The 72,089-nt window shown below is 31.8% G+C and overlaps 7 protein-coding genes across 8 annotated transcripts in view; 3 read left to right on the plus strand and 4 right to left on the minus strand.

The window, feature by feature from the left end:
• Nucleotides 1-5,104: 5,104 nt before the first annotated feature.
• On the plus strand, nt 5,105-8,561 carry LOC148196730 (zinc finger protein MAGPIE-like). 2 transcript variants are annotated; one of them, XM_088092363.1, is made up of 4 exons: nt 5,105-5,514; nt 5,683-6,079; nt 6,798-6,884; nt 7,093-8,561. In XM_088092363.1, exons 1-4 carry the CDS (start codon nt 5,394-5,396, stop codon nt 7,964-7,966), a joined length of 1,479 nt encoding a protein of 492 aa, XP_087948489.1. In that variant the 5' UTR covers nt 5,105-5,393; the 3' UTR covers nt 7,967-8,561. The 2 variants fall into 2 exon arrangements, with proteins under 2 accessions (XP_087948489.1, XP_087948488.1); XM_088092362.1 differs by lacking the exon at nt 6,798-6,884 and having other exon boundaries at nt 5,113-5,514; nt 7,102-8,561.
• Nucleotides 8,562-11,608: 3,047 nt separating this feature from the next.
• Nucleotides 11,609-13,833, plus strand: LOC124828777 (uncharacterized). The gene is made up of 2 exons (XM_047302153.2): nt 11,609-12,364; nt 13,499-13,833. The coding sequence occupies exon 1, from the start codon at nt 11,679-11,681 to the stop codon at nt 12,345-12,347; it is 669 nt and encodes a 222-aa protein (XP_047158109.2). The 5' UTR covers nt 11,609-11,678; the 3' UTR covers nt 12,348-12,364; nt 13,499-13,833.
• Nucleotides 13,834-14,537: 704 nt separating this feature from the next.
• On the minus strand, nt 14,538-16,926 carry LOC148196731 (NAC domain-containing protein 73-like). The gene is made up of 3 exons (XM_088093413.1): nt 16,434-16,926; nt 15,993-16,185; nt 14,538-15,574 (listed from the first exon to the last, which is right to left on the minus strand). Exons 1-3 carry the CDS (start codon nt 16,545-16,547, stop codon nt 15,042-15,044), a joined length of 840 nt encoding a protein of 279 aa, XP_087949539.1. The 5' UTR covers nt 16,548-16,926; the 3' UTR covers nt 14,538-15,041.
• A 7,236-nt stretch (nt 16,927-24,162) lies between these two features.
• On the minus strand, nt 24,163-27,828 carry LOC148196732 (uncharacterized). Its single transcript, XM_088092949.1, has 2 exons — nt 24,881-27,828; nt 24,163-24,748 (listed from the first exon to the last, which is right to left on the minus strand). The coding sequence occupies exons 1-2, from the start codon at nt 27,486-27,488 to the stop codon at nt 24,354-24,356; spliced, it is 3,003 nt and encodes a 1,000-aa protein (XP_087949075.1). The 5' UTR covers nt 27,489-27,828; the 3' UTR covers nt 24,163-24,353.
• Nucleotides 27,829-34,159: 6,331 nt separating this feature from the next.
• Nucleotides 34,160-35,113, plus strand: LOC148196733 (uncharacterized). The gene has a single exon (XM_088093501.1). It carries the CDS (start codon nt 34,160-34,162, stop codon nt 35,111-35,113), a length of 954 nt encoding a protein of 317 aa, XP_087949627.1.
• Nucleotides 35,114-62,822: 27,709 nt separating this feature from the next.
• LOC148196734 (uncharacterized) lies at nt 62,823-63,386 on the minus strand. Its single transcript, XM_088093502.1, has one exon. The coding sequence runs from the start codon at nt 63,384-63,386 to the stop codon at nt 62,823-62,825; it is 564 nt and encodes a 187-aa protein (XP_087949628.1).
• A 7,717-nt stretch (nt 63,387-71,103) lies between these two features.
• The window catches only part of LOC148196735 (uncharacterized), a 2,189-nt gene continuing 1,203 nt past the window's right edge, over nt 71,104-72,089 (minus strand). Inside the window, exon 3 of the mRNA XM_088093053.1 lies at nt 71,104-71,917. Within this exon, the coding sequence (XP_087949179.1) occupies nt 71,479-71,917 (439 nt within the window). The 3' untranslated portion in view covers nt 71,104-71,478. The remainder of the gene's footprint in view (nt 71,918-72,089) is intronic.

The raw sequence follows: 72,089 nt of genomic DNA on the forward strand, positions 1-72,089 counted from the left end.
CTCAAAAAATGTGAGCTCTGATTCACCTTCACCCATGAGCATATCAAACTGAAAACACTACACAACCATCATTTGACACATTGGAAGTCTCATATCGACTAGAGATAAAGCCAATTTAGATTATATATTTAAATGCAAACTTCACTTTTTTGGATTGAGTTAGACTTAAATTCTACTTCTTAACATGATATTAGAATTATGAGTTGAACTGCACCCACATCTCGTGTAAGACCTTCGAGCTTCACCTCGCCAAAGAAGATAGGAAAGTAGGTGACTCACCAGAGTCTCCCTAATGAATCCACTCTCTAAAGATCCATCAATGGTTTAAGATGGAAGTGTCAATGACTTATATGTAAGGGGTAAATTGTTAAGAATTCAAGTGTGATCCTATATAGAAGAAGACTCATAATTCATTGTCTTAAGATTTTGTTGGAAATCCAAATATGAATATAACTTCATTATTGTCAATCTCTTATATGGATTAGACTCATATCTCAATATTGTGTGAGACCCATCATAGTCTTTGTGTTCCTTTTTCGTTGATTACTAATACAATTGTGATATTTTTTGGTACAATACAAACATATGATAATGTTAATTTAAATTTTGTTGTAGTGTTTTTTTTTTAAAATCAAATCAATATCATGAATAATAATTGTTTCGATTATGAGGTCGAGGTTATTTGTTTACTAAGTTCTATGTGTCCTGATACTCGTCATCGTCTTTCAAACTGTTCGGTCAAACTGGGAGGTTACCTGTAGAAGGTATTTCGATGCCAAAGTCAGTAAAGATTCGACAAGTTTAGTAGTTATTGTCTAATAAATGTAATAATCCACCTTTTTACCTTAAACTTTTATTTATAGATTTTAGATGAACTTTGGATTATTGATGACCTAATCGTGACTCAACTAGTGTTATTCATGTTTTATGGTAAACTAATCTCCATCTAGCCTAATTGTTGCTTAATGATAACTGTTCGGTCTGTATAATGCAACCGCTTAAGTTTGAATAATCATTTTGGAATTTCTGACTATGTGAACAACTCGGACTATATGATACAACCGAGCCATACTATGTGAACAACTCGGACTATATGATACAACCGCTCAGCCATACAGTATAGGAATTAAGCAAGGAATCAAGTATAAACATCACACATATCTAAAATGTCATGAAGTTTAAGACTGTAATTTAGATATAAACGGATAGGAAATAAAATAAAAAATATCGCTTTCCTTCTCATTGTTGTTTTCCTTCTCATTGTTGTTTGTGCATGTTGCTCGATCGGTTATATATTTCTTTAAAAGCCTCAATTCAAAAACCTTTTTAAATCATATCCAGTCTTTGATTATATATATTTTATAAATTGAAACAAAAAATAAACAAACTAATATTCAAGATCACGTTACGAAATAGCAGCATCTTTTATTCTATAATAATCTTTCAATGACATCATAATTGAATTGACTACCACACACTTCTATTGAATCACTATTTAACGTTTTTGTAGTGACGTTTGAGAATTGATTGCTTGTTGGTTCTCTATGTCTGACCCTTTTTACTCAACTAAAAGGAAAAGTGAAGAAAAGTGGAATTATAACTAACAAATATTACAAAGCTGGCACTCTAGTCTGTATAGATAATGTTTGCAGCCAAACATAAATTCCATGAAATGATTGTAGCTATATGTTTATGGAATTAAGCGGAATATTGAAATCATAATTGTAGCGTATGCAGCTGCTAAATACTAATCATTGCAATTTTTTCTCACTAATTGTTCTTGACATTTCCACTCATGCGTATACAAAGAGCATGTCATGACACAGAAAAGCCGAATTCGTTAGACATTGCGTCCATGATATTTATTATAAGCACAGTAGTCTCTTTATGCAGCAAACACATTTGAGACAACATATAGTGGCTGAGTTGTTTTGCTTTTACTGTAACTTTGATGTTACTTTTCTGATATCTGTGATAAGAAAGAAAATGACGAAACTTAGCTATATACGTCTTCATTCATTCATTCTTGAAGAAACATATATACTGTTGCAATTATGCATTACAAAGAAACCGTGAATATCCTTTGATAAAGTAAAGTACAAATTGCAAATCCATTTGGGAATATTCATGTCAAGTGCTGTTCTTTCATTGTGTCCGTAAAGTTGATTTGGTTAAAATGCAATAAGATCTTGTAGCATATATCATGTATATTTGTCCAGTGATTGATATATATAAAATAAAATAGAACAATATTAAAGAAAAGGAATACAAATTGCTGAATGGTAAAAGGCAAATATTCTCCAGCTTTTGATAATCAAAAAGCATGTGGGTTTCTGTAATGGAATCCCAGATCTAAATCTGTTATACTTTCGAGCAATCATTCTAATTTAATTAAGCTGAATCTACCAGTTGAAAATTCTGAATTATTTAAAATATTATCCTTTGTGTAACTTGAGTTTGAAACTGGTTTTTTAGAACTTCAACCTATTTAAATGTGATATAACTTATTAATATTGGAGTGATATAGAAATTAATTTGCATAAAGGGATCAAAGTAAATTTTTCCCAAAGAACTAACAGATGTTATAACTGATGAAGTTAAAATTAACACCAAGTAAGCCACAGCAAAAATTAACATGTACATTGATACTATAATTTTCTGGTTTTACTCATATTGCCCAAATGAATTCCCAGAACAACTTGTGGTTAACTTTCAGCTTCTGTGAACAAAAGAAGACAAAGAAAGAAACGAAGACATCCTTGGTGACAACAATATGCTTTTCCCTAAATTCATATATATGCTTTCAATTTGAAATGTCTGTATCCAACCATATCAAGATAGTAGAGAGAGAAGGAAGAGGTTGTGGCAACTGGCAGGGTGGAGTTGTGGAGTTTGAATAGGAATCTCACAAGGCATTGAAAGTTGCAGCCTTTGGGGAGAGTGTTGGAGGGGAGAGAATATTCTAATGCCAAAAGAGTTCAACAGCTAAACTCCAAAATTTTATTTTAAACAATGTTAGAAAGGAAAAACATCATTAGATTATGATTAAGGATTAGCATAGTAGCAGGAAAAGTCAGCCCACAAGGAGACGCCTACTCACATTTCCAAAAATTCACTGCCTTTGTCAGCTGGCTGTCTTCTATAACATATTCTCTTACTTATTAATCTTAGTATTTACTCAAACTTAATCTACCCCACATCATTGATTAACTAATATTGGATCCTTATATTTTTATGTTAGAGAAAAAATAATTGAAAAAAGGAACTTATCTTAAAGTAATCATTTGAATTTTCTAACCAGGATCAAAATCTATAGATATATATATATATATTTCGTTATTATATCATTAGAAAAAATTAACAGTAATTTATCAGCAACACCAAGCTTTGATAAGCAGTATTTCCTAGATTAGCTTATATCATATTCAAGCAAGTCTAAAGAAAATCATACTCATATTACCCTGGAAAATCATGACGTTGAGGTTAAGCAAACTTCTTTTTTTTCTTTTGTGGGGAACATTCTGGCTTCATTCTCTGAAGACCTTCAGATACTATATATTATTACTGGAAAATTTATATCGATGGGACAGATAACATGAACAATATTATTCCCCAGGTTAAACATTTTCACCAAAACACAACTTTATTTAAAAGAAAAGGAACCTATATATACACGCAAAAGATGTAGAGAAAAAGTTAAAAAGTAAACGACCCACCATCCAAAAAATTGAGGGTGGATGGTAAAAGGTTCGCTGTACATCGATCTGCCACTCAAAATTTGACCACCCAATTGACATCTTCATAGACCTTCAACTTGTGTTAAGAAATCAAAAGCATGTTTGACTGCCAGTTGCATCATCATCACGATGTGATAATATATAGCTGGAAATAATTATTGTTTATGAACTGATAAATATAATAGTAAAAATAATATTAATGAAAACAACGAACAAGAGTTCGTTTGATGTGCATAAAGCCAAGTGGCTTGAACCCTGTCAATGTAAGTGAGACATGGTCATGTTGTCATCGGACGATTATTCCCTTTTATGTTTTATTTCGTCTTTTGCTTCGGCTTAACCTTGCTTGACAGTTTGGTGAGAATACAGACACACGTGCATGGCTGTTTACTAATAAGAGTAAGAATGCCAAAGCAATTAACAAGCTTCTTAATGAGCTAGCTCTCCCACTTTTCTTTGAATCATGTATATGAATTCAAACATTTTACAACATTTTGGCATCTATCAATCTTCCTTGAGGAAATGACCTGCACTTTCACTTTGAGTATGCTGCAAAGACCCTTAAGATTTTGCTTTTTGGGGGAAAACAAAGATTAAGGAAGCCGTTTGGCCTTTCTTTTTCTAGTCACACTCACATGAGACACAATGATTTTCTCTTTTTGAAAGAAACAGCGTTTTGCTTTGATTTAAATGGTTGCAAGTGGAGTATTACAAGTTGAAACGTTAATATTCGATCAAAAGGAAACAGTTTTCCCATAGACACTTCGTTATGATTGTAGCACTACACTAGCTATATATGGATAATAGCATATTTCTTTATTCTGTTATTTCATGTTGAGTTGGACGATCTATATACTCAAAGCAAAGCTACATTATTCTAGAGTAGGAAGCAAAGGTTTCTGAGGTCATGGCAGAAAAGAAAGCCACTGATCATATATATATATATATATATATATATATATATATATATATATATATATATATATATATATATATATAACATTAACTCATAATGATTTGGACGTAGTATATATATGTTAATATTAGGCGTCAAATATGTGACACATCTGTGAAATATTATTACAAAGTTCATGAAATTCATATATGTTGGGTGTAGGACTTTAGATTTATTGGAAAACACAAAAAGGGTTAATTATATGTAAACTTAGAATAAAAAAGTGATTGAATTGAATGAGAAAGGATTTGAAAAATAAGAAAACAAAAAGTAACAAATTATGGGATAATCATTCCAAATGAAGATAACTTTCTTCGGACCTCATGATATGTGTCATCATACACCTTTGCCTCTGTATATTTTTCTGACTGACCCCCACCCCCCCTTTCTTTTTCCTTTCCATTTCTCTCTCTTGGTTTGCTTTTCCGCCCCCCATAGCATCTTAGTTTTTTATTCCACCTAAAAAGTAGATAATTAAATTGACTGCAACATATGCGAGAGAAAGAGAGGGACAGAGAGATCCCATCTAGCATATATCAGTTCATATTGTTTAGGGTTGGAACCATATAATTAAGAAGCCTAGCTAAGCTACCCCATTCCCTCTCCTTTTCTCCTAATTCAAACACTAATATACTTCCTCCCACCTTACTACTTCTAACTGTTTCCAAACTGAGTCAAACTTAGGATTCAAGAAAGCTAACATGCTACAAAAGATGGATGATGGAGAAATTTCAAATGCTTTCCCTCTTCAGAACCCATCAACTGCTGCATCTAACCAACCTCCTGTTTTGAAGAGGAAGAGAAACCTCCCTGGAAATCCAGGTATGTTTGTTAATTCTTATCATTTTCATCGTCTTTGTTGCAATTCTCTCTCTTTCTGTCTCTCTACCTTTTCTCATCATCATGGGTATATTCAAAGCTAATTGCTTTTTCTGCAAAATAGAGCAATGGGTTTGTTATGTGAGTTAATGAATAATCTTCTGTGCACAGATCCTGAAGCTGAGGTCATAGCCTTATCACCAAAGACTCTGATGGCCACAAACAGATTCGTGTGTGAAATTTGTCTCAAGGGTTTCCAAAGGGACCAAAACCTTCAACTCCATCGACGAGGGCACAACCTTCCATGGAAGCTGAAGCAGAGATCAAGCAAAGAAGTAAGGAAGAGGGTTTATGTGTGTCCAGAGAAGACTTGTGTCCACCACCACCCTTCAAGGGCTCTGGGGGACTTAACTGGGATTAAGAAGCACTTCTGCAGAAAGCACGGTGAGAAGAAGTGGAAGTGCGAGAAGTGCTCAAAGCGTTATGCTGTGCAGTCAGATTGGAAAGCTCACTCAAAAACATGTGGTACCAGAGAATACAAATGTGACTGTGGCACTATCTTTTCACGGTACGTAGTTATGTCTATCTTTATCTCGTGGATCACAAACTGTAATGAGTTTTCAATCTCATACTAATCAATTTTTTTTGTAAAAGTGGTAAGTTGTCTAGTGGTACGTATGAAAAAAAAAGATAAGAAAAGAAACAGCAATTACTATCCTTATCTTTGTGACAAAAGAAAGAGCATCGCTTTCTTCATGCAGTAGTGGTAAGTTGAAACCTAAAAAAGATCTACATAGCTAAAATGAATCATGACGCTGAAGCCTTTAAACTGTATCTATGATATCTTTGTCTGACTCCTCCGTGTGCTTCTGCGTGTCTGCTGTCTATTTTGCTTCTTTAGGAGTAGTGAAAGGAGAAATGAGTCTCAGTGCAGTGAAAAGAACTTGAAAGAGAACCCACACTTGCAAGGTTTATTATTACCTTTTGGAAAATATCTTAAACGACAAAATTTCTAAGCTTAGCTAGTTTGGAATTATCATAGATTATCTAATGTGATTATGAAATTGTTTTAATATCAAAGACTTATCTGGGGAGTGGGGTTATGAACCCTATATGTTAGGGGTTGAACTTGTCCCTAATTGTTTTTTGTCTCGTTTCTCTTGTTCCCATTAAAAGGTGAAACGTAAAACACTATTAAAAAAGATGAAACTCTCTTGGTTATTGGTGTTTACTACTCGTGTAATAATTTATTTTCATACTCTAATCGTTACAATTCCTAATGCTAGAGTCTTGCTGCAGAAGTTCTTAACAGCTCAGGGGACAAGAAATAGAACTTTACTACATAACCATGCCTTGAGCCTCCTTGCATGTTTGCTTTTATTTAGATAAGAAAAATAATCAGACCTAAGTCCTAAGTGATAGAGAGATTAGATAAAGAAAACAGTGAAGTGTAATAATATTATGTAATACATTTCTTGCCGTCTATTTTCCCATTACATTGTAACATTTACAGAAAGTTATATTTATCTTTTCAATGTCATTTCTTGTAATTAATTAATTTACTGTTTGTCACCAATTTTGGTGGAGCAGGAGGGATAGTTTCATCACTCACAGGGCTTTCTGCGATGCCTTAGCAGAAGAAACAGCAAGGGTGAACGCAGCAACAAACATTAGCAACTACAGCATCATGCAAAACCCCCTGGGTTCTAACATGGCAACCCATTTTTCATCGTTTTACAAGCCAAATTCGTGTGCGGAGGAGCCAGTCCCAGGTAATCAAACATCTAAGGGGCTATCCCTTTGGATGAGTCAAACATCTCAGGCTCATCAAACAATTGCTAACAACAACTTGCATGAGTTTCATCAACTTGGGTCTGGTACTAGCCCAACCTCAATTTACTGTGGTGGAAATCCACTTGCTCCTTGCTCAAATCCACCACCCTCTAATTATCAACTAAATTGGGTGTTTGGAAATAAAGTCTCCCCCAATGGAAGCCAAGAGCTGAGTAGCACTGCTTCACTTCCACTAGTGAACAATATTGTTAAGGATAACCCAAACCTGCAACTCATAAGTGTTCCTTCCTTGTATAGTTCCCAACACCAATCCCATCAAACAACCTCAGCAAACATGTCAGCCACAGCTTTGTTGCAAAAAGCTGCACAAATTGGGACAACTTCATCGGACCCATCATTATTCCTCGGGAGCATAGGTTTGAAATGCAACAGTCCAGGCCAAGATGGGAACAAATTTTGTGGCATGTACGGTTCAAGTTCAGTACTCACAGGTCATGAGGGAGAGAATAATTATTCCGGTGATTTGTCACAAATGCCCCCTACAAAACGACGGCACGTACAGAATGAAGAGAGTGTATGGGGACAAACTAGGGATTTTCTGGGCGTTGGTGGTGCCAACCATTTGCCACCCTTCATCAACCAACGGATGGACTTAATTTGATGTGGTAAAGTTTCTTCAAATGTGAAGCCTTTTAGTTTCTTCTTTTCTTTACTTTCCTTTTTTTTTTCATGAAAGGGAACATAATAAATGGGGATGTTGGATGAGGTTGAAAAATAAGAATATATGTGTTGAAAGTTTGCAAGGAGGAAAAGGCGATGAAGGGTGAAAAGTTGGTATAAAAACTCTTGAAGAGGTGAAAGAAGAGAAGAGAGATCCATGCATATTCTTTTGAATCCTGAAAGCTAACCCTTTTTTAAAATGGGTGGCTTTAATTTTTGATAAAGGAGAGGGAGTGTTTGTGGAGTAGTGGGGGCAAAGGATAGAACCGCTTTTGAACTCCATTATTGCTCAGTTTCATCTCCATTGTGGTTGTTGCCTGTCAAACTGGACTCAAAAGACAATTTCCAATCACCAAAAAGCATCATTCTATAGTACAAATAGGCTTTTAGCCTCTTCATTATTATAAAATAACCTCATGTACCCTTTCATTCCATCAACAAAATCATGCACAAATGTACTATACCTATATACATCTCTTTTCTATCTATGTTAAAACCAAATTAAAAATAAAATAAAACCACACCCCAATTAACAAGGAGGCCATTGTATACATAATGAGGTTAAAATATATTTATAATATGTTCTTCGTCTAGTGCTTTCAACTTACACAAAATATAAAGTGGTCCCCACATTTTATATAAAGATCAACCTTTCGAGTTTGATTGTTTACTAGTTTCTATGTGTGTCGTAAAATGTTGATAACAAAATCAATATCATTTTTTAATTGCATTGTTAAGGCCGAGAAGAATCCTTAGATGGGAGAGGCATGGTAATGGATCTTTATAAATAAAGATAACTTTTTTAAGAGGAAAATTTTCATTGAAGATGATAACCAGATTTAAATAAATAATAAAAAATAATGTCATTCATAAAATTCAAAGATATTTCGCGTTATGGTAGCTTTTTTCCATAAATGACCTAGTCCTTCTTCTTTTGCTTTTCCTTTTTTGCATTGCGATTCATCTCTTTGCATGCATTAAGCAGTGCTGCTTTTTCATTACCTTCGTTTGGGTGGTAAACCCATAATTGAGTGTTTCCTAAACATAAATTTTTCTCATTGTATATAAAGAAAAAAAAATTATGAGATGAGATGCAAGGAGTGTGGTTAGCGAAAGGGGTGTAGCATTTTTTTTTTAGTTCAAAATTGCCTTCCATCGGATAAAACGATAAACCAATATGATCAATATTTATGAGAATATATGACAAATATTAATTCAATATTGACTGCCGCACTTGTTTTTACTTTTGGTCACACGATGACGTACGTGGTGGGGTTGGAGAAGTGAATTATGAAATCCTTGTTGAAGATTACATGCCACAATTCCTTTTCAATTGCAACGTAGCAGATGATTAAGGATTTGACTGCCTTCGATATATGATGATAAAGTTTAACATGTTAAATGATAATTGGCATGCATGAGTAAGATCTTCTGGTGCCACGTATTGCATATTGCTTTCTTCTGATCTGACAACACAATCGTTGTTTAGTCCCCTACGAACACATCACACATCATCAGTCACAGAAAATTCAGATTTTTTAGTATATACCGCAAAAATAAAAGGAAGTTTAAGGTTTCCGAGTCAGAACGCAAGTACTAAGGAGACACGTGTACGACTAAATCTGTTTTTTCCCTCACATATCTACTCTCTTCTGTGTTTCAACAAATTTACATGGTAACGTAAGGCTTCGTTTTGGTTCCAGAATGAAAGTTGTTTGCATAAAAGATATAGCTGAATGATTTTAAATTCCTTGAAAAAGTAAGTTGGAAATTAATTTTAGTTCACTTAGAAGAACATTTATCTTAAAAAAAGTCCAGTCTTAAAGTTGGAGACAAGACACTTGACTATACTGTGACATGATATAATTTAAGAGAGTCACCTATTTCGTGAATGTGATTGATCAAAGGTGTTTTCAATTGGAGGATCTATGTGCTAAATCTAAAAGGTTTCTCTTCACTTTATTATGTTCGGTCAATTTATCCAAATGGTAGAAAATCCAATACCTAAAATAACTTCAAACATCACGTAAGTCTTTCATATCACAACTGTCCCTCAAATATATAAAATGACATCATCATATATTAATTTATGTATTTTACAAACGTAAATGGGTGCAAGTGTAATAACAAAACTTTAGTTTTTTTTGTGTTTCATCTGCACGTCTAAAGGTTTCATATGCACTTCTAATGTTTCGTCTGCACCTCTAATTTTTATAAATATTTTTGTAATTAATGAGGTTGATTAAGATTAAATATTCTTTATGGAATTAAATATTTGATTAATTAAGTGAAATATTGAACGAGTGTGAAGTTCTCTCGTCTTTATTCTTTTCATTTTTTCACTGTTTTTTTTTCGGTTTCATTTTCTGTGATTCTTGAGAGTTTTTTTTAAGAAGTGTTTGAGGCGTGTGATGGAGGTGCTACTGTGTTTGTGATCGTCATTAGAATTGAAGAAGTGTTTTTTTTAAGCTTCTCCCATCGAACATGTATATAGATTCGATCAGATATCAAAATCCGATTTTCTCTTTTATCGGATATCAAAATCGTATCTCACGTTCTAATATCTGATTGTGTTGAATTCGGATATCGACATCCGGGCTTTTTTTTTTATTTGAATACATAGTTTAGAATTTAAATTATAGTTTTATATATACTCGAGAACATTTATAATAATAATAAAATCCATGGATGATGATTTTTTAAATTGGCTTTCAAATTTGTAATTCAATATTTATTAAATTTTAATAATTTATTAAGTATTTGAATTTATAAATTTTTTTAATTGATTTGATAGTATTAATTTTTAATCTTTTTATAGAAAATTATTGACATGACTTTTCAAATTTTTAATTTAATATTTATTAAATTTTAAAAGCTTTCAAATAAATTATAAGGCTTAAATATGGCTTTCGAAATTTTTAGTTTAATATTTAAGAAAGTTTAATGATTTATTAAGTCTTTCAAATTATAAAAAAAAATTAATTGATTTTTTAAATGATTTATTAAGTTTCATTTTTTTTACATTCATAATTCATTAATATATTATGACAAATAAAAACCTTTTAAATTCTATAAAATTAAAAAAAATAGTAAATATTTACAAACTAAATTATTTAATTCAAAATAGATATGATTAATTTAAATATTTATATAAATAAATAATTAATAAAAATAAAAGAAATTAATTAAAATAAAAAAAGAAAAACTTATAAAAACAAATAAAACATAAAATAACTCAAAACAACACAATCTAATTAAAATATAATTAATTAATTAATTAAAATAAATATATACAGAGAAAGAAAGCAAAGAAGAAAGGACATAATAGGATCCTAAAGAGAAAGAGTTTCCAAGAAAGAGAAAACTGTTAAAAATATATAGTCAAAAGATTCTTTTTGTTTTATTAAAAGTTAATAACATTTTAATTGATTTTAATTGGAGACATAATTATGATTTTTGAAAAATTTGGAGGTGCATGATGAAGGGAATTGTGGTGGTGGAGGGAGTAACACTCCCTTGTTTTTATAGAGCAGGCCCACAAAAAGGGAACATTCATAACCCAACTACCCCTCAAAGCCCAGAGCCCAAAACAAACAATAATCCGACATCTTGCGTTGCGTTGCGTCGTGTTGGAATTGAAACTTGAGAGAAGCATGAAGTTCACAGACTCGCCAGTGATCGAGCTTCCGGTGAACGACGCCGTTCTGTCGCTGCAGCAAGACAACGGTTCCATGCACGTGGGAACCTCCGTGTGGCCGTGCTCCCTTGTCCTCGTAAAATTCATGGAGCGCTGGGCCTCACCCTCCGACAACAACCCGTACGCCCGCGTGCTGGACTTCGGAGGCAAACGGGCTGTGGAGCTGGGCACGGGCTGCGGCGTGGCAGGGATGGGCTTGTTCTTATTGGGCCTGACGGACCTGGTCCTCACGGATATCGCGCCGGTGATGCCGGCCCTGAAGCGCAACCTGAAGGTGAACAAGCCCGTCCTCCGCAAGACCCTGAAACACTCCATTCTTTACTGGAACAATGCGCAGCAGATCGCGGCCCTCAACCCTCCCTTCGACTTCGTCGTCGCGACCGACGTTGTTTACATTCGCGAGTCCGTGCCGTCTTTGGTTTCCGCCATGGAAACCCTAGTCTCCGACGACGGCGTCGTTTTGCTCGGCTACCAGCTTAGGGCACCCGAAGCACACGAGCTTTTCTGGGAACTTTGCGACAAAGCCTTCCACATCGAGAAAGTCCCACACGAGCATCTGCATCCTGATTATGCTTACGAGGAGACCGAAGTTTTTCTGTTGAGGAAGAAAAACGAGAAGCTGTGAGCGAGTGAGAGTGATGGGTAAAATTTAAATTTTGTGTGTGTAATTGTATGAACATTCTCAAAATTCATTTTGACATAATGTCAATTATGATTTTGTATTTTATGAAAATTCAGTGTAAATATTTGATCCTAAAGTTATCTAAAATTATCTTTTATGCATTAAGAATTAATTCTGCCTATATTTAGATAGTTAGTATTTTTAACGTGATTCTGAAATATTTAACTAAAACTGCACATGCACTCTATCTGAGATGCCAAGTGACAGCAGCACTTCAGTGATGCACTTTATTAAGCTGGTTTATAATGGTTTGTGTAAATTGAGTTAGAATGAAAAAGTTATTTTGTTGAGATTATTTCATAATGAATGGACAAAGAAAAACACTTTAGGATAGCTGCATTTGAACGATGCTGGTTGTTAAAATGGCTATATCGTTGTTTGTTTGTTTCGTTTGGTATAAATTGGGGTCACCAACCGCACCTTATTTTGTAATGATTTCATCAATCCATTGATTTGGCGTTCTGTTAACTGAATATTAGAACCGTGTAAAAGGTTAATTTTGGGTCGGGGTGAAAGACGTTAGCTATTTGTTTTCCTTTAGTTTTTGAAGATTTTTTTCATACAGAACTGATCACTGAATGGAAGAACTTGATAGCATATTGAGCTGTGACTACTTTGTAGTGTATTTGTATGAGAGAGACACTAATAATATCTTTCAGGAGAACACATTTTATGTATACTCAGTCTTTGGCATTGATGGGTGGATCATTTGATTTGTTTTGATGGGTTTATTTTTGCTCTTGTTTTCATTCTGATTATGTATCAAGATAAAGACAGTTTTTGGGAATTGCTATTTGGTAAATGTGATGAAAGAGGCAACAGTCATGCAGGAGAATATATGTATCATCTGATGCTAGGTGAAGACTTATTAAGTGGCATGCAATTCTGTGTATTGTCTTATTTTCATCTTACTGATACTTCAGAATAAAAAAGTTTTATTTGTTGAAAATTAGTCCGTAGACAACTAGTATCTAAAGTCTGTCAAGCCCATTTCTGAGTGTTTGTTGCAAATCTTCTCTCCTTTTTGCTCTCTTCTTTGCATGTTATCTTGACGAATTTAAGAAAATTATTGTGGACATGGATTCTTGTAACAGGGTGTCATGGAATGTGGTTCGCCCTGGCGTTTATGCCGATCCTCCGAATGATTGTCAACAAGAGATCTTGAATACTTGGCGTGCTTGCTGCTGTAAATGTCTTTGTTTTTCATAGATTTAGGCTCCCTTGTGATACGGTGAAAAAAAAGTAGTGAATGGGGGCGATTAAATGAGACTAAAGCTAGTTGCAATTTTAGTTCTTTTATCACGTTTAACCTTCTTTTACACATTAGTGTTTGTATAATGGTATATGTTCCATATGCGAGGAGTGTGCAAACCTTGTCTGTGATACTCTTTATCCTAAATGAATGACTTTGCATATCGTGCGCAACAAATTTCTTATTGTTGAAGATACCATGCCTCTGCAAGACTAGGTTTGGTGGGTTAAAGTTACTATTGACACAATATTCTACTATTTTATTTTGGTCCAAACTAGCTACCATAGGAACACATCTCAAGAACATGACGGATGGCCTGTCGCCGACTAAAAAGCAAGACCAAAAAGACACGCAGATGAAGCGAAACTGACTATTCATGTGTGTACTTTGCTCTTTCTGCACAGAAAGATGATTTTGATTTCAAGCATCATCGAATATAATAATACTTAATCGACTCACACAGTTGTTCTGCCTACCGTGGAGTCATTTCATTAGGCATTGTCTCTTTTCAACACTCAATTGGTTCTTCAAGTTGTTGACCTTCTTATGTTTGCACTTCGCGATTTGGTAAAATAATATTGAAGGGCTCTACAGTGAGATTAGAGAAACTTATTTGCATTTTTCGTAGTAATGCTATTATTTTGACAACTGGTTATATTTTTTAAAAGAGCTCCAATGAATGGTCTAAGAATAGCACGTCATATCACAGCATTGATGGATGCTTAAATGTGCTGTGATGCCTAACATCCTAAAATGACATTTTCTGTGGATTTAGCTATATTATTCATATTTTTCTTTTATACAATGCTGTTTAATTTTGCCTTCTCTCTTTATTTATTTTCACTGTCACTTGTTGCATATCTGTCTTCTCTTCTCACCACTGTTGTCATAAAAGTAACATGTACACGCAATAAGAGTATAATTTCCCGAATCGTATACATACATAAAACAAAACTCAGTAAAAGAACCCACCAGACGGAATATGTAGTTCAAAGTAAAGGTCATGTTTGTACAGATTGATGGTTAGTATTTACCCAAGTATAGGACAATTCAGATATTTTTTCGTGTCACTGCACAAAGCATGATAGCAGCTAACCTTCAAAAATTGTAAAAGAATAAAAGAAAGTAAACAAAGTTACAGCCAAATAGTTTTGGCTTTTTGTTTACTTTGGTCTCCACACCCGCTTTTTTCTTCCTCAATTGAAGTATCTGATCACTAGCTTTCAGATGAAGCAGTTTCTCCTTATTCCGTCCCCTCTTTTCCCCTCCTAACTGTACTTATATAGTTGGTTATTAACTTATTTCTTCACTGCAGAATACAATTGTAATGTTTCTTCTCCTTCCATGAATAGCATCTCACTTTTCTCCCTCTTCCACCACTTCTTTCAAGGAATGAAAGTAGCACCATCATGAACAGGGAAATGGGTGACTAGTTGTGCACTGCTAGGCCTATGCTGGTCCCCTTGATCAAAGGATACAAAAGAATTATTGTAGAATTCAACAAACCCAGTGCTTTTATGATTAGTTACCTCATGCACACTTTCACCGTTTAGTTTAGCAGGATATGAGTCTTTCATGAGTGAACCACATTGTCTAGGCTGTGTCTGATAGAAAACTTTGGAGACCACCAATTCTCCTTCCTTCTCCTCTTCATTATTGCCAAGGTGGTACTGGTGCATCACCCAGTTTGTCTTCTCAGGCTTCCTTTGTTTTCTGTAATTGGTGTAAAGCACAAGAATTTTCTTGTACCCTTTTAACTTCCCACTGATGTATACTGGCCTAGTCTTACCTGTTTTGTGCCACCGTGTCTCACTGCCATCAGCATCTGTGTGCACCTTTCTCCTTTTCCTTGTTCCTGTCGTGTATGCTTTCGAAGGCCTGTGAAAGAAATGTCGGATCAACCCATCTTTGCTAACTCCTGCAGTATAGTTCATTAAAGCATTAAGATGTTAGTTTACATCAAAGTTTATCAGAAAATTTGAGTTCTTAATATAAAGAGCTTTCTTGTGCCAGATCATGAAGAGAAACAGTTGTAAACTCAAAGTTTGGTTGCACCCGATTTTTACACAATAAAATAAAAGTTTGTTATAAAATGGATGACATGATGTTGTCAATGGTCACATCTTCTGCACAAAAGTGTGAATTCGGCAAAGTTCATGCTTTCTCAGTTTGAAGTTGCGGAAGTTTAAAGGAAACAAACATGTCTGACCATGTATCTTAAGGAACTATATGCATATATTATGTCTGAAAAACAATATTTTAATAACGATGATTCAATGAGATTCCTCATTAGAAATGTTGAATGAGTGAGAGAAAAATGGAAATCAATTAATTACCTGGTAACTTCTCTGGATGGGTACAGCAGATTCCATTCTCCCCTTCAAGAGTAGGGATGAACTCATCAATTAACGGATGAAGCTTGTGAATATCAGAACGCACCTTAGCTTCCAAATGCTCAAGAATCTCTTGATCAGTAGGATCAAACTTTACTCCAGCTGGAAGTCCAGGTAAGTCATGAATTCCAGCAGCCTAAACATCAACACCAAACATTTATATTTATTCTTGAAACGAAAGGCCCAATAAAACAGTAATAAAGACAATGCATATATTAATGCTGATTAGAAAACAATACAAAAGTGTCCATGAAATTGCATCAGAAATAAACACCTTGGATCATTAAATTCAAACTCAAGCAGAAAACAAACAAAAGGATGATGATGATGATGAGTATGAGTATGCATATGCATGGAGTAATTAAGGAGTTAATTAATGTGAACCTGCTCCTGGCATTTGATATGATGACCACATGTAGGACATGTTCTGATGAAGCTATCTTTGTGCCTCTCCACAATGATGGTATGGTTGTTTTCAGGGTAACTGCACTGAGTCATTTCCTTGTTATATATTCTCTTTTCACCCTCATTCCATTGCTGGGTATGTTGTTCTCTTATGCTGCTCCAAAAGAAATGGAACAGAAACTGAAGAAGGATGAAGTGAGGAAGAGTGAGAGAAAGGTTGAGCTAAGAAGAGATGAATTTAAAGTAGTAATAATTAAATAGAAGGGGAAAAGAAAATGTTGTCTCTTCTAAAGGTTGCTCCCCTCATGCCAGATTTTGTTGAGGGTTGGGAAGGAATGAAATTCTCCCTCACTTTATTTGCATGAGAGAATATATTGCAGTCTTTGCCAACCTCCCTCTAGGAGAGAGTTATACCTAAAAATTCTAAATATAGAGAGTGGAACTGAAATAAGTAATGGGGTTAGTTGCAGAGAGAGACATAGAGAAGAATGAAAATAAATAATATATAAAAAAGATTGCTTTGATCTGAAGTTTTGGTTTGCTTTGTATACTTGTATGAAAACTTGTAGAGGAATAAATGTAGATTTTGATCCTTTATAGTCTGACCAAAGGTAGCTTTGGATTTAATTAAAAATAAAAGAAAAGGAGTTTTAAGATGGAAAGAAAGAAGTGATATATAAGGGTAGAAGAGAGAGTTGAGTGGGATTTGGGCAACCTAATGTAAGCACAGAGGCAGAACTTAGGTCCGATGTCACCCTGGAGTATAAATAAAGTTAAAAATATTAATACCTCAAAACTAAGAACAAAAATTAAGAAAACATTTATGAGCCAACCATAACTCCATTCCTTCACGTAGACTTCTCATGCATACCAAGAATCTCCCTCTCCATGTACCTTCAAAGGCTTAGCCCTCAACATCATTGATAGTTTCACCACACTATCTTTTGCCATCTGTCAATGTTTATGTACTTATTCAAAGAAAGAAAAGGAAAAACAACAAATATATTTGAAACTCCATCTACCAAATCTTATCTACATTTCATCATGCACTTAAAAAACTTTAATTCGTTTTATTAAAATTTTAAATCTAACTCAATTTTATAAAAATATTTTTAAAATAAGATTTATAATATATATCTATATTCTAAATTAATTTTATTTTTAGTTAATATAAAACTTCCAACAATATAAAAAAATCATACAATGATTTACAATTTTATTAAAAATATTACACATACAATACTAAGGTTTGAATCATTATAATTTTATTTCTTCTGTTTTTCCCCTAATTTTCCAATATATATCCCAAAATAGTAATGTAAAAGAATTTATTTTGAAGATCAGTTATATATAAAAAATTCTCATTTTCCTATTCCGAATTAATCATTGTATATTACAAGTACAAACATGTGTATAATGTTTATAGCCAAATGGGACCTATGAACATAAAACAAGAATCTTATTATCAACCTTTGGCTTTATTTACCAAAGTTGGCCAAGAGAAGTAAGAAAATCATTGCCATATGATACCAAAATTTTTCATGCAAAAATTACAGTCATAGGCCTACTTGTACTTCATGAAATAAATGTGTAAATTAAGAAATGAGTATAAATAGAGAATATATGCGAAAAATCTAATGAAGGGTAAAACGCTTTATTTCCATATATATATATATATATATATATATATATATATATATATATATATATATATATATATATATATATATATATATATATATATTATTGGATTATTGGATTACACATAACTTATCAAACTGGAAAGGGTAAAGGATTAGCCAATGATACTCTTAATTCAGTGTTGGTCTTTTCTATTGTGTTACTGTTTTTCTTTTTGCTTTATTTATCTTTTCTTAATTAATTATCAGTTATATGAGAGCTAATGATTAGCACTTCAGTTGGATTTTATATTCTCTATCTTTGTGGCTTTTAGTTACACTAATGATAAGAGAGACCCTAAAGTCCAAAGGCACTTGCTGAAACAAGGTAGACAAGAAGAATATTTTGGGTTTCAGTATATCATGCTTAAAAATAATTGCATTTCTTAATTTATTGTGATTTACTTCTCTAATACCATAATTATAAATTTATTTCAATATTATTCTAAATAAATACTTGAAATAATTTAAATTTTATTGCTATTTCACAAAGTAATTCAAATTAAAAAAAATTATTCAACATTATTAGTACATTCTAAGCATATCAATTATGTAAAAAAATCATCTTTATTATCATGTATAAAGAGTGTAAATATATTTTAGTATTTTTTTTTATATTCCTTAAGTATTTGTTTTAAGCAGGAGATAAAATACAATGAAGGAAATATTTTTTAAAGATTCTATATTCCACGTAAATTAGAGATATATATTAGTTATTTGTAAAAATATATTAAGTTTAAAATTTGTTATTAGATCTATCATCGTTATAACCAAATTTCTGTTACATTAAATACCTATACATGAAGAACTATGTTGAAAAGAAAAATCAGTTAAATTTAAACTTTCTTTAAAATAACTAATGTGAAAAAAAAATGAAAAAATTGAAGCTAAATGCATATCTTATAGTTTAGTACAATTATTATCGATAAATTTAGTTGTTTTTATTCAACATAATAAATAAATCTTACTGTGACCTTTTCCACACATTCCTATACATATTTGTTTGGTAAAAGTATTTTTAATTGTAAGATTTCATATTTTTTTAATATAAATGTTAAACGATAATTTTGATACCTGCAATGTAAGTATTGCATAGCAAAAGAGTTTGATGGTTGATGGTGGTCTCATCGTATATTCAAATGATTGAGGAATTGAAAAACTCTACAATTTACAGAGTGTTTATGACGTTCTAAGCAAGTTATTGGATTCCATACTTTTACGTTTAATTTGTACTAACATGTTTGTCCAACTAAGTCTAAGAAAATATAAAAACAGCACGAGAAAATATATATTGATTTAAATAAGAAAATAAAAATATTACCTTCTGCTGCTGTTGAAAATAAACTTCAGCAGACTTTTGATATAATGTTATATACTTTGCTTGTCACAAGATTTATGTAATAATGTCTCTGTATTTAGGATGAGAAGTTGAGTATGACTTATGGATCAAGCACATTACTTGTTATTATGCTAATCAATTAATTATATTACTTATTTGAGCATAGTGTTTTTGACAGGTATTTATTTATATAATTTAAATAAAATAGAAGAAGAACAACGCAATTTAGATGATAAAAAATCATTAAAGAACTTATTCGATTTTCAATACCACATGAAATGTTTTGAGTAAAGGTTTTAACCCATATTCAAAACATGATTATTTTGATAATTTAAATTAACATATCAAAATCGGTCTATCTTAAAGATATAGCAAGAGACTAAATTAACTCTTTGAACCTCCTATTAAATAAATAAAGAATAAAGAAAAAAAAGGCGGTGATAGTAATTAAGAAATAACTTTTGATTAAAACTTATCTTTCAATATTTGTAAAAATAAGGAAAATCAACAATTTTTCCCAGATAAAATTCGTTTTTAATATTTAAGTTTGTAGCTGCATTGGAGTTTAATACTTATTTTCATGTCAACAAAATTCATAATAAAATATATAAAAATTAAAATCCATCATAACTATTTCCGAACATACAAATTAAAAGTTAAGTTAGATAAATGGATATTTGGGGTATAAGATTGCTTGAAGTTAATAAATTTTTGGAAAAACATTAAAATATAACTATGAGATTGAAATAAAAGAAATATCTCAAGAAAATAAACATTTAAGACAATTAAATATTAAAAAATATATTGTATAGTCGAACTTCCAAAGGATTTGATATTACCAGGTCGACAATCAGGCTAAATAGACTAATTACACTAATCAGGCTAACCAGGTCAACCGATCCGATCTAATTAGACCAACCAGGTCGATCGATCTGATTGGTCTGAGTAGGCCGATCAAGCCGACCATACTAACCACCATGATTAGATTATCAATGGTAATAACTCATTTAGCCCCTAAAGCATATTAAGATGTGATTGAGTTGTCATTAGACCAGCAAAATGTAAAGGCTCATCACAACTATTATAAATAAAGGTTCGCACACAATATGCTTTTTTAGTCATATGAATGGTCACTTACTGACTTAAATATCAAATTGTCTTTTGTATGTATTTCCTCTAAATCAGCGAAACAATATCTAGTCGAGTTTTTCCAACAGCTCGCCCAATCTCCTTAATAACCTATTCGGTCTGCTATAGTGCTCGAGCAGTCTTCTGCATGTCCTGCTCGATCTGCTACGGTGCTCGGTCAGTCGCTTGCACGTCCTACCCAATTGGTTATAGTGGTCTTCAACCATTTCTAATCTCGAATTTAACCTAAGACCCCAACAATCCGAAACAAAAATAAAGAAAAAAAAACAAAATAGTTTAAAACAATTGAGAGAACAAGTTTTGATATATAAAAAAATGACGTAAAAGTTAGAAGAGAAATACTTATTCAGCAAAGAAAGAGAATACAAAAATTGTATATTTAATTTTATAAATCTCATTTTGTATTAACTATTTGACTTTTATTTTGAGTGTGGTATGTTGGAAGGAGGGTATAAAATTAGGATTTTTAATTAAAAGTATAAAGAGTTAATGGTAAAAGTAAAAAAAAAATTAACTTAAGATATTTTTGGAAAAAAAATAAATTGGGGAAGTGGAGGAAGAAACTATGGTGGTGGAGGGAGCAATACCCAAGATTTAATTTTGAAATAGAAATAAAATAAAAACATAAAATATATAAAGATAAAAGAAAATAGTTTAAGATAATTGTGAGAACAAGATTTGAGAAAAAAAAATAAGAATACAAGTATGGATATATATATATAAATATATATATATATATATATATATATATATATTTAAATTTTATAAACTTAATGTGTTTATTAATTATTTCAATTGTTTTTTTTAGTGTTTTAAATAAAGAGTACTACATTATATTAGTTTATGGAAAAAATTCAATTTAAAATAAAAGAAAACGGTGATAAAACAATTTCGATCTGTTTCACTGTTTAAATGTTGGACCTTTTAAAGACCGCAACGAGGCTATTATTTACTGCACCCTCGCAATTATTAAATCCACCTTCAAAATATTAGAAAAAATTCAAATATCTTTCACTATTGTACCACCCCACACCACACCACTGTAACTTCACTGTTCTGCTGCTGCAAAGAGAGAAGAAGAGAGAAAATGAAGAAAATAATTTGAATATATTTCATGTGTTCTGAATTTTTTTTTCAATATATATTTTATGTACAAGAAAATCGTTCTAGAAATAAGAGGGTTACTCCCTACACTACCTCACATTGCTCCCTGCATTATTACATTTTTAAAAAATTTTAAAACTATCTTTTATATTTTAAAAAATCTTACACCCTCACTTCTTTTCTTCAACGGATGTTGACATTTGTTGAAGAAAAATTCTTCAACAGATTTCGACATCCGTTGAAGGATTTTTTAAGCCTTCAACGGATGTTGAAAAGTTTCTTCCCCGAAATCCGTTGACGGATATGCCACATCTGGGAGGATTGTGTATTTTATTTTTATTATTTTTAGTTTTTAATTTATTGTATTTTAAATTAATATATAGATATTATTTATTTTTTAAAATTTGTTACATAATTATATATAAATTAATTTTATTATATTTAATGAAATAATTATTATTATTAATTTAATTAAATTGTATTATCTTGTAATTGATTATGATAAACGGATATGCCACATCCGTTAATGGATCTGGTCTAAGGATGACAACAGATCGGGTCGGACACGAATATTGTGATACCCGAACCCGACCCGCATGTAAAAGTTCTACCCGTTACCCGCCCTACTACCCGCTGAGTACCCGCATTAAAAAAATGCATAGATTTTTTCCAATCCACGGATACCCGTTTATACCCGTTTAATCAAGCCCAATGGCCCAAACTCCCAAAGTTGTTGACTTCATTTTGTCCAAGCTCAGATCTGCACCAAAACATCACAGATATGCACCAAAGCATCTCAGATCTGCCTCTCATCGTTGTCTCCTCACGTCATCGACCACTTTGTTCGCCACCTCTGCCGCATCGTTGCAGATTCAGTCGTCACTGTTGTGCGTGCCTCGTCGATGCACTCCGGGTTGAAAAGAAGAGGTTGAACGGTGGAAATCAAGATTGCAAATAAAATAAATAATACAAAAACATAAATATATACAAATAAAAAACACTATTAAAATAAAAACAATAAACTAAAATAACAAAAAAAAGTTAAAAGATGGAACCTTCTAGGATGTGATAATCCGTTCACGGATATCAACATCCGTTAAAGGTGAAACGGATGTCGACATCCGTTTTACTGCACAATAATTAAATTATAAGAACAAATTAGGCATGAGATAGTGTAGGGAGTATTTAGTGGTGGTGAAGGGAGCAATACTCTAGAAAGAATTGATCCAAAACATTTGTTTTTTTATTTCGGACCCAATAATTTGGAATAAAGATTTTTTTTTAATTCAAATTAGACTGTTAGAGTGGAAAGAAGTTTTGACTCGTTTAAGCACCAAAATGGGTCCATTATATCAATTACTACAAGATGAATTATTTTTGCCTCCAAACCTTTTTCATTATCATTAGGGAAACATTTCAAGCAAATTATTGTCAATAAAGTTAAACCTGCTCAGGTAGAAAAAATTTCAATCCCAAACACCAAAACTGACTTTTTCAGTCAAAAAAAAAAAAACCAACTCACCAAATCAATTATGATAAGGCATGACTTATGTCCTAAACCTTATTACTATTATTATCACCAGTTCATTTATTAAATTTTGGTTAGAATTAACATAATTAAAATCCCTCAAATTGACACATTTTGAATTAAAAAAAAAAACCAAAAGAGTCAAAATTTGATTTACATGTATAATCATCAAAGTCTTTCTACGCACATTAAAGCCCTTACAATATCCCTTTTAATATAAAAATATGGACGATAGTATTTCGATGTCAGAAATTTTTTACACCCATTTGATATTTGATACTGCTTTCAGTACCTTTCACTCTCTATTTTCTTTACAAATATAAAAGTCAATTTTTCTAGAACTATTTTACTCTCATAAAAGTTTTCAAATAGTAATCAAATGGTGTTGTAAATTGTTTTTCTGAAAGTATCATAATCATCAATAACAAATATCCGAACAAGGTATTCGCATTAATTAAATGTGACATCAATAATAAAATATTATATGCTAAACATTGTCATTTTCAAAGTTAATCTTACCCTAAACAAGGAAAATATATCCCTACACATTAAATTTAAGATTTGATTTGAAGCAGTCTCCATTTGGGTGATCTCTATCAAAAGCTGGCAAATCATTCGATCTACAAAAATCCTGTGCCAACATCACAATCATGAACAATTTGTAATATTTTAAAAATAATAACGAAGTCTGTCACTGGCTAAGTTATTTTGCCATGCGGTCCTTTTTCTTTTCTGTGATCAGTAACACAATCCAATAATAAGCTTTAATCAGAATATATTCAAAGAACGTGATAAAGAATATGTTCTTAATATTTTTCTTAATTTGTTGGACAGAAGTATTGATATCATCTGCAGACTCAGTACTATAGGTAAGTGACAGTGCTATTAATGAAAGGCAAAGCAACTAGATATGGAGGAATAAATATTGGCACAAGGAAATTTCCTGAAAATATATTATATTACAGTTTAATGCAAAGTAGAACATAATATAATCTAGTGAGAACTTCATTATACCATTTTTAGCTGGAATTAAATACGATCGTTGGACTGTTTGAAGAGAAAATTAATTGTAGGTGAGACTTTGATTTTGAGAATGTAGCTCAAACTAAGCTTCCCTGATTATCATTATCAGAGGGCAGTTCCTGAAAATAAGGAGAGAGTTTTCCACTTAAGGATTTGGGAAGATCTGGTGCAGTTACTTCCTTCAGCATTTTGACCACTCTACGCATTGAAGGACGAGTTATAGGAAGAGAGGTAGTGCAAAGAAGACCCACGTTTAAAACCTTCCTCATTTCTTCCCTATATTCAGCATCCAAACTTGGATCAATCACCTCATCCTGTCCTTTCTGATCCAATGTGGAGTAAACCCATTTCACTAGATCCTTTTCCCCATACTCTGGATCAAGAGGGGGCTTCCCAGTCACCAACTCCAGAATCACCACACCAAAACTATATATGTCACTCTTTTCGTTCACCCGAAGAGTATAACCATATTCTGCATCAAATTCAACCACCAAATCCAATTAAATCTATTCACATCGTTAACTATTACATAAATGGACACAAACAGTCTGCAAGCTGATTCAAAAAGTAAGTTTGATGATACAAGTTTAAGGTTGTATTGTACCTGGTGCAATGTAACCATAAGATCCTGCAATCACTGACATAGATTCTGCACCTTGGTTGGCTCCCTTCACAATTTTGGCAACTCCGAAATCGGCTACTTTTGCTCCAAATTCATCATCTAGCAAGATGTTGCTAGATTTGACATCCCTATGAACAATAGGGGGGACACAATCATGATGCAGATATGAGAGCCCCTCAGCAGCATCGATAGCTATTTTATATCTCGTGGGCCAATCCAGCAAGCCTTTCTTGCTACTATGCAACAAATCGGCTAGGCTCCCATTTGGCATGTACTCATAAACCAAGAGCTTGCTGTCTTTACTGTTGCAGCAACACCATAATCTCACAATATTCTTGTGCCGAATCTTGCCGAGTGTCTCAACCTCAACTTCAAATCCATCCTTCTCAGAATCAACGGATCCATTTCCCATGTTAGGTGCTCCGAACAATTTCTTCACAGCCACCACCTCACCATTGCTCAGCGCAACTTTGTAAACCTTCCCAGATGCTCCACTCCCTATAACATTGTCCTCGGTTAGCAATTTAACAACTTCAAACTCGCTAAACCCCAGCTTATGAAACGACCTCCACTTTGATATCTGGAACCCCTTTTTCATCTTCTTGAAATTCCGGAATTTGAAGTAGAACCAAGACACCCCAACAATTAACACGATCCCAGCAAGCACAAATATGAACCGGAAAATCCACACATATTTCCTGCCCTTACCCTCGTTCTCATCCAAGCTTGGACACAGACCAGAGAGAGAACTACACAGCCCCGGATTTCCGAGAAAACTATTTCTATAATACTCATTGGCATAAAGAGGAGGAATCGCCCCAGAAAACTGATTGTTCGACAAATTCAACAAGTTCAGCTTCATATTCTGCAGCTCAATTGAAATTACACCAGATAAACGATTATTAGAAAGATCAAGATATTTAAGCGCAGGCAAGTCCATTAACTCCTTAGGAATACTCCCATCCAATCTGTTATTCGCCAAATCAAGTTCATTGAGCGCCTTCCAACCACCAACATCAGCAGGAATCTCTCCAAAAAGCTGATTGTCTCCGAGGACCAGCCTATCCAACTGACTCAACCCAACCACACTTGTCGGAATCCGGCCAGTAAGATTATTATTATTAGCAACAAACTCTCCAAGATTAACCAATTCACCGATCCCCTCGGGAATCGACCCAGAAAAATTATTTCCTGAAATTAACAAAATTGACAGGTTCCGTGCCCCGGAAATCCGATTAGAAATCGACCCAGAAAGAGAGTTCTCAACAAGCTCCAACAAATACAAATGGGGTAAACCCCATAACCCCCCTGGTACAACCCCAGAAAGGTTATTGTTCCTAAGCCGAACCCTTTTCAAACTCTTGCATTCCCCGAGACTGTCTGGGATCCTCCCGGAAAACGAATTGTAAATCAAAATCAGCTCCTCCAACACTCCTCCACCGCACAACCTTGCCGGAACCTCGCCGGAGAATCGATTAAACGAAACGTCGAAACGCTGCAACTTTGAGTTTCCACCCAACCCACTGGGCAACGACCCAGAGAGTGAGTTGTTGAACAACTTCAACTCGTACAAGTTCTCCGAATTCACTATACTCTCAGGCAAAGTTCCCTCGAGTTTATTAGCGAACAGGTTCAGCGACCCGAGTTTCTTCAACCCGCACAACTCGTCCGGAATCGTCCCAGTCAACTCGTTCGTGGAGGCATCGAACCGTTCCAAGTTAGCAAGGTTTGCGAACGCGGCGCGTGGCAACGCGCCGGAGAGCGAGTTCTGGTAGAGTTCGATTTGCACAATGCTGCGCAAACCCGACACGAGTTGTTCAGGTATGTTTCCGACGAGGTTGTTTATGGACAAGTCGAGGTTTGTGAGCTTCGTCAAGTTTCCTAGAGAAGGAGGAATGGGGCCTACAAGGTTGCACTCTGCTAGCCAGAGCTCCTCTAGATTCGTGAGGTTCCCCAAAGAAGGAGGAATGTGACCTGCGATGAAGTCAAGGTTGTAAGCGAGATGAAGCGTTTGGAGCGTGGAAACGTTGCCCAGGAAAGAGGGAATGGTTCCGTTCAGGAGGTTGCTGACGAGGGAGAGGCTTCGGAGCTGACGGAACTGGCCGAAGCTCGCAGGAATCTCGCCGGAGAAGTTGTTGGAGGAGAGGTCGAGGGTTTCGAGGGCCGGTAGGAGAGCTAGGGCGGAGGGGATGGGGCCGGTGATGCCATTCTGGGAGAGGTCGAGCTGTCGGAGGGCGGCGCAGGCGGAGAACGCGGCGTCGGGAAGGATGCCGGTAAGGTTGTTGTTGGCCATAGAGAGGCTAGCGAGGGAGGGAAGGCGGCAGAGTGCGGCTTCGGGGACAGGGCCGGAGAGCTGGAGGTTGTGGAAATCAAGGGAGGCGACGGCGCCGGTGGTGGCGTCGCATGTGACGAAGGTCCAGTTGCATGGGGTGGCGTCACGGTGGTTCCAATGGGAGAGGGCGTTTGTGGGGTCGGAGAGTTGTAGCTTGGCCTGGAGCAGGAAGAGACCGTCTTGGTTTAGAGAGAGAGTGGGGTTTAGAGAGAGAAAGAGAAGCAGAAACAAAAGTAGTTGGTGGCTACGGTGAAGCATGGTTGTTCTGGTATTGGCTATGGTGTGGGATAATGAGAGTTATTTTGAGACATGGAGAAAGTCAAGGAAGGAGGAAACGCAGCAACATATCAGTTGAAAACGTAGCATGGCTATGGCATGAGTTGTTATTTTGCTGTATTTTCAGTTTGGTGTGAGTGAAAGAGCATGGATTTTTGGATCTCCTCTTCTGCTCTGTTCTTTCTTCGAAGGTTTTGCTCCAGTCAAGATCAGGACTCTCTCTCTCTCTCTCTTGCATGGATATTTAGCACCAGAAGATCCTATTCCTGTTGGAACTTTTTGTTCAAACCTGTAGCAAACAGAATCTAATAATTTCAAAGACAGTACACTCAGTTACCAAGAAATAACTTGTTTATCTCTCAGAACAATATAATAAGAAGGACCCGATATTTCAACAACAGATTTTTAACACTCTTTTGACAACGCCACGTGTCGTCACCTCATTGGTTCGTTTTAATTTTTTTTTTTAAAAAATCTATGACCGTAATCCTTATTTTGAGTGAAAATCTTAAAATATCCCTACTGAGCCAATAGCAAGTTGCCACGTGCACGTTGTCAAAACTGTGTTAAAAAAGTGTTGTTGGAATAACATTTTCCTAATAAGAAATGCTTCATTAACATTAAATATTATATTTCATTTTTAAACAAATACTGTACTTCTTTCTTTCAACCAAGAAGTATATAGAATTACTACATAGTACTTAATTAGTATTATTCTCATAAGATTAATGATAAAATGATAGTATTGTATATCCAAACTGAATATATTAATTCAGACACAGATGAATCTGTAAAAATTATAAAAGATGATTTGTAATTAAATTACATTTTTTATAAAGAATTACTTTAAAATATTTTAACGATAACCTTAAAATGGTTTGTAGGGTTTGCCTTTTCTTAATGATTACACTGTGCATGTTTGACTGAATTAAGGTAGAGACAGAGAATCATGAATGCTCAACTAGAAAATGGACAATAGGGTGCCAATTATTTGGCTGAGTAGATGAATGGGAGGGTAACAGACCATTGTGTTTGAGGATGTAAGATTTGGTCCACACCCAGAAAAAGATATGCAAGGACAAGTGTGTTGTTACTTTCATACATATCTCGGTAAAGAACATCAAACTTACAGTTTTAGCTTTATGTTTTGTTTAGTAAAACCTCCAAAGAATTTCAACTTCAGGAATGCAAACATCTATACACCACACGTCTAAAGTAGAATATATTCACAAAAGCATTACCTCCCATTCTTTGCTCTTTAGAAAAACAATTCCCTTTTTCCCTTTCTACCGTAAGTTTTCTTCTAATAGACTCACGTGTGTTGTATAAAGAAAAATATTTGTAATTACATTATATTCTTAGAAGGACATAGTAACCTCAACACACCTCTCTTTGATCTCATGTATTCCCACGTTCTTCTTCTCGACTCTAAATATCTACTTTTTCACTTGTTAATTATACTTATAAAAGACATTTCAAATAATACTAGAATAAAAATTACATTTTAAATTGGTTATTTTTTATCTATTTATTACGTCGATTTAATAATTGATATAAATTCTACCAATGTAAAATATTCAACCTATAGAATATCAATTATTCCATAATCGATGTAATATAAATTTTGGTGAAATATTTTAGGTTTAATATATCATTTGGTCCCTATTTTTGGGGATTTGGTTAGTGATCCTACCTTTTAAAAAAGTTCAATAAGACCTATATTTCGTTAAAAAATGTTCAATAAGGTCCTTTTGGCTCACAACGTTAAAACATAACGGTGCAAGTGTCACCGTGGCCAAAACTGAGTGACTTGTGCTGTTTGATGAATATGTGGCAGGTATGATATATTTTACTGTGTAAATTTAAAAAAAAAATGACGTAATTATCATCCTTCTTGACTTCTCTCCTATTCTGAGACACAACCATCAGGCTTGCAATTGCTTGAGCAACAACCTCTCTAGCACTGTTTGACTTAGCCTCAAGCATTTTGACAAGGAGAGGGATGCATCCATCTTTACCTAAAGATCCCGACTTTAACACCTAAAGAGTCCACTGCACTACCAAATTCAACAAGCCTTATAAGAGGTGGCAGAACTCCCTCAAAAACTAGCCAATTTTCGTAACTACTAGATTCTGCAAGCAAGCATATAACAATAACTTTTTTCTCTCTTATTCTGACAGAGGTAGTTGTAAGCAATTGAACCAAAGCAGCAATGTTGCTCTAACCAAGAGCTGCTAAAACGTTCTTCTCATCTTCCTTCATGGCATCAACCACGTTGTCTATAGCTTGGTGCTTTGCTTCCAAGTGCCCGATCTGAAGACGCGCCAGCAATTCCCTTATGTTGTTGTGTATTGCAACATCTGATTTTGCCACAGAACTTGACACGACCAATGGTAAAGTAGCCTCACCCAACACACCAATTTTGATTAAAAAAATACGTATATTTAACACAAAATATAATTAAACCCTAACCCCCAAATACAACAACAACAACGTCAAGTAAGTAGGCGTAGATTAAGACCACTTACCTCACTTATGTAGACTGTTCCAATTTCACCTTCAAGGAATCAGCAGCCAACACTGATCAGAATACCACTTTCACCACATTGTTGAACCCAGAGATTTTCAGAATAGGAGAGAAGTCAAGAAGGATGATAATTACATCATTTCTTTTAAATTTACACAGTAAAATATATCATACCTGCCACGTATTCATCAAACTGCACAGGTCACTCAGTTTTGGTCACGGTGGCACTTGCACCGTTATGTTTTTAACGCCGTGAGCTAAAAGGACCTTATTGAACATTTTTTAACGAAATATGGGCCTTATTGAAATTTTTTAAAAGGTATGATCACTTTGAACCAAACCTCCAAAAGTAGGGACCGAATGATGTATTAAACCAATATTTTATATGTAATCTTTTGTCCGATCAGGACACTTAGGCATTTCTTTTCTTCTTTCTTTTTGTCGAAAAGTATTATTAAAAGTATAAAGTGTTGCACATTTCCAACCCCTGTTAAGTTGGAACAAAAGGTATAACATAAGCATCTCTAAAGTCACAGGAGGTCATTATATCACTAAAGAAAACCAATTTACATCTTTTCAAAATCTGGATAGATTTTAGCCAATTAATAAACCTATAATGTTGCTAGAGTATTGTTTTGACATTTATGTGGCCTTCTGACCATCTTTACTATCCATCACATGAGGAAAACTTCATGTTGAAATCCTCTCACTACAAAAAATATTAATATTTCCGACGGATTTTTACCGACGGATCAATATCCGTCGATATATCTTAATTTCCGACGGAATTACCGACGGTGTTTTTAATCTTTTTTACCGACGGTCAAAAGCCTTCGGTAAGTGACATGCACATTACCGACGGATTTACCGAAGGCTTTGGGTCGTCGGTACGTGACGTGCATATTACCGACAGATTTACCGAAGGCTTAGGGCCGTCGGTAAAAAGAGCGGGATTTTTCCCGCCCATTATTTCGCTAGACTACATTACCGACGGATTTACCGAAGGCTTCGGGCCGTCGGTAAAAAGAGCGGGATTTTTCGAGACCAGCTTCGCATCCAGTGCCAATATATGTGGCAACCACTCATTTCTCTCTATCTCAGTCTAATACTTCTTCTATCGTTGCTCTCCACCGCCGCTGCCCTCCACCGCCGCTGCCTTCCACCGCCGCTGCCCTCCACCACCGCTGCCCTCCACCACCGTTGCCCTCCACCACCGCTGCTCTCCACCACCACTGCTTTCCACCGCTGCTCTCCACCTCCATTACTCTTCACCGTCGCTGTCCTCCCGCCGCTGCCCTCCACCACCGTTGTCCTCTACCACCGTTCTCTCCACCACCGCTGCCCTCTACCACCGTTCTCTCCACCATATTTTTTGGATTAGGAACATTTATCTTACAAATCTGAGAATTGTAGAAAAACTGTCCATGATTCCCTATAATTTTAACTATTGAAAATAAAAGGTTGTTTGATACTTTGGACATTAATTTGTTACTCGCGTGATGCCGTTTTGGTGGCGGAGTTCGTGAAAATGTAAAAAAAAATTGACACAGCGATGAAGGAAGAGGAAGAAGATGAACCAGGTCGCGACATTTACCGACGGATTTACCGAAGGCCTAGATCCTTCGGTAATTACCGAAGGCTTTACCGACGGTCAAAAGCCTTCGGTAATTACCGACGGACGAAGGATCCGTCGGTAAAATTTACCGACAACGTTTTTACCGACGGTATATTGGCCGTCGGTAAGCCGTCGGTAAATGCTAATTACAGACGGATTTTATACATTACCGACGACTTATGACCGTCGGTAATCTCAATCATTCTTGTAGTGTCTTCTTCCTACGCAATCCTTCTTCTAAAGAGGAAAAAAGGGAGACAAAAAGTGTCTTTAAGGTTTATCAATACATTTTCACCCAAAAACCAAAGTATATCTTATATTATACATGTCTAAGTAGTAAATGCATGTAGAAACTGTCAAGAACAAATAACAATAGGGCTATTAGTGTCGTGTGAAATGTACTTCCAATACTGCAAAAATGTCATTGCATTTATGCAATAGTGTAAATTCTTAATTCAACTAATTACTATCAATAAATGCATAATTATGAATCACCTCTTATCCAATTACTTGTATTTTTAGTGAGAGAGTTACTTCATCCACCACCACACACTTGCTCTTTGCACCTCCTCATTCCTCTTTTACCCTTCAATAATATATGGATTCTTAAACGGATGTCAACATCCGTTCACGGATATTGACATCCGTCGAAGGACAAACTGAAGAGATGACATCCAGTTGTTGCTACCCTTCTTGTATGTTATGGTCATGAGTTGAAGCAATATGTGAAGAGTGTTACGGAGTTGACTCCTGATATTGTGCAAACGTTGATGGCTGCTGATAAATTGGAGAAAGATCTGGTACATATAACAGTGGAAGATTTAGTTGACAGTGACGATGGTGGGAAATATGTTATAAGGGAGATGTGTCCTTTTGAGGCCGAAACTGTAATTATCAACCTGGTCAAGTCATGGATCAAGAACAGAGTGGATACATTAGAAGAATGTCTTGACAAAAATCTACAATAAGAGGTTTATTGCTTGCAATCTAATCAATCTACAAGAAGAGAATTTTTTTTAAAAGTACAAGATAACAGGCAAACTAAAGATGGAATGGAACAAATTAGCAAATTAAAAAAAAACTATTGTCATGCATGATGAAACGAATTCTTTATTTTCATAAAATGAAAGTAGTTATGTCATGACTTCAAATTAAATCTAGCAAAATTGTTATGGGAAGACTTGTAATATGACAGACCTACTTAATTTCGAAATTAAAAAAAAAATATACCATTTTGGTAATTTCAAAATCGTCTTCCTCAATTTATTCTTTTTCTTGTAGGTGTGGATTCTTGGTGCAAATGAAGAATGCTTTGCTCCTTCCGCTCTTGAAATTCTAGGAATCATAGATGACTCCTTGGAAGCATTCTTTATGTTGCAAATAATACCCATGCATGCAATTTTGCTTCCTTAATTCATGTTTGCTCTTGACAAATCTCTCCAACAATACGTTTTGAAGGCGAAAGCTGGCTGTGGTATATATTTATTGTATATCATTTCATAATCGTGTACCCTTCATTCGAATTACCCAAGTCACTACAAGAAAGTGATTAATTACCGAAGGTGTATTTTCGAAGGCCTTTGGGCCTTCGGTAAAGTTGATTTATCGAAGGCTTTTGACCGTCGGTATTGGTGCAGTGATTACCAAAGGACTTTAACCTTCGGTATTGGTGTAGTGATTTTACCGAAGGAATATACCCGTCGGTACAAGGTTCGTCTTTATGAAATTAGAATTTGGGTATCTCATTCTCCCAAATTTTGTCTTCATTAAAACTTCTCCACCCAAACAGCAAGCAGCAGTCGACCTTTAATCCTCTCCGAAGGCAAGATCGAGTCTGCTGCCGCGGTCCTCCTGCACTCCCTCGCCTACCTCCCGCGCGCCGCCCAGCGCCGCCTCGGTTCCTACCACCTCATCCTCTGTCTCGGCTTTGGCGACCACGCCGTCGACTCCGGCGACCACGCCGTCGACTCCGCCCTTTCAGCTGACCTCGGTCTTCGCCTCGTCCACGTCGACACCTCACGCGCCGAGGAGATCGCAGACACCGTCATGGCACTCTTCCTCGGCCTCCTCCGCTGCACGCACCTCATCTCCCGCCCACGAACCTCGTCTCCCGCCACGCGCTCTCCGCCTCCGGCTCGCTCGGCTCCGTCCAACCTCTCTGTCGTGGGATGCGCCGCTGTCACGGCCTTGTTCTCAGCATCGTCGGAATCTCTGGCTTGGCTAGGTCTTTGTCCACTTGCAGCTTGGCCTTCAAAATGAGCGTGCTCTATACTCAACCAGTACGTATTTTTAATCTTTCCTTGTGAAGATCCCTTCTTCAGTTGAAATTAAAATAGTAATCGATGTATCAATGCTTGAATTTCTTAATCCACTTGTTGTTTGTGAGACTTGATTCTTAATTGATATTGTAGCATTTGTTTCATGATTCTGAAGCATTTTTTGTTTTTGTGGCACTGTAACTGGTGTGTGACAGTTTGGATTTTATGATTAGCGTGTGCGTTTTTTGTTTCATGATTCTGAAGCATTTTTTGTTTCTGTTTCCCACACTCTCTTATTTTCCCACACTCTCTGATGCCATTGGTGAGAATCATGATGAGGCAGCTAGTGAGGTGCAAACTAGTTTTGATAATCTCATGCATGCTGAACTTGAGAAACCCTTTCCTGATATTCTTGCTATTATACCTGGTTGTTCTGAATTGCTGGATGAAATTTTTGTTGTAGAACATATTAAAACTGCTGATATTCTTCATGATGTGTGCACTGAATTTGATGATAGTTTTGTGGATTGTGCTGACTTAATTGATGAATCTGCTGTTATTAGTAAAGACATTTTCAATGAGCCAGCGCAGGTTTATTCTAACTTTGAAATTCCAATTGCTTTGCCTGAGCTGTTTATGCATTTAAATTCCTGTGATTTGCTGCACATTGATGCTATAGAGTCTATGATTGAAACTGATACAGTTTTGAATGATAATGCTAAACTTCTTAATTCAATTTCAGCCATTGAACCCATTGGTATAAATGTTGTTTTAAAGTCAAATGTACATAATTGCCTTGATGAAATTTTGAGTGATAATAGCTTTGAATTAACCTTTGATTCTGCTGATGGTGCATATGTTAGTAATGATTTTGAGATGGAAACTGTGGAATCTGAGAACCTTATAGAGTTAGGACTAAACTTTGATCTAACACAGTTTTCTGAAAATTTCAGATGTGATTGTGAATCTGGTTCTTGCTCCATTTGCACTGAGATAAATTCTGTTACACAGCCAGAACTAAGAGTCCTAACAGATGCACCTAACTTTGAACTTGATTGTTGTGCAGAGTTAAAGGAAGCAAAGAATGCTAAAAACACTAAGGCAATTATTTGGGAGGAGAAAAGTGCAGAAAGGTTTGGAAAGATCTCCAGCCTAGTGCCACACACACAACAGCTGCCAGTGGAAGGAGAGATGTTGCTGCAGTAGAGAGTTGGGAAGGAGGAAGGCAAGGAAGCCATGGAGACACTACTAAAAAGAGTGGCTTGTAGTTTTAGTTTGTAGTTTTAGTTTTAGTTTATAAGAAAAGAGTGGCCTATTTGAACAAATTTTCTTTTTAGTGTAGCTTGTAGTTTTAGTTTTCTTTTTCCAGCTTTATTCTTGTACATGTTGTGTTTAGTTTTCTTGATTCTGTTGTACATATTTCTTGTTAAATTCTAATTTTGCATGTTTGATCTGTATATATCTGTGGTTTGTCTGTGTTGTATAATTCTGCATGTTTGAATAAGCATGATTAGTGTTATTTTAGAATCGAGTCATAGAGCTAAAGCACCTAAGCTTCTTTCTGATTCATATGAAATTCTAAATTTGAACATGGTCAGATCTTGATAATCTGCTGGATTTTTGGAGTAATTTTATCATATAAAACGTAGTTTAGTGCTCTAAGATATTTTTGTACCATCCTGGTTACAATTAATCTTAATTAACCACATATTGTTTGTTATGATTTCAATATATTTCTTAACATTTGACTTGAGGTTAATTTGAAGGTCACATGGAGAGGCCATTGTTTTAGAAATATTAAAGGGATACCAGGCATTTACTCAAGTAAGTCAGTTCTGCCTTGAAATATATATATATATATATATATATATATATATATATATATATATATATATATATATATATATATATTAACTTTATTATATTTACATGACATCTGGAATCAACTTTGAACTTAAAATGATATTGGATTGAAAACTTTCGCAGGCTTGTGGTATTCTGCGAGCTGTAGAACCTTTAAACTCCTTTCTTGCATCCCTTTGCAAATTTACAGTCAATTTTCCTGTTGAAACAGAAAGAAAGAGGTAAATGTTTTAAATCTGTTATTAGTAGTTTTTGTTTCTTTTATTATGGTGCTTTAATTCAAGCTTACAGTACTGAGATTTTAGCTTAAATTTGAGATTTTAGCAGTGCTTTGCCGTCTCCTGTATCAAAACGGTCAGAATTATCACTTGATCAGAGCGATAATGTTGTGCTTTGTTTAGATTCTTTTTGGTTACATTCTGTTCTGTGTTGCTTTGTTTAGATTGTTTATAGCTTAGGTAATATTGTTTAGGTACTTTTAGGTTCTTTCTTGACTCTGTTTCACATTTCATTCAATTCTTTGCTGATTTACTTAACTTCTTAGCTTTATTTCTTTAACATAGATTGCCAATAGTGTCTTTAGCTCTAGATTTAAGTAGATGTAGCTCTAGCAGTAGATTTTGCAGTTAGCTTAGTCTAAATAAAAAGGTTATGTAATATACAACAGTAAAGTACAAACAACATCTAATATACTTGGATGATTGAAAGTTTAAAGTAATTTTGATGGTACTTCAAAACAGATTGAGAAACACTGTTTTGGTAACATTGAAGCTACTGGATTGAACCACAATGCAGGAGAGTAATAAAAAATCACACGAAATTAGCACCAAAGTAGATCATAAACTACACCATAATTGGTTACTAGACAGCAAAAAATTCGCCCTTCGGAAATTACTGAAGGCTTTTGCCCTTCGGTAATTACCGAGGGCTTTTGGCCCTCGGTAATTACCGAAGGCTTTTGGCCCTCGGTAATTACCGAAGGGCAAAAGCCCTTGGTAAATGTTAGCGACAAGGGATTTACCGAGGGCTCTTTAGCCGTCGATAAGCCTTCAGTAATTACCTTTTACCGACGGTTTTGGGCTGTTTCCGAGGGCTTCTGGCCTTCAGTAATGCCCTTCTTTTTTGTAGTGAGTTTTGTGTTCACATAAATACCATGCGACGCATTGGCATAGGGATAAAGGCTTTAGAAAGGAGGACCACTAACGTCTTAGGAATTCTAAATCCACGACAAAGGATGGTATGGAGAAGAGGTTGAAGTTCAAGCTTTCTAAAGCTGCTTCTGTGGAAGGTATCCGTCAACTCTCCGAAACCATGGCATACAAAGTGATTTTCCAGGATCTCCGCCATGTTCTTTGGGATGGCCTGTATGTTGGTGAAGTTTCATCCACTAGAATTGAGCCTTTTTCTTGGGGAGCTTAAGTTTCATCAACTAGAATTGAGCCTTTTCGTGAGGAGCTTAACCAATGCTTGAAGATAATATTGTTCACTATGCATGAGAGAGTAATAACGCATGTAATAACTGATGTAATGAAGACTTCTTTTGATGGGTTCCTTTTGGTTTTGTTAGCTAGGGGTCCAACACGAGCTTTCTCTCTTGAAGACCATGTTATAATTGATGAGGACTTTAAGCTTCTCAATGATTTATTTTGGTTCAACAGATGTCGATGGACTTTAATCTTCTCAATGATTTATTCTGGTTCAACGGATGTCAATATTCGTGCACGGATGTTGACATCTGTTTAAGAATCCAACGCATATTCACATCCGTTTAAATATTACTGAAGGTCAAAAGAGGAATGCGGAGGTGCAGGAAGTATTGTGTGGTGGTGGAGGGAGTAACTCTCTTTTAGTGATGATGATAGGCCCTGGTTCATTCTCGAATTTGGTGTAGGCCCAATCTCTTTGATCATGCTTAGCATAAATAATCTTGTATTTAAAGCAATAACTATATTTATAATAATATCTATCAAGCTTTGACACAATTTGAATTCTACCAAGGTCTATTTTTTGTGGTAAAGTATTTTTTAGTTTTGGAAGGGAGTTGCTTATGAGTACTGCTATGTTTCAAAGTTCCTTATTTTGAGTTCATAGTCACAATTTTAAGTTTTCAGCCTTAAGGTCTCTACCCTGACAATACTCCTCTGAGATTGAAGTTCTGAGCCAATATTAGCAGCTCACTTGATTTTGCAAAGAAATGCTCTTTGGTAGTCGTGCCATATAGTACAACATTGACTTTTGATTTTAGGTTAGAGGTATTTTTTTTATGAGTTTATTCATTATATATTGTTATAGATGATTCACCTTGATATTGGCTCAAACAAGTCAAACATCTCTTGATAAAAGTTTCAAACAAGTTGTTCCTGATAGCAAACCCCTTCCAAGGGACTATCCACAAGAGCCATGGCCAAGAACATATCATAATAGTGGACTTCATCTACAATAGGCGGGCTTAAGCTCTTATTTCTTTTTTCTCATAGGCCAATGATTTATTTTTCTTAGTAAAGTGGGTTTCTTTTGGGTTTGTATTATGGATGTAGTAGTATACTGATTTCTTTGGGCCTTGAGCTTGTAATGTCGGATTTTAGGCCTGGAGGAAATGGGCCTTAAGGAGCTAGATGAATTTAGGGTTTTTACCCTAGTTTGGTACGTAACCTTGCTTCCCAAGCTTCTCCTTTATGTGCCCTTTGTATGGAGAGAGACATCTTGCCATGTGGAAAATCTTTCAAGAAGCATAATACTTGTGGTCCCCATAGGTAGAGTAGTCTCCAAGTTAAAGTTTTTAGTGTTTTGCTTCTCCTTTTTTAAAACAACTCTAGGTTTCCTTGGTTATTAAAAAAGGCGCTCTTTAATGTAAAAATCACTTTGAGATTAGTATTGAAATGCTACCAAAATATTGTGTCATTATACTTGTCTCCAAAGTTAAGGCTAGAACATCCCTTTTAGATTTTCTCTAGTTACCCTTCCTCTTGAATTGATCTATCCTATCTTCAGAGCACTGGGAACACAATACCACCTTCACTATATCCTATCATTTATTCCCACAAGCTTACACTAGGCGCACCTTGCTTGGAGAAGGAACCATCAGTTTCATCATGGTAAATGACTATACAAGTAAGATTCATTACTTTCACTAGGGGGAGAATGTACCATTGTGAAAGGAACTCCACTTGAGAAAAAGATGGTTAAAAATGCAAGTGTGAGTCTGACATTGCAAAAAATTGAGCAAGACAAATAACGTACAAAGAGACAAACTAATTATTCCAAGGTGAAGGTTTGATTAGAAGGTGGTATCATAATTTTTAATATATGTTTCTTCATGACTAATTGTTGTTAATGGTGTCTCCCCTAGAAAGAACTCAATGCATAAAATCGATGTAAAATGTTCTTATAAATATTATAAAAAAAAGCTCATATAAAGATTTTCACATTGATTAAGGAGAAGAATTGATATGAAAAGTAGCATGCAAACCTTTTTTTAAGGTATACTTACAAATTTAACCTACCATCACTACAAGAAATTCTTCAACTAATGACATAATTTTATCAACAAAAAAGATTTATTGACAAATTTTGGCCGTCAATAAATATATATCAGTAAATTTCATCGAAAAAATCCATTGGTAATATATAATTATTACTATCGACCATTTTTTTGTCAACAAAATGACACTAAATTATGGTAAACTTTGTCGATAAATTCATCGAGAATTGGGCTTGATTGAGTAATAAAAACAAATATAAAGACCAAAAGAAATCAAATGTCTAAATATATAGACCAAATTACTAATTAAGGCTTAAATATTATGCTCAATTTAATAATAATTTATTGATAAAAAAATTCGTAGGTAATAAAAATTGTATTTTATTGACATAAAAATTCGTCAGTAATAATAATTTTAGATTACCAATGAATTTTTCTAACAAATTTATCAATAGATATTTACCAACAATCACAATTTGCTAAAAAAATTATTTTTGGCGATAATTAAATAATGTTTCATAATATATCTTTCTTTCTCATTATCTATTCACATTACCTTATTATTAACTGTCCTAATTTTGGAAGGAGATTTATTGTTAAAATATGTGTCCAAAATACTTTGAACAAGTAAATTAGTCCAGCGCTAAAGTTTCAAGTTTCATTTCATTGGATGCAAAATTCATTAGATGATCAATTCTAATATACAAGTATTGTCTAAGTATTCATCATCAAACGATTTTGAAAAAAAAAATTGAAACAAATTAAAATTACAATTTAACTCTCTCTTATGTTTTTTCTTGTTTTCATACAACCTACCAAAATGAATATGAAATATGAAAATGGTGCAAGACAATGAAATAGAAAAACAAAAACAAAAAAATGAAAATGTTCATTATTTGTGCCCTAAAATGAACAACATACAATACTACATTAATTTTATTAACAATCAATATTAATATGATATTATTCCTAATATAGTATTAACGTTATACTAATGGAAAAATACAAATAAAAGACAATTATTATGACAAGTGTAATGCACCTTTTATAATAAGTTGATCAATAACAATTTTGCAATAAAATGTTAAACTTATTATGATAAGTGTAGGTTTACTTGTCATAATAAGTTGACTTATGGCAACTTTGTAATAAAAATTAAATTGATTATGACTGTTGTAAGAAGACATGTCATAATAAGTAGGCGCAATGACACAATTTTAATTATAAAAAAATATTATTATGTCGATTATTGAGCGACTTGTAATAATATACATTTACTATATTTGTTAATTTGATACTTGTCACATTATGTTTGAATCCCTATTCTCATTTTCTTTGAAACAAATTACTTCTCCTCTTCACATTATCTCTCAAGTAGTTTGCAACAAAGGCTTCCTATCTCAATTTTAGATGTCTTACATTCTCATAAATTTTATTGTGGGTTTCTTCCTCCATTATTGCATTATCAAAAAGAGCTAAGTTATTAAACCCTAAAATTTATATTCAAACTTGCTTCAACTTCTTAAGGTTTATAGTCATTCTCAGGGGTAAATGAATGGGAGAATTTGTGGGAGGTTGCCACGGGGAGACACTTGATAATGAAGGAGTTCTAGATGATGGTGGGCAATCCCCATTGTTTTGGAGCTAATGTGAAGGCAAAATGTTAGAGAGGCTAATGTCAATTCCAAACCAATGGCTTTAAAATGAAGAAGAAAGAAAGGCGGGGGACTACATTATTTATGTATGATAGGTAGTAAAAAGGGAGATGAATGATTAGATACTATACTAGTATGGAGAAGGAGAACTTAATATGTTTGGTCTATCAACACCTATCATAGTAAGTTGGACTTACTATGATGTATATTTGTGCATATGACATAATAAGTTGAAACTTATGATGTCAGGTCTTTCACGACGTCATAAAAACTTATATTTTCTATGTTGCTTGCAACTATGATGCTAAAATAACCCTTATAGTATATTTTGTAGACTTGACATAAAAGGTCTCTTTTACACTTGTGTCATTAAGAATTTATCTTAGTTGAGATTTGGATTCACTGTATCATTAAAAATTTATCTTAGTTGAGATTTGGATTGATTGTGACATCTATAATGGTCCTTCATTGATTATCATGCTCAATATCCTTAGCATGAATGTACGATGCTTTTGTTCGAAAGTGTGTTTTGAAGATTTTACATATATTATAAATAAGACCAAATCTTGTTATATAAGTAGGAACAAACCTTATATTATAAAATCAATTTTATGAAGTTGAGTTAAATTTAAGTTTGACTTTGATAATTAGGTTTTTCTCAATTCATATAAACATCTTTATTATAAGCACATAATATTTTCGATATAAAAATATATCTTAACACACAACACTTTTAGTATAAAAAAATATCTTGAGGTTATTATATTGATTATAATACAATTAAATTACAAAATATATATATATATATATATATATATATATATATATATATATATATAAAAGGAAATATCCCTTGATTTTATATAGTTAAATTAATTAAATTTCATAATTTTACGTATTTACAATATTGTGTTATTTCCTTATCTATGTCAATTTTACAACAATTAAAATGAATTTTGTATTTTTATACTTATATAAAAAATTTAACTATTATATCAATTTTTTCTTCAATTAAAAATATGCGTTTTATATCTCTTAATTAATTTCCGCAATTTTTGTATTTATACTTTTAATTGATGTTGCATCAGTTTAATCTAAGGTATAATAAAAAATTAATTTATTAAACTGAAAGGTAAAACAAAAGTCAAATGTACATAAAACTAAATATTTAAATCTAAATTACAGATTTTCTTAATATAAGTGAAAAAAAAGTACTAAAATCTCATGTAAAAGAAACAAGGAGGATGAAGATCCTTTTAGCCTATTAATTATGTTATGCTTACAAAATTCATGGATGAAAAATTATCATTTAAAAGAATTGTAAGAAATAAAATAATCGAATTGTGAAAATTTAAAATATGATTGGAAATACAGTAATCACCGAAAATGATTAAGAAATTTGAGGCCACAGACAAAAATGTAGGACTTTGGGTCAACCACTAAGCCAAAAGAAAAACAAATAAAGAGTAGTTGAAAATAGGGTTCTAATTTCTGTAGTCTGAACACTGAAAGTTACAGAGACAGGTGTGGACTAATACTTACAAGTTTGAACAAAAACACAGCTTTCTGTCTAACAGAACGTCACTGTACAAGCGAACAACTTTCTGCTCTCTTTTTGACTTTTTTGGCCAAAATTATTAGTGTTTTTCTAATTTATTATTTTAAACTGTCAAATCATTTTTTAGCCTATAATCCATCTCAATCACTTTTTTATTTAAATTTAAATATTTATTTATTTATTTATTTATTTATGTCCACTTATCTGCTAAACTCTGTCCTTCTATATACTTCCCACATTAGATCCAATATAAATTCTTTGAAATAGATTTGTTTACTAATCTCAGAAATTTTCAACTAGTCTTTTTTATCTTCTGCCTGTCAAATACTCAAACTCTGAAAATTGAACTTTGAAAAAAAATATTTTTTGAAATAAATAAATAAAATAAAAAATTAAAATTATAAAAAATAATGTAAAGTAAGTAATAATAATGTTGAGATTCAATTTTAATTGATTTAATCTAAAAAAATAAAAAAAGTTTAAAACTGAATGTTCTTTTATTTTATAATACTGGTATTGTGATATGAATTTAAAATTAATTTTTTTTATCTTTGGTTTGATGTTATAAATTTGATGATAAAAAATAAAAATGTTAACTATTACTCTTGGAATGAAGTTAAAGTTTTAAAATGTTAAATTAACAAGTAATTCATTGTTCTAATAAAATAATTTTTTTATATAATTTATTTTTACATTTACTAAATTAATGTAATAATATTTTGGGAAAAATTATATTAAGAAATATGATAGTATTGAGTGATAATTGATTAATTGAAATTTAATTTATTAGATAATTAAAGGTAGAATGAGAAAAAGTAGTTGAAATTGATAGAACACAAGGAGATTTATTGGAGAAATTAAACAAAAATAACATATGAGTTAAATTTATATAATGAATTAATACCTCTTATCCAAAATCATAAGAAATGAATTTATAATATTTTTTTACATATTGTTTAACCTGTTTTATTTTTACTTGATGTGAAGCTAAATTTATAAGAACTAGATTTTTAATCTACTAAACCTTAATTATAACTTTTGTACATATAGAAATTCTTATTTGTATTAATCATTCTTATGAATGATTGGATTAGAATATTTTTCTGCCAGTAGATAACTCCTTTGTGGAGTGTGGTCCCCAATCATGGAATTTTACATGTACTTGCACTCATGTAGTAAAGTTTCATGAGTCTAATGAGTACATATCTATCATCTCATATAATTTGAGAATCTGAAGTTTTGAACATGTTATCGCACTGAAATTCATTATCTCCTCATCTGAAATGATATAAGTAGAAAAAGGATATTTTCTATATAGATATAGTTTTAGAGTTGGACAACATTTTCCACAATGCATATGTGGCTACTGTTAAAGCACATACTAGAGTGGAGGACCTATATTGAGTGAATTGAGTATGGCATTGACATGTTAGAAAGGCACTTTGATAATTTTGCAGTGAATGATTGTCTGTATTGAATCATCACAAACAAATTTACAAAATATTAGTTGGCCATTCATCTTTTTGACTGGACTTTGTTGGCCAAAGTTAAAGTGGTGTTGAAAAATATGGCTGCAGAAAACCTAAAATATGTCTCCATGATGGATATTAGGCACACTCCTGTTATGTTTCCTTTCACTCACCCATTCAAATCTTAAAAAGCTACATTGTATGTGTATACATTTATACAACGTGATGATAAAGTGATTAAAAGTTGCTTTCAACATTTATAAGAAGATTTGATATCATCAACAATTAAAATTTATCAATAATATATAAAATATGTTGATAAATTAAAATTATTGATGGTTTATTGACAATTAAAAATCTATTGGTAAAAATATTATCGGTAAATTTTATTGATGAAAATTTTGATCCACCAGTAATTGTTAATGGATTATTTTGTAGATAAATGTGTTAGAAATTATTAATGAAAAATTTATTTGTAATTATTGACGAAAAAGCCATCAGTAAATATCGTTATCTGGTTCATTTTCTTTCTTTTTCTCCTTTCTCTTCTTCTTTGATTTTTCTATTTTTGTGAGTTCTACCACCAACAAAGCATTCATAGTCTCTAAATAACCATTAGTCCAACAAATCCAACTAATTTATTTGGGCAGTGAAACAATGATATCGTGGAAGGTAGAAGATCTTGTCGATCACGTTTGTGACCTGCTTGATCTCTAGCGTGATGAGCTCAGTTGATGGCAAAGGACAATGACAAAGGACAAGGACGATGCTCGATTTTTGTATTATATTTTCGTATTTCTTTTATCAACAAAATATGAAAATATATTGATAGTGAACGCAAAATATAGGTTGAAAATTTACCATATTTTTATCAATAGATTTATTGACATATTTTTTCATCGATAATAAAGATTTCATTTACCAATGAATTTATCAGTGAAATTTTCTGATGATAATTACTGACAAATGTATCAATGGAAAAAATATGTTAGTAATGCATATTTTTTTACTGATGAATTTATCGACGAATTTTCCTGTCAATAAGTGAAATATATATTATTGTCGGTAATTAAAATTTTGACATTTATTTGTAAAATTTGTAGGTAACACAAATTTATCGACGAACTTATTATGTCGGTAAATTTTCATCGGTAATTTCATGAATTTTTGTAGTGTCATCAACAGTTATTGAAACACAAAGAAATGGACGAACTTTGAGAGAAGATCGAAAATACCGAACTGATGAAGAACACAACATCTGCGAAATACCCAAATGAAATTTACAAATGTGCATGAACTAAACACCCAAACAAAGAACACATATCGAGAAGGAAAGATTTGGAAGGAACTTACCAAAAACACAATCACCACAACCTTTGTGGGAACGAAACCTCCACTACAAGAAAAATTTATATTATCGATGATCAAAATCCTTCGATAATGCATAAAATTGATAGGTAAATTAAAATTATCGACAGTTTATCAACCATTAAAAATCTGTTGGTAAAAGTATCGTCGGTTAATTTTATAGAAATTTTTCCATCGAAATTTCTATTTCGACGGTAGATCGACAAATTTTTCCATCAATAAATTTGTCGATAATTATCAACGAAAAAAATCCGTCAATAAAAAGTCTTCGATAATTATTGACAAAAAAATTCGTCAATAAAATTCATCGCTAAACATCGCGATCTGGTTCATATTTTTCCCTATTGTCTTTCTTTTATTTTTCCCAATCTAGAAGAATGAACACATTTCAAACAAAATATCTTCAATTCACTTGAATCCTTCATTACAAACTTTGATAAAATTTGGAAAAAAATTTGTTGAGGTTCATGCCAAATAGTTCAGATTGCATATCTGATCGTAAGCGTAGTGATAAACAGTGCCTTTGGCTGGACTCAGAGCGAACAACGACAACATTGTGTGGTGGTGACAATGCTTGTATGCATTATTGCATGAAAGAGGAAGAATAGAGGCATTGCCCATCTCCTGCGCATGTTAGAGAAGAAGAAAATGGACTGACTGACCTCAAATGTGATGACGTCGGTGGAGATGAAGACGATGACCTGATTCAACGGAGATAGAAGTGTGTCAAATGAGCTTGTAGTTGTGGTGGTCTGAGCTGAGATGGAGGAAACGGGAGAACATAGGGTCAGTCTCGCACAAGAAAAAAAGAAGATGAAGACCTCAGAGAAATAAGGAAATCATGTGTCTCATAGATAGAGACAAAAAAATGGACGAGAAAATTTGTGTTCCTTTTGCCGATGAATTTTTTTATTAGTGTTTATAGACCTTTTTTTCCTGTCAGTAATGCATATTTCATTTATCGATGATTTTTTCATCGGTAATGCATATTTTATTTATCGACATATTTTTTTCGTCGATAAGTGAAATATGCATTGCCAACGGATTTGAATTCATAGGTAAAATTCATTGATAAAATTTGTCGATAATTAAAATTTGTTGGTAATTTAAATTTACCAACATGTTAATTTTTGTCAGTAAAATTTTGTTAGTAATTTTAAAAAAATTTGTAGTGAAAATAACAAGAGTGAGAGCATCCACATGGATAATATGTGTATTGTAAATTAAAATATATAATAATGTTGTACTTTATTATAAAATTGCCACTAATATCATTTAATACCTCTCTCTATTATAATGATAACCAACATAAAAAGTGTTATATCCTTATTACAAAATTGTCATTGCTCTTACTTTTTGTGTTGGTTTTAAGTACAATTGACATACAAAATCTTGTAATTTATTATAAATTTTTCACTACTTCTAATTTTTGTTGGTTCTACTCATAACTCATAGAATGTTTCTTCATATTTGTAATTTTGTCATCGTTTTAATTATTATGGCAGGTGGACTATATTCATCATAATAAGTTGTCATAAAATCCATTTTTTCACTAGTGATTAATGTCTTTGTTCAAGAGATTAACGATCAAGGCAAGGACCCCTAAGTTGAGGAAAGAAATGTCACATTGAGAAAGTTAGAAGAATGTGACTTATGATTGGTGGAAGGGAATAGGCATATTGATACAGTTTGAAGAATGATGACCTACAATAGTCTATTTGAATCTCGAGAGGTTGATTGATTAAGGTGATAGAAGTTGTTTAAGGAAAGTCCATTAGACATTGAAGTGGTGGGGAAGATTGGATAGGGCCATCAAAAGCATAAGATAAGTCACCTACAAAGTAGAGGACCATCACATGTGCCTCACAGATTTTTTAAGACTCCTCCTCCAAATTCGAAACTAAAGTAATTAAGTGCCTATTTTTTCCACTGAAAGCAGAGCAGAAAGAGATGGAAACCATGGAAGCTAGTACAAAAGGTAGAGAAGTGCAAGAGTTTGTTGAAAGAATGGTAAGAAGGTGTAACGAGATTGCGAAAGTAAGAAAAAGACTTGGAAAGGAAGCAAATAAAGCGTTTAGAGACAAAGAGAAATAGGGTTTGGCAAAGTGGGGAAATTCAAAAATGAAATTGGGTTTATCATTAAAGGCTCACAAAAGAAAAAAAAATACACCCATATAACAACAAAAAATAAAAAAAAAAAAGGTAGAAAGAGATTGAAAGAGATATAAGTCGATCATTTACCTTCTATTGGAACATTAATCAAAGAAGAAAAGAAATAATACAACTAAGGTCGATCTATAAATAATAATCGAAGCAAAGGATCAAAGCAAATAGTAAAGAAGAATAAAGCAACAACCATTATGAAGACATAATGGATATTAATTCCTCAAGACATGTGACTTTTATTTGGGAGTCATTCAGGAAAGTTTTTTTTAGGACATTTAAAGGACAATTTAGCATGTAATTTGTTTAAATTTTAAAGTTACTTTATCAAATGGTACTAGAAAATATAAATAGGTTGATTTTATATTTTACAGTGGTGAAAATTTGTGGAACAATACATACATTATGATAAACGCCGCGAATAAGAAAAATGGCTAATCTAGTATTGTATTTAACTCATGAATATTTAAATTTAATTTTTATTAAAGCAATTTGGTTAAGCCAAATGATTTATTTTTATTTTAAAATTTATTTAATTTTGCATCGACTTAATCAACACTAATGAAAATAAATTAAAAAAGTGAACATATTACACAATACCTTCATATTAAAAAAATATAGATTACAAAATAGAAAAAAAAATATAATGGATGAAAGAAATGAATATGTATAAGGGAGATAAATGTGGATGGATGAAATGAGTATGAAGAAGGAAATGTGGAGAAAAATGTAGATGAAAGTGAAGAGGAGAAAAATATGGATGAAGAAGATAAGGAAAGAAAAAATACATATGAATATGTGTGGATGAAAAAGATGAGTGTCATGAGGTGAATGTGGGTGAAGATAAATGCAAATGAAAGATATGAATGAGGAGCTTGTCATATTTAAATGTGAGCTATTTGTTTAAAAGTAATTTATAGTCTATATTCAATATGTAGAACTTAAGCAAAATAAGAATATATAAATTAGGATCGATCATGTCTACGCCAATTTAAATAAATAAAATATTGGCTTAATATCCTATTTTGTCCCCAGTTTCGCTCGACAATGTCAAATTAGTTCATCCTTTAAAACGTACGTCAATTACGTCCTTACTTAATAAAATTTATATCAATGAAATCACTTCCGTTAAATCCGTACAAACGGCGTTAATTATTTTTCTCTCTCTTCTATTAACGCCGTTTGTACGGATTTAACGGAAGGGATTTCATTGATATAAATTTTATTAAGTAAGATGTAATTGACGCACATTTTAAAAGATAAACTAATATGACATTGTCGAAAGAAACTGGGACAAAATAGGATATTAAGCCATAAAATATTAAAGCTAAATAAGATTAGCTTTTATTACCACGTTAACCTTATTTATTTATAATATTTATTTGTTTTTTTATAGTAAGCATCATATTAACTTAGAGAAATAAAAATATTGAAAATAAATAAGATTAGTATTCGCTAAATTGAGACTAACCTTATTTATTTTAATTATTTATGATATTAACCTAAATAAATATAAATATTAAAAATAAATAATATGAGTATTTGCTAAGTTCACATTAATCTTATTTATTTTTAATATTTATTTTAGTTAGTGTTTACATGCTAATACTAATATTTATTCAATAAAAAAGTTAAAATTAATTTTATATTTCTTTTTTTATAAACTAGTATTTTTGAATGGAAGTTAAATTTATATTTTTTTTATTGACATTGTAAAGATCTAAAAAATCATATTTTAGAATTGATAGTATATTTAAAATATGGTGACTCTATTATTTTAATATTACTACTAAAGTATAAATAAAAGTTTCATAAATAAGTTTCATTATTTAAAAATATATTATATCTCTTGGAACCACTTTCCAGGGTTCTCTCACTTCTCTATAAGCTTTATCATTGTCTATTTCTTTATTTGAATATTAAAGACAACTATAGTGACTTTTATAGTGAGCTCTTCAATTCTGATATATTAATTTTTTTCATTAGAGTAAGTTAGTTTTTTTGTCTCTTTCCTTGGTATATTTATTCTTCCTTATGCATGTGAGCTCTTTTGGCTAGCATGTGGTGTTTTATCCTTTCATAAGGTTCTCTGCTGATCAATAGTCCTAATGGTTTGTCTTGATCATGTTTGTGTTGTTCCTAAGGATAGATAGAGCTTTATGTGTGTTTGAAGGTGTTTTCTGGTCTATGAGCTTCCTAAGTTGTCTTACAGGTAAGGAAGCTAATTTCTGTAATTATAAGTTGTAGATTATTGTTAAATTTATTGATTGAGTAATTGTACTATGATTGTATGATCATTGGCTATGTGTGATGAGCACGATATGTTGAATTGAGGGATTAGAGTCATAAATTTCATTACTAGGTTGTATAATGAATTTTGAAGTAAATTAAAGAGTAATATTACAACTGTGATTGTTTGGACTAGATTCGTTTGTTGTTAAATAAAAATTGGTATGTTTGTTGTATTATGGAGCTTTTGATTTGAGTTTGGTATGGCTGAATTTGTAGAATTGCATAATTTCATTTTCTACAATTTTACAGACTCGCCCATCAAGGGTTATGCCACGTAACGACGCCAAAGTTAGAGAACCCATTAACTTGGTGGTGTTGGGCTAGAATATTCTCGTGATGCAACTCCAAAGTTAACAAATTCAGAGAGCTCACTATCTTGACTCATGTAGAGGAGGATGCGTTATGTGGTGAGGGTAGCAGGAGATCATAATCTAAGGGCTATACTTTGTCCTAAGATGAGAATGGACTAATCTTGTGTGTGGTAGGGTGAAATCCATTCACAATGGCTCTAAAAAACAGTATAGGTCACCATAAGTGGAAAACTTGTCATAATCTTATATTAATGCATGTATCCAAATAATTAAGTTTTTTAGTCTGTACTGTTTTTATGAATGATTTGAATGTAATGTTAACCGTATTCTATTTTTACTAAAACATTTTTTCACATTAGCTTATAATTTCTTTTGTATTGTTTTATCTTATGTTGTTTTCTTCTTTTGCAATAATCGCTTCAATTGGTGTGAGCAAATGAAGAAATAATAGTTAATATGCTTGAGAAGAGTGACGATGCAACCTTCTAGTTCTCAGTTTGGGGTTGTTTTTTTTGAATTATCTTTCGAGAGATATTTTGTCTTCTCCTTTAAAATTGTACATCTTGCTTATGCAGACTATTATGGTTTAGTTTTGGATATATGTAATAACAATTTTCTAGTTCTGAATTATATATTTCTTAAATATTAAACTATATATTAGTAGATTTAATCTATTTTAATATTACAGACATAAAAAAAATCTAATATATTTATTTTTCTATTTAATTCTTCCAAAACTATTTTTATTCGAAATTAAAAATATATAATTTTATTAGTATTAAGTAGATGTAAAACAAAAAGTTGAACGTCTATATAGTACTAATTGAAATACTACATTATCATATACTTAAACTGATCAAATATTAGTTAATATACTAAAAATATAAAATATAAAAAAATGCTAAAGTTGAAAATTGTCAAACCATTCATATGATGAAAAACAAAATTGTGACAAATAAATAATTATCACGTCTATTTAATTATCATATCAAACAATATTAGTGAACAGTTAACAATAATGGAACTGGTTAAAACTTAAATAGAAATAAGTGAACTGAATAAAACCATGGTTTGTTATTAGAAACAAAAATTTTTAAAAATATTATGTAAGAAGATATCAATGAGATATGAGTTTAATCATATAAAATATTGACACCGTCCACCAAAAACCTTAAGACAATATGTTAATGGGTCTTTTACCTTTTTATGGTATTTTACTTTCTCATTTCTATCCAATGTGAGATTTGAACTCACACTTGAATTCCCAACAATCTCCTCCTCAAGGGTGAGGCTCATCCACATTGGTACACTCCCCCTCTAGTGGAAACATTACTTGTTTTAGTCGATCACCAAAACAAACCATAAGCTTTTATATGACTGTTGGATCTATCGACGAAGCTGAAAATTGTCAAACCATACATAAGGCCAAAAATATAATATATATAAGTGAGATGCAAACCTCACCTTACAAACCGGTTTTGTGGGGTTGAGTTAGGCTAAAACACACTTTCTAATAATATAATATATATTTGTTGTTTGCTGGGCATATTATTCCACCCGCTATCGAGCCGTTATCGGACCACCCAATTTCTACTATCACGCACGAGATGTCTATACCTCGGCGTGAAGGGGATGTGTTGGAAGTCCCACATCGACTAGAGATAAGGCCAAAAATATAATGTATAAGTGAGGTGCAAAACTCACCTCACAAGCCGGTTTTGTGGGGTTGAGTTAGGCTTAAAACCTACTTTCTAATATGGTATCAGAGTCATGGTTAGAGTCTATCCTAACGAGTTCTAAGTGGGCATTTATATTTCCACACGTTGACGGGCCGCTATCGGACCACCCAATTTCTACTATCACGTACGAGATGTCTATACCTCGGCGTGAAGGGGGTGTGTTGGAAGTCCCACATCAACTAGAGATAAGGCCAAAAATATAATATATAAGTGAGGTGCAAACCTCACCTTACAAGCCAGTTTTGTGGGGTTGAGTTAAACTTAAAACCCACTTTTTAATACGATCTTAGTGAACAGTTAACAACAATAAAAAATATATTTTACTCTTTCAAATTTGTAGGTTATTACCTTGGAAATTTGATATCTTCAAAATTTAGAAGGTCCACTTATGCAAAATTAACTTTTTTTTAATGAAGGGATGAGAAATTAAATTTTAGAAAAAGATTTTTTTTATGAGGAGATACAAAAAGCAATGAGATATGAGTCTAATTATATAAGATATTGTCACTATTGTCTACCCAAAACCTTAAGGTAGTAGGTTAATGGGTCTTTCACCTTTGTATGGTATTCTACTTTCTCATTTTTATTCAATGTGAGATTTGGACTCACACTTGGATTCCCAACAATCTCGTTCTCAAGGGTGAGTCTCATCCACATTGATACACTCCCCTCCAACGGAAACATTACTTGTTTGAATCGATCACTAAGACAAACCATAAGCTTTTATACCACTGTTGGATCTATCAATAAGGAAGTTTACTCAGGAAATACAAATACTAATAAGATGAGTCCAACCATATAAGGGATTGATATCACTCTTTACCATAAATCTTAACACAATCTTTCAAATCTTTCACTTTTATATAATATTTTACTTTCTTATTTTTATCTTATGTAAGTTGCATGCACATGCACACAGTTGTATTCCCAACCTAAAATACCATACGAGGATTTTGTGAATATATATATTGATATGATAATTATGTAACTGTAAATCATTTATCGACTTATTGAAAAAGAAAAAAGTAAAAGGTTGCTTGTTGTCTGTTTGGCAAAACAGTTTGATGAAGTTGGACACGGAACTGGAAAATAAATAAAACAAAAGGTCATAACATTAGCAGTGATGTAAGGTGTACCTAAAACAAAATGCTACATTATGTCTCTGCCGACTAACAAATGCTAACTGCCAGAGACTCTAAACACCAATCATTATCACAGAATTGATGCCGATAAAAATATTTTGTAATATACTTTTATTTTATATTGATTGTTTCGGACCTTCTAAAGTTATAAAATTAATGTAAATGTAAATGCACGATATAAAAAGTTGAGAGTTAGTATATTAGATGTAATTATATACCTTTTTATCCAACTCTATAGTTTTACATTTGTCTAAGAGTAAAAGTTTGACGGTTTAAGTATTTTTTTATCTTTTAAAATACTCTTTTTAAAAAGAAAATCGTAATCAGTTTTAATTTCTAAAAGAAATCATATCTCAATGATTAATCTTAACTATTCAACATATTTAAAATTAAAATATTAACACTTAAGATCATCAGGTCCTTAAATCTTCATTAGAAATAATTAGTCATCTTCATTAAACCTCTACAACGAACAAAGGTTTGTTTTAAAACTCATCTTAATCTATAACGATGATACTTTCATGATCGTGTGACAAACTGATTTGTTAACCTTTTTTATTGAATAATTTAATTTATATTTTATGTAATATCTCAATTCAATATTTTAATATTAAAAAACAATTGTTATTTTGTTATTTGAAAAAAAAAAATTGGTTACCAATGCAATTTTTTTCTTTATTTAAATAAATAGAAAGAAAGTTAGTTATCGATTCTTAGTGCATTTGTTCAGAATCGATTATAGTGTTTGTCATTTGTTTTGAAAAATTGATTCTGATGCAAAGTGTAATCGCATTCAGCACCCGAGGCGAACATTCGGCCGGCGAAGGCGCCAGAAACCGACTCACGCCGCCATTTGCGTCACTCAAAATGACGTCGTGCATAATCCGGTGAAGAATTCCGGCGGCATTGTCATGGTAATTTCGCTGGCAAGATCGTTGTCACTGACGAAGTTCAACAAGAGGAGCGAGGAGTAGTAGTGGGACTTCAACGGATACGGCTCCAGTTAGGGCCTGACCCGGCTCGGGCCCAAAAATTTCGACTCTGAAGAAACCGCTGTGCTGTCATGATACCGCAAATTCTGACGAGGAGCAAAACTTGGAAAAAAAGGTTGATGAACAGCACTCACATGTTCCTCACCTCAAGAGAATTTGACGTTCAAAAGATTTTTTTTAAATGTTAATAACTATATTAATAATAAAAATAACAATAATTATAATATTCATCAGTAAAGCATTTGTGTTACCTATCTCTTATTATTTTTTATAATAACCAAAAATAATAAAATTATTACTATTATAATTTCAGAATAAATATAAATAATTTTTATTTATTTTGTAAGTAATTTTGTTTTGTTATAAAAGTTAATTTTAGTTTTAGAAAATAATTAAATTTACAAAAAAAAGTCAAACCAAAGCAAATGGTTAAATTTTTAAAAAGTCACTAAAGATGAAATTGAAAATAAAATATGTAGAAATTTCTTTATATTATAGTTTAGATGTTATTAAATTTATTAAAAAAATATGTTATTAAAAAATCATTTTTAAAAATAGATACAAAATTTTAAAAAATAAAATAAGTTATATTAATAAGAATAAGATGTGTAGTGAAATGTGTACACCAAAAATATATGGATTACACTTAAAAAAACAATCATGTTACATAAAAGTAAAGACAATAATAATAACTAGAATAATTTCATTTTTCTATATTTCTTATTATTCTTTTTCAATTAGAATAATCTCATTTTTGTTTTTTTTCCTCAAATCTATTAAATTTCATTGCCTCAAATCTATCATGTAATCCTCCTCAATTCTATCATTTTTCATTCCTTTAAATTCATTATCCAATCTAAATAAATAAAATAGTACTAATGAAATTATAAGAGCTTAGTAAAAGGTTAATGAAAAACTTGTTTTTAATTATTTATTTTAATTATACTTTTTTATTGGTTTATATTAATGTTATTTAACTTTTTAAATACGTATAGCAAGTTGGAGTACAAGAAAAGAAATATGTAAATGAATCGTCACTAACGTCGACAAATCTAGACAAATCTAGAACTAATGTAATAATAGTGACTATTATCTTGCGAACTATATTGGTTATTGTAATTAAATTGTTATTACTTTTATCAAGTTTAAATATATTTAATACATGATTCTAACATTAATTTTTTTCAATATTTAAGGTATGTACATAATAGATGCACTGAGAAGAATAATTGCTTATACGAATTTATTGACCCGTTATTGTTCAAAGCATTGACAATAATATTGAAGAGTTGAAAAATTAGAGCCATTTGAAAAGGGGAAGTGCACTTCACACTTTATTTGTTGCAATAAATATGTCATTTATAAATTAAATTATATTTATGAAAAACTTAAAAACTTAATTGTATATAATATTATTTGAATTTGCGGGATCAGAGTTTTTAATAATTGTTCTTTCATGAGTTTCTTGTGTTACATAAAAAAATTTAACACTTTGACAATTACAAGCGTAACTATTTTATTAATTTATTTGTTGTCATGTAATTTAATTATATTAAGTTTCCTACTTAGCACAATTTAAATATACATTAATACTAGTCACAATTTTACTAATTTATTGTGTTATATATCGGTTCTACTTTGAACTAGTATAGAAAGTGTTTTATTTTCATCTGATATAAAATACATTATTTTTTATACTAATTTGTGTTTTAACTAGTATAAAAAATAATTATTTTTATATAATTTTCTCTTTCTGTGTATCTCTTATATTTGTTTTGAAGTCAGTACAAAAATTTGAAATTTTTTCATGTAAATTGAAACTTTCTATAAAAGTTGTTTTAACCAATGTAAAAAAAGAAAATTCTCCACTAGAAAAGGACTTTCAAGTCTTATGATTAGTATTAGTGTGAATAGATAAGTGTTCAAAATAAAACATCAACACTTATCAGATATAATGTAATGTGTATCAATTGTTATAGTAATTTATGTGATATATTGATATAATATTTTTTAAGGTAGAGATAGGTTATTCCATGTTAAATTATAGCTTCAACATAAAAAAGTTATAGTTTTTTTTTTAGGTTTAATTGCTTGCATTGTCCCTAGTTTGGCTGCAACGTGTCAAAGTAGTCCATCCTTTTAAAAAAATTTCAATTACGTACAAACTTGGTTTAAAAATGTCAATTTCGTCCAAACGTATGTAAAATTTGCTTCAATCAAGTCCCTTCTGTTAAATTCACCAAAACGGACGTTAATTTTTTAGTTCTCTCTTCTCTGCTCCTCTGCTTCTCTGCTCTGCTCCTCTGGACATTCTCTGCTTCTGCACAGAGTAATAATTAGGAAACCATAATGTAGTTTTCTCAAAATAATCAAGAAATATTACGCCAAATAAATCGAAAAAAAGAAACATATGTCGCAACATTTTAAATGGTGTCAATATAATTTATTTTATAATTAAACTGAAAATAGTTTTTATATTACACAAATATTTTTAATCAATTAAACTTTTTAAAAAATAAATAAACTTTTATATATATATATATATATATATATATATATCAAATTTTAATTGAGAAAAAAATCTCTAATCATAAAAAAAAGACATACTTTCAGCATATAGTTATTTTAATAATTTTTATTTTTAATATTAATTTAAATTTTCATAATCAAAGGATCGAATTAATCTTGCCGAGCTGATACTGTGTATCGAGTTATTTTAATTCGGTGCATCTTCTTATTTTCGTTTTTTTTTTCATTTTTATGATATATATTCTCTTTGTATTTATTTTATTTTGTACTCAACCACTTCAAAATTAAAAAATAATAGTGGAAAAAGTGCACTGAACACCTTAATAATTCTTAATTTTAATTATAAAAAATAATATAGAATTATTGAAAATTAAGATTTTGAGTCATAAAATTTGAAAATAATAAAGAAAATTCATGTTAAAAGTTTATAATAATAGAAAAATTAAAATGATTCGAAAATAATTAAAGATTTTGAGTCACAACGTACCACTTTTAAAGAAAAAATTCTTTCACTATGTTTAAATCTCACAATTAATGAACCTATACTTTAAGTTTGTTGGATAGCTTTTACTAAACATATTTTTTATTTATTTCAAACAACTACCTTCTAACAAAATTTAGAAAAGGGACAGAATTCCTTAAGAGGTGGATTTGGGATTCCTAAAATGTAGTTATGAATCTATTTTGATATTGGTAATAAATATTAAAAATCTCGTAACTCTTTAAGTAGCTTCCAACCCAAAACAAGGTTATGAGATCAGATCCTGAATCAAAATTTAGGAGCTAAACCTTAAAATAAATGAAACATGTAGAAAATGAGTTAAGAATGGAAACAAAGTCCACAATCATTACTCTGTGCAGAAGCAGAGAATGTCCAGAGGAGCAGAGCAGAGAAGCAGAGAAGCAGAGGAGCAGAGCAGAGAGAACTAAAAAATTAACGTCCGTTTTGGTGAATTTAACGGAAGGGACTTGATTGAAGCAAATTTTACATACGTTTGGACGAAATTGACACTTTTAAACCAAGTTTGTACGTAATTGAAATTTTTTTAAAAGGATGGACTACTTTGACACGTTGCAGCCAAACTAGGGACAATGCAAGCAATTAAACTTTTTTTTTACTTATAACGTATATATATATAATCTGGATTAAATGTTTTAAAAGATATTTTTAAATTTAAAAAATACTTTTTTAAAACGTTTAGTTCAAAAATATTTTTATATTTAAATTGGGTATTTTGAAAAAGATTTTTGAAAATTTTTTTTTTGAAATACTTAATATATTCATTTATAATTTCAAAATGAATTTTTCAAAAAATATTTTTAGATATAGAAATATTTTCCAGAATACTCAGTCCAGAAAATATTTGAAAAACGTGTAAGGGTTTCAATATAGTTCTAATGAGGGGTACTTTTTACAAGTTTGAAGGGGTTGCAGAAATGAAAAAGGGGGTACAGAAGAAAAGCTCTTGCTTTTGCTGGAATAAAGGGATACGGGTTGGCTTTCTTTTTTGTCATATATATTAGTAATTCGTAGGCCAAGCCCAATAACAAAGAGTGTTTGATCCTACACTTTCAAGATCTTATCCTGTACTTTCAAAAATTTCATTTTTAACCTTCAGACATCTCATCGTTATCTTACACCTTTAATTTTATAAAAAAAATTTATTTTTAATTTTAATAAACATATTTTTATTTTCTTTTCTTTTTCTTGTTAAAAAACTCTATACCACCTTAATAATAATTAAATTTAAAACAATAATTATTAAAATATAATTTATATTATAATAATAGTAATATTAAAAATATAAAAATAAAATAATTAAAATAAAAATAATAACAAAAAAATAAAATTATATTAAATAAAATATTTAATATATTTAAATATATTAAATTATATTAAAATATTAAATTAAATTAAATAATTATTAAAATTTAAAAAATAAACAAAATTTTAAAACAATTATTTATGAAATAACAAATAAAATTATATTAAATAAAATATTTAAATATATTAAATTATATTAAAATATTAAATTAAATTAAATAATTATTAAAATTTATATATAAAATAAAATTTTAAAAACTATTCTTTATCGGATATGGATATCCGATTTTTCAAAATTTTGTTTTTTTAAAATTTTAATAATTATGAATTTTAATTTAATATTTTAATATAATTTAATATATTTAAATATATTAAATATAATTTTAAGTATTATTTTTATTTTCATTTTTATTCTTATTTTAGTTATTATTTTTCAATTTTCTTAATAAAACTATTTTAAAAATATAAATTACATTTTATTAATTATTAAAATATAAAAATATAATAAGTAATATTATAATTTTTATTTAAGTTTAATATTTATTAAATTTTAAATAAAAAGCAAAAAGTATTAACATATTTTATAGATTTTAATATATAAATAAGTTTTTTAAAATTTTTATTTTTATTTAAAATTTAATAATTATTTAATTTATTTTAATATTTTATTATAATTTAATATATTTAAATATATTAAATCAAATTTATTATTATTATTATTATTATTTTATTTTTATGTTTTTAATATAACTATTATTATAATATAAATTATATTTTAATAATTATTAAAATACAAAATTATTTTAAATAATATTTAAATTTTAAATTAAATTAAATTAAATTATTATTAAGATAGTGAAGATTGTTTTTAATAAAAAAGAAAAGAAAATGGAAAATATTTATTAAAGTTAAAAATAAAGTTTTGAAAAAGTTGGAGGTGCATGATAGATATCAAAAGGTTAAAAGTTAAATTTTTGGAGGTGCAGGATGAGATGTTGGAGGTATAGGATGAAACACTCGTAACAAAGTATATTGAGTAACAACATCATTCCCTAATGAATTGGATTAGAAAGAAGGAAAAGAAAAAGAAAAAAGTTGTAGATGTGATGAAATTAGGAAAAGGAAAATAAAATAGAATAAAAATAAAATTAAGTTTGTGTATCAAATATGTTAACTTTATTATCAATTATTGGATTATAATTTCGCATTACTTTATTATTTATATCAAAATTTATTTAAATGGAACAATAATAAAAAGTTAAATTATTCACATTTTACTACACGGTTGCATAGTAAAGAGACAATGATTCTCCTATCCCTTGCTGAAAACAGTAATGTTTGGATAACTGATATGGTTAGAGAATTCAAAATAGGAAAGTTAAATAGGTTGAGTTTGAATTATTTTTATGAATTTCTTTTTATTAAAAAAATACTTTTATTATCATCAAATATAGAAAATGATTTTAATATTCAATATTTGTAATCAAAGTTAATAAAAATATTTTCAGTTCAAATTAACAGAGTTTTTTTATTAACACCCATGAGGTTATTTTGAATAATTATTTTGACTTACATTATTTAAGGTTTCATCAAACTTTTCTATGTTGAAAATTTTGACTTACATTAATTAATTATTTCTTAATTTATTTTTACCGAAATAGTTTTTTAATGTTATTGTGGGTAAAATCCAATCTAGCTCTTATACGGGAATTTTGGATTTGAAGTTATTTCAACTCATATTGGGTAGGTAATGGCGATTATTTAACTTAAAATGTTTCATCATCTTTTAGTTATTCATTTGTCACCAAAGAATTAACAATAGACTTTTCAACAATACATATTCAACTGCTTCTTTAATAAAGTCTCAATATTTATCTTCTAAACAAGTAGAAATAATTAATAGTTGACGAATTTTGTCCTTAGATAAGAATAATATGATAAGGAAATATATCCTTCAAACCTTCCAAAACTCGCCATTAGTATTGAGCATCTTTCACCTTCTCTAATCTAAAAGATATAGTTTCTATACTTAAGTGCGAATATTTTAACTTTTACTTTTACACATGAAGTTTAGTTCCTCATAAGTCTTCTTTTTCTTCTCTTTGCTCTGCAATCTTTTGAGATAAGAGAAATAAGGCCAATAAATGTCTTATAGCAATTGTCAATGCTCTTTATTGCAATGACCTTTTCAGCATTTGTTTCATTGACTAAAAGAGAAGAATTTTCTTCTCTCTAAACAACACATGTGGAGTTAACATCAAGGCTTATTGTTTGCATATATGTTTTGTTAATTCAAAAAGTCTATTTTGGAAATTCTTTTGGCCAATGTTATCACACGTATTAACCAAGATATTTTATTCACTTTATTTTGTAATGATTTTTCATTTTGTGTTGATTTTTTTTAAGACGTGGGATCGAGTTTAACGTTTCAACTTTCAGAAAATATTTTAATGGTTAAAGTTATCTTTTATTCCACTTTTTTTAACCTTTTGTTGATAATTGTTTGAAAGGTATTAAGATAAAGAACTTCAATGTCAAAATCAACTCAACTTTTGATCATTCAGATATTAATGATATAGTAAAACAGGGTAATTAGAGAAGTTATTTTGATATATCAAACTCAATTCAACAATTGTAGGTCAGATATTAATGATATAGTTTAATACAATTGTTGACGTGCTTGTCATCGGTAAATGTTTCATAGTGCTACTATAGATTTAATGTAGTAAATGTTTTCCTAATATATATATGCTAATTAGTGTTACAAATCAATTGTGTTATTTCTTTTTAATTATTGGTTAAACAATCCATGCAATAAAGTGGATTCTGGTTTTCTTAAATTGGAACTCCACTTCATCCTCTTTAGCTTTATTGATAATAAGTGTTATTAAATTGGAAACGTTTAAACTAAATTAAAGTAACCTGGATTTTATATAATTCAAATTTGTTGTATGAAATCCAGGATAAATTGTGTCGTTTTATTGTATGAGCCAAAAGTATTGTATCTCATGTCACTTTAGCTTGTTCTTTTTTTATTGTGCTAATAAAACAAATATAATTAGTGGCTTTTGGGTTTGATTTCTAAGTTTATATGTATTTATTCTTATTTTAGACAAAGTTGACTGAAAAACTTATCATGTTAGAGTTATTTAATCATACATACTAAGATAAAGAATAATAGATCAAATGTTAACATATAGGTTCATGCAAGTCCTAAAAAGCGGTGGTTTGATGATTAATTCTTTTAATAGAGAAAAAAGTATGCATAGCAAATTCCATGTTATTGTCAGTGCGAATGGTTTTGATAGTGGTAGAAAATTGGTTTTCAATGTTTGTTATGAAATCATTAATAATTTTTCTAACAACAGATTTGTTAGGCATAGGTATAAGCCAAGTATAACGAGAAAAATCATCTACAATGGTGAGAAAATATTTAAAACCACGCATGGAAAGAATACTACAAGAACTCCATATATCAATGTGAATAAGATCAAAAAATTTCATGGATTTAGAATTATTATTAGAAAATGACAGCTTTCTTTGTTTAGCACGATGGCAAGCATCACATACGTATGTGGGATTACGCACAATAAATGAGTATTTGAGTTTCAAACTGTTCAATCTAATATCAGAAGGATGTCCTAATCTAAGATGTCATAGGCTAGTATTATGTACAACATTGTTGGCAACATTTTCAAGAGAAGTAAGCAAGGATGAATTTAAGATGTACAGGCCACCAGTGAGTTTATCTATAGAAATTTTCTCTTTGGTTTGAATGTCCTGTATAATGCAGTCATGAAAAGAAATCAACTTAGAAATAGAGAGAAGGTTAAAAGAGAATTGCGGAACATAAAGGACATTTAAAAGATTGATCTTGCTATTAAGAATAACAGTGCCAGAATACTCAGAGTAAACAATACTACCGTTAGGTAAGGCAATTTAAATAGGCTTGATTCTTTTATATGATGAAAAGTTTCGTAGAGAAATACTGATATGGTCAGTGGCTCCAGAATCAAGAATCCAATCAGTCTTAGGGTAATTGGAAGTAAGGGTAGGGCAAATATTACCTGGAGGATGTTGGTATGCCGAAGTAGATCCAATATGGTGAATTTGAGCAGAGGCGGAAGCATCATTCATATTGTGATCTTTGAAGAGCTCAGCAAGAATTTGAAATTCTTGTGGTGTGAGGCAGACGTGATCATTGTCGTGGGAATTGTTATCTTTGATGTTCCCATTGTCTTCTTGGATAGAGGTATGATGAATCTGGGTATGCTTATTAAAGAACTTATGTCTGGGAGGATAACCATGCTTTTTATAGCATGCATCCACTGTATGACCACTTTTGTTGTAATGACTGCAATGCTTGCTGGCATTCGGTGCATTTTTGAAACCTTTGTCTTGATTGGGGAAACCATTCTTGCGGTAGCTAACTGCTTCACTGTGCCCGTTCTTGCCACAATAACAGTGGAGGAGGTGGAAGCGGTGTAGGCGGTGGCAGTTCCAATATCCTAAGTCTTAGTTGTAGCAATTAAATTTCCACTAGACAGTTGTCTTTCTTGTTGTGCCACCAGTGAAAAACTTTGGTGATGTCCGGAATAGGGTCCAGTAGAAGCACATGCGAAGTAACATTAGTAAATTGATCGTTTAATCCCCGTAAAAATTGCATGACTTGTTCTTCTTGCCTTCTTTGTTTGACGACAGTCAGCACTTCACAGCCACAATCGGGTTTACAGGTGCAAAGAGGTTTTGGGAGGAAATTTTCTATCTCATCCCAAAGAATATGCAGTTTGGTGAAATACTCGGAAATGGTAAGGTCGCCTTGATGAAGAGTAGCAATTTCAAGTTGACGGCTAGAAATACGAGAGAGACTTCCTTGAGAAAATCGGTTCTTTAGGTCATTCCAATTCTCTGAGGCTTTATTCATCCATATGATGCTTTGTCTGATGGAGATGGAAACAGAATGAACGATCCATGAGAGAACCATCTTGTTTCCACGAGTCCAGGCGGCATGCTCTAGCTTGTCCTTTTCAGGTGGACGAACGTTGCCAAGAACGAATTCGATCTTGTTTTTGGCGCTGAGTGCAATTAACATGGAGCGGCTCCAAGAGTGATAATTGGTATCGTCTAAGAACCGGTGAAACAAGGGTAGCGGCTGGATTCTCGCCGGGATGAAGGTACAGATAACTATGTGCGAAGCTGTCTTCGGCCATGACTGAGGAAAGAACAAGAAAAGAGGGGAAAAACAAGAAGGGAGAAAAGAAGCAGAGTTACGCAGTAGAGCTCTTCAAAAGAAGAGCTCTGATATCATATCAAGATAATGAACATAATCAATGGTGCAGAGAACATTCAATAGATTGATGATACAAACCATGAGGAGAAGGGTGAAGATCGTACCTTGTAGAGAAGTAGTAGTAAAGCGCGCCACTCTTGAAGAGATGAAGCAACCAAAGAACCTTCGAAGGGAAGACGCAGCGAGAGAAAAGCACAGCACAGTGACAGAGATAACAAAGAAAAAGATAGAGAGAAGAGAGGTGCGTCTAGAGAGGAAGAATCCAGAAAAGAGTAAAGTGTATTGAAAAGTTAGTGAATAGAGTTATGATACAATCAAGAAAAAGGAGAATGAAAAAATGGGTTGGGCTGCAAAGTGTAGGCCCAATATATTATCAATTGCTTCAATCATCATGAACAGTGTGAGGGTCCCTGCAACCTGCACGAAACTGTCAATCATGAAGGGTTGTTCACCATACTAACCGGAAACAAGTCGAAGACTCTATACACTACAGGCAGGTTGTGTCCTTAGCTTTTATTTCTCCTGCAACCCTTTCTGCAAAAGAGAAATAACTTTCAACACAACACTTTTTGCACCAAACTTTTCATTCTATGTTATTTACTTGTTTTATTCATTCTTATTAACATAATCATAAATTGAAATCGAATTCGGGTAGTTGTAATAGATTCCAGCAGCTTTGCATAACACTTATTTTATCACTTTTTTTATTGGGAGTAGAAATGATTTTTCACCAAAATAAGTCTTTATTGTTCTTTCCAAATCCGCTTATGCGAACACACTTTATTTCGCAAATCCGTTTTTTCTAATTCCTCTAAACAATCTTATCTCCCCAAACATAGCATTAGGCTTAATGTTTAAATCCTTTTAGATATATTTCTACTATTAAAGTTGACCTATAAAATCTCATGAAGGGTTTGTTATGTACTAACATGTTAATCTTTCTATACTATATAAAAATTGAAAATGATGAATGTCCTCCTTTTACTTATGCATAAAAAAAATTTATATCAATTTAAAAAAGCCTTTTATACTAGTTTGAAATCGATATGTAAGAAAAGATTATAAAAAGTATTAGCAAGCTAAGCTTTTTAGACTATATAAAAATTGAAAATAGTGAATCTTCTCCTATTACTATTACTAATGCATAAAATTCTTTTTACATTGGTTAAAAAAAGTTTTTTATACTTGTTTTTGAACCAATATGGAAACAAGATATAATAGTCTAATATTAATACTGATAAGATGTTTTGTATGTCCTGACAAACACAAAATGTAAAGGTTGAATTTGGATCAAATATAAAACCTCTTGGTAGCTCATATATAACAAGTTTTTTTATATTTTTGTATTCCACTTTTATACATGTATTCATCCCATACCTCTCAGAAGTGCACTAATTATGGGAAGATAATACTGAGGATTTAGCACAGAGAAATTAGCTATTGAATTTTACTTGTAAGTCAACTTCATGTCTTAATTTATGCAGTCCAATATGTTTTAATACGTTTATCTTATTTTTCCTAAAAATAATATTATTTCTTTGTTGCCATATATCTTTCACCATGACTATCCTCCTAACTTTTCGCATTCGATCTACAAATTCTTTTAAACCAAGTCTTGTTGTGAGATGTAAGTATACATAGCTTATTATGCGATAAAGAACTTACTCCTATCCATTTCTCACATAAATTTAATTTATGTGAGATTGTTGCATGTAAAAAAGAAGTGATTATTGGTCACACATAACACACAACTTATCTCTAATAAGAATTTCTCTTAAATTACTCTATTATTATATTGTAGCATGTTTAGTTATGCTCTTTTTATATAGTCTCATCCCCTTATCTAGCTTTTTTTAAAATTTATTCTTACAAAGTTTATTATGGTATGCAAATATATGAATAAAGTATGCAAGCTGTAATACCTTTCCAATAGCTTGTATTCATTTATCACAGCAATCACAGTATTAAAATAAAAACATTAACCATTCCGGCAAGGGATATTAGATTAAATGTAATAATAGATACAAGATTTATAGGCTATTATTAGACTAGTTTTGTGTATACACAGTAAATTTATAAAATATATTTCATATGTTGAGGAAATTAAGAGAGAAATATCTTTTGTTAAGACTTACTTTTATTTTTAATTTGTTCATCTTTGAACATAATTGTACTAACTTTATGTGAATATTATATATATATATATATATATATATATATATTAAGAGATTTAATATAATAAAAAAGTATAAAGAAAGAGGATAAAATTAATAAAAATACTACATTTAATCATCTAAATATTTAGTAACAAATGTCAGAAATATTCAGACACCATAAACTAGACATAGACAAATAAGTAAGGGGATCATCTAATTTCTGCTCTGACATAGATGCACCGTTTTGTCCGGATGCGCATTCAATGGATTGTTCGTGGGAACATTCAACTAGGGTTAAGCCGACAACCTCCAATCTAATGCGTCATTCTATTCTACCGATGTTATTCCATAATTAGACATGCTGCATAGATTTTAGTAATTCTTAAAAATCAAATTATAGGTTATCACAGACTACCATAGCATCATGTCATAAATTATTTAAATGATGACTACAAACACCTAGACTGTTTTTTTGAAAACAAAAAGGAAATGTCAGCGCAACAAAACACGATCAATCACCTCATGATCAGAACTACAACAACTCTTGCAGCACATTCCGAATTCTAGGTTCACAGTCTGCATTGGTCTCGACCTGCAGGATCTTGTAATAATCCACACCTCGGCCTGGTTTCTTATTTTGTCGTTTTCCAGAGAATGCATGCAGTGCACTCTTTCCGTTTTCAGGAGCAAAACAAAATTACTTAGAGTGAAAAAAAGCAAAACAGAAAATAAATGCTTTATAACACCATATTTTGGACGTTAAGTATATTGTGAATACAAGTTATTTATAATTTATTTTATTCTTTTATTATTATTTTTTATTTTAATATCTTTTATGTTTGATTTAATTTTTGTGTAGTTCAAATAAAAAAAATAATTTTATAAATTGAAATAATTACTATTCATGTTATGTACACAAAAAAGAAAATTCAATATTGATTTATTTAAATAAATTAATTTAAAATTTAAAATTACACTTACATAATAATAGATTTGTACTAAAATCAGATATTTCTTTTAACTAATAAAGTATATGTAGGTATACTTAGAGATGTTCATTAGGTTGAGTTACCTAATGATCTAACTTGATCCAATCAAACCTATTTAGATTGAATTAGATTTGATCTATAATTGAGTCAAATCTGACTCAATCCAAACTTTTTTACTAACATATTTTTATGTTGGGTTAAGTTATCTAAGATCTAACTTAATATAATGGAACCTATTTAGATTTAGCTGAGTTTCATTTATAATTGAGTCAAGCTTCATTTAATACAATTTTTCTTATTAACATACTTTTATATTGGGTTGAGTTATCTAATGATTTAACTTGATCCAATCGAACCCATTTAGATTGGGTTGGGTTTCATTTACAATTGAGTCAAACCTGACTCAACCCAAATTTCCTCATTAACATACTTTTTATATTGGGTTGAGTTACCTAATGATCTCTAGCTTGATCCAACAAACTTGAGTTGGGTTTAATTTATAATTAAGTCAAACCTGACTCAACCCAAATTTTCTTATTCACATACTTTTATATTGGATTGAGTTACCTAATGATCTAAAGGGTGTTGCTCCCTCCACCTCCACAGCCTTCTCCCTCCACCTCCCCAATTATCTTTAATTCCAATTATATCCTTAAAGTTAAAATTTTTTATTTTTATTATTTTAATATTTAAATATAAACTAATATACTGAAAGAGAATATGTTACTAGTAGCATTCTAAAATATACCTCTGGAAGATGTCGGGAGAGAGGCATTTTAGGATCTGATCTGCATTTAGCATGAATTATGGGACCTAACTGTGACCTCTCCATGCTTGTTGCTAATTTTTCTGTGGGTTGATACAGGTACGCAGCTCCTCTATACATCCACTCCTCCATTTCATCACTGTAAAACTCCTCAAAAGCCTCTTCACACAATGCACATCTTTTCTGCTCCTCTTCTGCTACCACCGCCAACTCTTGTTCATCTTTCGTTTCTTCTTTTCTTTCTGTCGGAAAAAAAGCTGCTACTGACTTCGTTCCCACTGCCTCTGCACACCACTAAGCCACATCCTCTCCCTCACAAACCATTCACGACAGATTCTCTGCTTCCGATTCTTGGTCACATGCCAATCCATGTGACTTCTGTGTTCCTCTTGGCTTCTGAATCTCAGCCCACAACTTCTGCATTGTCTAGGGAGATCACCATACAAGCCATTAATTACAGACTCATGCCGAACCTTCAGAATGTCTGCTTTAAACTCGGTTCCGATGGAATTCTGAAAAACAAATAATTAGTATTGAAATCTTGGGTGGCATAATCAAATAAACAAAGGCAAGAAAAATGAAACGAAATTATGATAGATAAATATATTAGTATTTGGAAAAGCGACTGCGACGCACTCTATTTGGAAAAGCTGGATGACATCCTTCAACGGATGTCAACATCCGTTTAAGGCGAAACGGATGTCAACATCCGTTTAAGGCCAAACGGATGTCGACATCCGTTTTGCCTTAAACGGATGTTGACATCCGTTGAAGGATGTCATCCGTTTAGGCTTCGTTTTCATTTTACGTTTTTGGGTTAAAGGATTATTGGAAAGATTATTGGAAGAATTATTGGAAGGGTTTAGGGTTTATGATTATTGGAGAGGAACCACGACAAGCACGCTACACCACAAACGCAGTGCACCACGTACTGCACCGAAAGCAAGCAAGAGGAAGATTGCTTGATAATTCTTTTCACGATCATTGAGTTTTGCAGAAAAATATTTTACTCATACAAGGAACTACGTAGGTTATAAGTGAAATATGTTATAAATGAGTAAAATTAAAAAACAATAATTTTAAAAATAAAATTTTACTGAGGGGCAAAATAGTAAAGGGGAGGTGGAGGGAGAAGGTTGTGGTGGTGGAGGGAGCAACACCCTGATCTAAATAACTTCATCCAATCGAGCCCATTTAGATTGAGTTAGGTTTGATTTATAAGTCAAACTTGACTCAACCCAAATTACCTTATTAACTTACTTTTATACACATAATGGATTTAGTAAGACTGACTTGATATCCAACCCAAATTATCCTAGACAAATTGTGGAATAATTATATTTTCATGTCTTAAAATTAGTTAGGATAAACTTGTTATAACTTGATTTATTAATTTACTTAAACTCTTTAATTAATTCTTATAAACATTGTTTTATTTTTAATTAGTTTAATACCTAAAAATTTATAAAATCCTTTAAAGTTTTGATACAATTAAACTCAATCCAATTCAAACCACTTGAAAATAGATTGAATTGTATTTAATATAAAAAGAATATAAGACGTATAACCATTCCAACACAATATTTTCTTAGTTTTCTTAGTGGACTGAATAATGAATTTACCTAAATCTTACTCAAATCATATTGCAAAGTTATATCATTTTATGTCAAACTAGCTTATCAATTGTCTATCTTATTGATTAAGTTCACCAACTGAGCCCATGTCTTTAATAAATTTTAACCCATTATTTAAAAATATTTGTTAATGTGAATTTTTAAAATCTTGATTATGTGAGAAAGTAATTTAAAGAATACAAATTCTAACTTTTATATTATTTTTTCACTTTTAACTCTTACTTATTCGTTTAGTACTAACTCTCTAAAAAAGCACTTGTACTTAAAACAACCCAAAAATTTATGTAGCCAACAAAATTTTACGAACTAAGTTTATGAAAGAAAAAAACCATATGAAATGGTAAATTTTACTTATATAAACACATTTCCTTATGTTTTCAATATCAACCAAATTATAACTCACTTTTATTCATAACATACGTATATAATTGAGGTTGCTTAAAATATTTTTGATCAAAATTGGTAAAGTAGTTAAGAAAAAGAACTTTTATTGTACTAAGTATATATCACTACTACAAAAACAACGTACAACGTCGAATATTTTTGGCCTTTCACGTCGAATTCGAGAACGACGTCATATCGGAGACGTTAAATTGACGTCGAATTTTGTCAATATACGACTTTAATTTAACGTCGAATTTTGAACATATACGACGTTAATCAATTTTTTTTAATTAATTGTAATCCTTTTTAACAACTCTATGAAAAGCAGAACTATGAACGGTAATATAGGATCAACAACAAATAACAATAACAAACAACAAACAAGTTCAATTAAACAAAAAACAAGTTCAATCAAACAACAACAAACAAGTTCAACCAAACAACAACAAACAAATTCAACAAAAAAAAACAACAGACAAGTTTAACAAATAAGTTCTTCAAAACGAAAATGAAAACTAACTTTTAAAAGGTGGGTTCATCGGAACAAAGTGTTGCCACCAGTGAGAGAGAAAGCAAAATGCACAAGAACACGAAAATAATCGGTGAAAACAAACGAAAATCATACCTAAAGTAGTTAATTAACATGCATTTGTATCAAATGAAAGAAAGATTACATGTGATGGTCGTCAAACTTCGTTCGAGAAAAGTTTGAGCAGAGAAGAGGGTCTCGCGCGCTAAGATAAAGTGAATGAATTTTCAATCTTCCGCTCAAACTTTTATTGAATTCATTGGCCTTTTGGCGTCTAACGTTTGGCATTCGACGTTTTATATCGACTTATGTCGAATTATAATTCTAAACGACGTTTAATAATTGCATTTATTTACAAAATTGCCACCAGTCATTTTTAACGTTTGTTATGTATTGGTTAGACTTACGTTATACCCTGTTTTTCCACTAATGTATGAATATTTCTCTCTCTCTCTCTCTCTCTCTCTCTCTATATATATATATATATATATATATATATATATATATATAGATCCTTAGATAGCACATAAGTAGAGTACCTAATCCGTAAAACTTAAATTTTTTATCAAGTTGAGCATATATTTATGTCATCCTAAATTAAGATGCCTCAACATGAATATTCATTGAGGCTTTACCTAGGCTTTACCTATATTTATATAGTGATAAATGAAGTAGTAACGAAGTTAAATGATGCTTTTAGTCATCAAATTGTTATTTCCATATTTTTTGTGCGAGTTCTCTATCTATTTAAATTGTCTATTGTTTTCAAAATTAGGGTATGCGGATATTGATCCTTAGTTGATTTTAATAGTGCGATAAGAAAATATGAGAACAAATTAATAGAACAATAATCTCTAGAGTGTTGGAAACGAACAAATGCTTTTCGAAAACATCAAGTGTTTAATGTTGTATCCTCACCTTTTTTGAAAAGTCTCTACATTTATTAGAAAGCTATTTGTCTAAAATAGCAGCATAAACATGTTCTAAGTCATTGAAGTCGTGTCTCGGAAAAAGGGAAGCGAAAAGCTTGTTACTTTTTTCAAGAAATTAGAAAAGCTTTTTACCTTGATCATATAAACTACCTGACATTCCAGACATTAAAAGGCTGCTAAGCTAAGAATATGTCTACGCATTTACTGCACAATCACGAGGATAATAACTTCTTCGTCAACAGCCTCATCTTTAACAAAGAAAGAAAAGTTTTATTTCTCAAAAATTTTCTATGCTCAAAACTCTCTGGAATGACAAGGACTCAACCTCAGACTAAGAACCACACACACCCGCAATACAGAAACAAAGTTGTAATCCCTAAAAAAATCTCAAATTTGAAGTAAAAGCCAAATTCATGACTTGACCCTATCAAGATTATTCTAATCCAACATGCATTTTCATGTAAAGGAGCCGCAAGAGTTGCTCTGTGAATCAAAATGAACGTTTCAATCACTCAAAAGCTTCTGCATTTCGAGCTTCTGGTCAGGAGTGAGGTCGTCTGGGAATGTGATTTTGAACTTTATCCTCAAGTTTCCGAACTTTGTTGGATCCCTTCGGAGAGGCATTCCTTCTCTTTCAACAACCTTCTCATATTCAGGATGAATAATTTGGTCGATAGGCACAGTTAAGTTTCTTCCATCAAGGGTGACCAGGTTAACAGTGCACCCTGTCAAGGCTTCCACAAGAGATATCTTCTGGGTCACCACAAGGTCGTTTCCATCTCTGGTATAAACCCTGTGGAGTTTTTCATATATAAACAAAATAAGATCAGCTGGTCTGTGATGTTCCACTTCACCTCCCTTCTCCAAATACGTGAGCTTGGTGTCCTTCTTCCAACCACGCTGCACTTCCACTATGAATACCTCTTCCACCAGCTTACGTTGTCTGCATCCACAAGGAAATGAATCAAACAACAAACTAGGAAATTCATCACGCGCTAAGGATAACAAGTTTTTGCAGTGTTAAATAATTACCAGAAGCTTCTGGTCTTTTTCTTTCTCATTTCAAAAGTTAAGAAGCAAATGCTTCTCAGTAAGACAAACAATTACCATTTGCT

This window comes from Vigna umbellata, chromosome 6, assembly GCF_029865625.1.
Source record: "Vigna umbellata cultivar VRB3 chromosome 6, Vumbellata_1.0, whole genome shotgun sequence".
NCBI lineage: Eukaryota > Viridiplantae > Streptophyta > Magnoliopsida > Fabales > Fabaceae > Vigna > Vigna umbellata.

Bases quoted from the DNA above. Each gene is read 5' to 3' on its own strand.
- LOC148196730 (XM_088092363.1), top strand. From the start codon at position 5,394: ATGCTACAAAAGATGGATGATGGAGAAATTTCAAATGCTTTCCCTCTT. The intron at 6,080-6,797 runs GTACGTAGTTAT...TCCTAATGCTAG, and splicing joins TGTGGCACTATCTTTTCACG to AGTCTTGCTGCAGAAGTTCT. The intron at 6,885-7,092 runs GCTTTTATTTAG...TCACCAATTTTG, and splicing joins TTGAGCCTCCTTGCATGTTT to GTGGAGCAGGAGGGATAGTT.
- LOC124828777 (XM_047302153.2), top strand. From the start codon at position 11,679: ATGAAGTTCACAGACTCGCCAGTGATCGAGCTTCCGGTGAACGACGCC.
- LOC148196731 (XM_088093413.1), bottom strand. From the start codon at position 16,547: ATGACTCAGTGCAGTTACCCTGAAAACAACCATACCATCATTGTGGAG. The intron at 16,186-16,433 runs GTTCACATTAAT...GTTGATGTTTAG, and splicing joins ATATCAAATGCCAGGAGCAG to GCTGCTGGAATTCATGACTT. The intron at 15,575-15,992 runs GTAATTAATTGA...ACTATACTGCAG, and splicing joins CCATCCAGAGAAGTTACCAG to GAGTTAGCAAAGATGGGTTG.
- LOC148196732 (XM_088092949.1), bottom strand. From the start codon at position 27,488: ATGCTTCACCGTAGCCACCAACTACTTTTGTTTCTGCTTCTCTTTCTC. The intron at 24,749-24,880 runs GTACAATACAAC...AATTTGATGCAG, and splicing joins TTATGGTTACATTGCACCAG to AATATGGTTATACTCTTCGG.
- LOC148196733 (XM_088093501.1), top strand. From the start codon at position 34,160: ATGATTCTGAAGCATTTTTTGTTTCTGTTTCCCACACTCTCTTATTTT.
- LOC148196734 (XM_088093502.1), bottom strand. From the start codon at position 63,386: ATGTTAATTGCACTCAGCGCCAAAAACAAGATCGAATTCGTTCTTGGC.